This window comes from Antedon bifida, chromosome 3 (assembly GCF_963402885.1).
Source record: "Antedon bifida chromosome 3, ecAntBifi1.1, whole genome shotgun sequence".
Lineage (NCBI taxonomy): Eukaryota > Metazoa > Echinodermata > Crinoidea > Comatulida > Antedonidae > Antedon > Antedon bifida.
Window position 1 is genome coordinate 25082847 of NC_136228.1, and position 64232 is coordinate 25147078.

Below are 64232 nucleotides of genomic sequence, written 5' to 3' on the forward strand. Positions count from 1 at the left end.
TTTCTTTTTAATATGTTTGTCGAAATACCAATGACCAACCAATGACCAATCCACTGAGCAAACCTTACCCGCCGCTGAAAAAGGGGCCGTTTTGACCTGGTTTGCCATGTTTATGATATTTCGTGTGCTAATTGAGTCGAATGCAGTTTTAATGATGCACTCTTGGCGTTCCATATCTGTTCGTTTGTTCGTTTCGACACATTCAGTATCAAATGGCGATATTTCTGTATTTTTTCAATCAATTGCTTGCTTGCGAGTATTATATAAGGTATGGTTTAAAGATCTTTGGCTATGTTCGGCTTCGGGATGTTATACCACACTTAGGCCTAACGCCTAGGCTAGGCTAGGGGTCGTCGGTTTCGTGTTATGGGTCGTCCAATTCTAGGTCGTCCAATTCGAGGTCGCCCGGGTCGTTGGGGTCGTCCAATTCGAGGTCGTCGCTTTCTACACACCCGCCTCTAGGACCTAGGCCTAGAATTATTTATAAATTTGGTGAAACAGAATTTAACCATTTAATTATTTTGTTTTATATAAATTGTAGCCTTAAGGATTGACAGAAAATAAACTTAGATAGGGGTCAATCGGTTGATTTTACTTCCCTCTTTTTAGTATAAAATGGCCTTAAGGGTAATATAATAAATTCCCCTTAGCACAGCGATTGTGGTATGAAAACGTTAAGGGGAAAGACAAAAAGGGTTATATCTGCCATTTTACCTACAAAATAAAAAAAAAGTTTGTATCGTAATTGGAATCATTAACATATATGTTGAAACGCAAAAAAGAATATATTTAGCTGATATTTTGGTTTAAAAAGGTTGGAATACCATCTTTCCCACTACACCTGTACAAACCCATTTGCATAACAACGCCGACATACCACCAACGATGAGATATAAATTCTTTTCTAAACACGTAACGAAGAGAACTATAATTCCTTTTTTTCTGACATTCAATTGTTAGTCATTCGCGGCGGTCAACGCGCCACACTGTTGAATTTTGATGTTGTCAATCTTTTACATTATATTATCCTAAATTAACCTGACTCTCTAAATATCTCTCTTTCAAAATAAAAGAAAAGCATTTTATATTTATTTTAAAAAAAAAGAAATCCGTAGAGATTCGAACCCCAGCCAGTAGAGCTGAGAGAATTCAATCCAAACGATAGTTACTAGAGCACTACCCGTTATGCCACAATGTACACGAGTAATAAAAGGTGACAATAGTATAGTCTTATACGCGCTTCATATTACGTCATTCTAATCGTTACGTCATAAATTTGCATATTCATGACGTAATTTTGAGGAAACGAATCTAGTTTTAACCTTGCTATTAACCAGAGGGCCGGATAGCTCAGTTGGTAGAGCGTCGTGGAACACGATTATCGTGGGTTCAAACCCCATGCCGGTCGGTGGAAAAGAGTTAAAGCTATGCGAGCTTCTGTGTTTGGGGTTCACAGATTTAAACGTCCCCCTTTCCACCACACATTATGAGGCAATAACATCAAAGCATCTGATGTGTGGTACCCCCAAGGCTGTGAGAGAGCCTTACCGTGCTAGAGGCAAGGGAGCACACCATCATTTTTTTGGCTTCCCGCCTCTTTCCGATCTCGTAAATTTTATGTTTGGCGCCCTCAATTTTAAGAACACCTAAGTTATGTCAGAAAATTAGGAACAAATAAATAGAAATGTGTAAAGATGCCGATGCCTAGCCTGGCTAGTGTATTCTCTCTTTTTATTTAAATACATATGCATTATTGTAATAAATAATTTCACAATTTCTGTGTGAATTATTAACTTTGAACAAACAAACATTATTTCAAACCATGTACTACATTTTACTGTGTTTGATCATGAATAAATGAAATGAATTAAGTGAATAATTGATCATGAGAAATCAAAACAACTGATACAATGAATTAAATGATGAACAACAGCAGCCATCCAACCAACCCATTGATTGCTACTCCTATACAAATATTGTTCAGTTGGTATGCCGTGCGTTATTATGCAAATGAGTTGGTGCAGGACGGTGTAGTGGGGGAAGATGGTATTGTTATTCATTGCGGTCAACACGCCACACTGTTGAATGTTGATATTGTTGATTATTCAAATCTTGTAAGAAAAACTATTTCTCCGGGCGGGAACCTAGCAGATCCCCTCATTTAGTTTGAAAGAAATCTCGAAAAGAAATCCATCTGGAAAAGATCTACACACATGTTCTAGCTATTCCAAATCCATTATAAAAATAATACCATTTATAATGCAAATGGCGAATGTAAACAAAAACAGACGTTAAGGCGAAATCGCAAAATTATATTTGTTGACAAATGTTATGGACATTTTAATTCACGTTCATTCCCCTGATATAGTATAGTTTAAACTACACACTGTTCTAGGTATTCCAAATCCAGTATAAATTATAATACCATTTATAATGCGGCGATGTAGGCCTAGGCCTAAATGGCGAATGTTAAAAAAACAGACGTTAAGGCGAAATAGTAAAATTATATTTGTTGACAAATTTTATTGAAATTTTAATTCACGACTGCTTTAATCTCACTCTTCCCTGATTTAGTGTAGTCAAAACTACTATCACACATGTTCTAGCTATTCTAAATCCACTAAAAAATAATAATACCATTTATAATTTGCAATGTAAATGGCGAATGTTAAAAAAACAGACGTTAAGGCGAAATAGTAAAAAGAGCTGTCCCCAATTAAACGAGGGGTTCTACTATAATATAAATGTAGGCCTACACTATAATAGCTTATGAGAAGAAAAATTTACTAAACAAATGTTATAATGTAAAAGAAAAATACTAGTATCAGGTTTTTTTTTTTTAAATAACTTAGGCGCACTTTTAGTAAAAAAAATGTTGTAAATGTATAGTAGAACCATAGGCATCATATTTTGAAAAATAAAAAATGTCCAAATCATCTAAAATTCTATTAAATTACCCAATTTTTATACTAAAGATAAATAAATACATATAGAATTATTGTACCAAATTTGAACAAAATTGAAGTTGGTTAAGTATTTTTCCACGATGGTTTTTGAATGATGTTTTTACAGTTTTATTTTATCCAAATAATACTAAATTTCTATCACTAATAAAAATCTAACTTTTCGATATACTGTATTACAATTTTGGAATTAAATACTCTTTTATGAGTGGAACACACTTATACTATTAAATATTAAAATGTAATGTAATTATTAGTCATTAATTAGATATTACTTCACTTTTTTTCCCCGTTATTTGAAACCTACGCGAAATAATAAGAGAGGACGCTGTTTTACTGGTAATAGATATGGTTATTATGTGTTGTATTCTTCCGCTCGAGTATTATTTAACCCCACAGACTACATCGCCCAGATAAATAGCGAGATCCTAAATATTTTTGTATTCTTATATACTATAGGAAAGATGATTCCATTTTGCTAAAGGAACCTTTAGAAATACAATAGCTTTATTTATTTGCAGTTTATTCAACAAGAAACGGAAACTAAATATCTAAATAAAATAATAAAGTATAGACATAATGCATTAAATTAATAAGTACTTTTAGTACGAGAAAATGTATTATCAATGGGCAAAATGTGTAGCATTGATGCCATAAACAATAAATTGACGACTATCGGTAAATATGTAGGCTTAGCTCGTGGTTCAGTGTAGCGGAGGAAATTCACTTTAGCTGCGTATCCTTATTACCACAACGCGAGAGAAATTGGCCTAACTGGTAGGCCTAGGACTTGTAGTGTGGGGGCCTAGAAAGTCAAGCAGAGTGCCTCGGCCAACCTACGTTCCCTAGTAGGTAGAATGTTAATTTAGACCAGGCCATTTTTAAATAGGGCTGTATAGCGGAAATAGTTCTGGTGGTTCTACTTATATTTATTTGTATTAAATGATTTACCAAATCCTATACTTATACTACCTTAACAGAAACATTAGCAATAAACTAATAATTACTTCTACGGGAAAATATTTTATATCGACGGGGCAAAACATATCTGCATTCTTAAACAATAAGTTGACGAGTCTCAAAAAGTGTGGGCCTAGGCCTATTTAAGTGTTTTTTTGCACGAACCTCCTGCGGGGAAGTTTGATTTCGGCCTAGCCTAGGCCTAGCTGGCCTATCCGTTGTATTGTATTGTATAGCAATACACTTTTTATACTTAGCTAGGCCTAGGCCCCTAGCTAGTAGTTTTTTTTATTGGAATGTGGAAGGATGTCTTCGTATCAAATTAGCTCTGGATACAAATTGTTTTTTTAAGGTAAAGTGGTTGCAACAATAGAATAGGCCTAGGCCTAGTAGGCCTAGGCCTAATCATAATAATAGGCCTAGTATTAGCTCTAGGCCTACTCGGCCTATAGTCTATTATAGCTCTAGGCCTAGTTAGGCTAGCTAGGCCTATATGACAGATCTGTTTTCTTCTTCTTTCTTTTATGGGAATGGGTTAGGCCTAAGGCCTAGCTAGGCTAGTATTATTACTATAAAGGCTATATCGTTAGTCTAGTGTTTAATGTGTAGTAGGCCTTCGTATAGATTAGTTAAAACAATAACAGCGTTGTAAGACAATGAGTGTTATAGGCTACTTATTGATCATTTTGCATTTATTGACAAGTTATGTGTCTATTGTTATTTAATTTTATTATGACTTTTCAAAATGAAGAAATAAAAAATACTCAAAAAAAAAAAAGGATTTCATCGCCGATATGATCGTTTTATACATGCAGGTATTTTAGCAAAATTAAAACGCTACATTTTGACCATGGAAAAACCATCGTAGAGTATCGTGTGCGTGTTTTTTTAAAGCCTGGATTCCGGTTAGGCCTAAGGCCTAGCTAGGCTAGTATTATTACTATAAAGGCTATATCGTTAGTCTAGTATCAAGCTAGCCTAGGCCTAGGCCGAAGACCCTATATTCAATTAGGCCTAGCTTAGATATCAATTGGTTTTTCTGTTGACAGCTTTCATTCTAAAAACTAGGAAATGTAATTTTGGTTTAAGGTTTATTTTTTTTAGGCCCAGCAGGCTAGCCTACATGCTGGGACCTATCATCCTAGTATTGGCCTAGCCTATATACCAATACCTAATAAATACAGTACAATCTATCCGCATGTCCTATATTAAACACCAAACCAAAGACTATTCAGGGTTATATGTAACAAATACGATGTAAATAGCCGCTTTTTATAAATCAACTTCAGTTCCAAAAAGTCAATATTTATATAGTTAAAAACAAGGAATATTTAAATAACGCTAACTGTTACGCCGTACACATCTTTTGATCGATTCAATAAGCAATATTTTATAATTCGAGATCTGTGCTGACTTGTCTGTGTTCTTGGGTGATTCTTCAGACAAGACATAAAGTTGTTGGTCACTGTCTGTACGACCTAATAATTAATAATTAATTAAAAAATTAGTAGAATTGTTATTGTTTCTTCAGAAGAAAAAAATCTCAAAATGACCAACAGAAGACGACTGGATATGTGTTTTGAAGCATCACATATTAGAAGACAAGACCCAGATGGACATTTACTGTATTCTATTTGAAGGAAAAGGTAATCTTATAATAGGCTTACTAATATTTTATGCAGTGTAGTGAAATTCAGGCATCACTGCATCAGTGGAAAATTCAGAATGTTAACACCAGACCATGATTTACTGGCTAATTGTTAAAAAGTGATATATGCAGTAGTTATTTGAAAAAAACCATAAATCATTAATTAAAAATACTGTTGCAGCCAATGGCGCAATTGCAGATAATTCTTCTTTTTATAAAAAAAAGTGCAAAAAAGAATTATAAGGCTTCCATTTCAGCAGGGCTTGATTTTTGTTTTTTTTGTGACTAGCCCACTGGGCAAGATAACTTAACTTAATTATATTAAGCCTATAGTTTAAGTAAATGCTAAATTAAATTATAAATAAACAACTATAAAATAAAATTATTTTTAATTTACACTAAAATATGTTTTAATGTTAATAATAAATTAAGTACAAAGTACTGTAAAATATTTCATCCCAATTGTTAATTAACTTAATCAACGGGTAAGTATAATGTTCCCTTAGGTTGCTTTCTTGGATATTGGAGAAGTTACTGTAGAAGGTCCAGCGGTTGTATACATTTCATAATGGCTTCAGTCCTGCTATCGGGATGTTTGGTACTTCAGGACTAACAATTCAGGATAATGTAATTCACCACACAGTTGGAGCAGGTAAGCAATGCCAAAATACTTCTCTTTCCCTTATATAGTAACTTACATTTTAGATTAATCTGCTGTTCTGTCTTTCCTGGTACATATCAAGACCGCTACAATGCTGAGGATATATCGTGGCCAGCAGGTATTGAAATTGAGAGCTCCAGAGATGTCATCCTACAAGACAACACTGTGGTAGGCTCTGAGATGGTGCTGTACCATGTCAGTGGGGAGATTGTGACGTTGAAAGTCAATGGAGCAACAACGAAGGCCATACTTCTTTGCACGGTGTTCATGACGAGGGATGGTCAGAAAGACTGCACACAGATTGCCAATTTCTTCATCTGGAAGAATTGGGATTATGGAGTCTTTTTCCAAATTTCGAGTTCCGTTGTAAATGACTGATCTTGTTCTTGCTGACAACAACATCGGGGTGATGCCATTTGTCATTGAGCCATCTTCTCTTAGTCATGAAGCTGTTGATAAGTATGTGTGAGAATGGACGTTTATAATTGGTACAAGCCTGTTCTTTGATTGCGATGAGTTACAGGTAGGTTCAGTAAGATTTAACATTAAATAGCATGTTACAAACCGAATACTGTATATATTATGTAATTATGATGAATTAGATTAGATAATGTATAAATGTAAAAATCATAATGAATGAAACAATGTTAATGACGACGAAATAAAAGTGGGAAACCAAAAAAAAAAAAATAGAAAAGATATAAACAGTTTCAATAAATATGAACATTTTTATTATTCATTTTAAAAGATGTTTTTTTTTTTTTTCTGTATTTCAATTTTTATTATATTTTCATTTTGGGGAATTATAGGATTATAGAATTCCAAACATGATGGTTACAGACATCAATGGTAGTAAAATCTTTTATCTAATCTGCTCTTTTCATTAAGGTATCATTGGTACAGAAGACTGCATATGGCATGAATCTTGGCAGGCTTTTGAATGCTATGACTACGATTACGCTATGTTGATTATTGAAAGTCTTGATCCTGACACAAGAATTACGACGTCTTCACCAATCGTCATTGTGTCTAACGGTTATGTTGATTTGATCAATGGACCACAAGATCACGGCTGGTGTCATGGGTACACATGTCAAGAGCGCATCAGCACATTTATGTCTATCGTTGCAATTGGAGAGACTTATGAGATGTATATGAGAGTTCAACGAATCCTCAAACGTTATGACTTCATTTCCTGAACACAGCTCCAGATCAGAAAATAGTTGTCGGCATCTGGTATGCCAATCCTCAACGCTTAGATGTGTACCATCAAGGTCACTATGTCATGCCAAATAACAGGCAGCTGGATGGAGATATGTTCATATGGGTTCCAGAAGATCCAAATAGACCAGACGATCAGTTCATGACTCCAGCGTTTATTTTGATCGCGATTGGCAGACTCTTTGGATACTTATACGTGGTAGTGACCCAATTGACATCATCACTACACCGGTTATAATGGTTGACGTTGGTGTGGCTTCTGTTGATGTTGATGACTTCTATGAAGAAGATCTTGTTAACAATCTTGCCAGTTTGGTATATATAATACAGTAAGTAAATAGCTTTCTTTAACCATATTAAAGTATCACATAATCTATCAAGATTTCTTCTTTTTTCAGTTTTATATGTTTAGAAATGAGTTGAATTTTATTTCATTGCCTATTCTTTTAATATCTAAACAATAATTAATATTTCTTCCTTACAGGCAATTCAACCCTAGAACATGATGAGTTAGTTAACCTTCAAGCAGAAATTGTTAATGCAGCACAAACCGGTACTTTGTACGAGAGTCTTGAAGTTGAGGTTATTAGCAATGGCCGATACTTCTCCCCCAGCCGAAGACCCAACAAGGGGTGTGAGAGCAACAAATACAACAGGAGGTCCAAGTACAGGCAATAAAACGTAAGTCACATTTAAGAAGTAATGAGTTGAAGTAGAGTTTTCTGTAGAGTTACTGTAGTAAAGAACTGGCTTGTATCGTCTTGTCCAAAGTCTTAAATTGTATTCTCATGTGTGGCTTGTAACGAACATAACCATAATGCCTATATCATTACAAAACAACATAACTAATTGGTTCACAGGTATTCTGAGAAGCAAGCTGAAGAAGAGGCATCTAGTGACCCAGGAGTAGAAATCATCTATCAATTCTCAAGCACAATGAGTATACGTTTACAACGGCTGATGCTATTTGAGATTCAACCTTGCATCTCTATATTGGATACCAGTGTAGATTTAACACAATTCTTTCTAAACTCCAATATAAGCTATCAAGCTGTGGTAATACACCATAGGTTTGATACAAATATTCTACGAAAAAAAAGGAATTATTCAATGATTTTTACAGGGTGAAATTGTGCAAAATCTGGGACATTCTTCACATCCATGGAAAATGCCCAGGAGTATCTGATGCAGAGCTCGTCAGCAACAACACTGTAGATATAATCCATGGCTGGGCCAACTTCACTGATCTTGCCATTAATCTGTCAGGAAGTGGTTACTTCTTTAAATTCAGCATTGTTTATTCCAACTCATCCACGCTAGAAGGTATCAACTCAACAGAGTTTTCTGTCATTGAGGGTGTTTTCCACATATCAATCGCAGATCAACACTAAAAGTTGTTGAGAAATTTGATGTTCAGTTTAATCTAATTGAAGATTTTACAATGGATATTGCAGAACATCTGGATTCCAAGGTTGGTGATTTTTTAATTAATTATAAGTCATTTTCAAATTGTCAATGCAGTTTTTCTCTCTAATTAACCATCCATCTTCTATTTAATACTGCATTATAATTCTAAAATCACCATCAATTGTAGACTAGTGTATCCAATCTAAGAGCAACTTCTTTTTGAAGACTACAGTCCATTTCAAATTTTCAATGCAGGTCTCCCTCTATTTAACCCACTACCTTCTATTAATACTTCCCCCTACTTCCCCCAATTTTAAAAGCATCTTCAATTGTAGACTATCGTATCCACTCTAAGAGCAACAAACGTTACTGTTACCATGAATAGGTATAATAAGTTCAATTTATCCACGGAGGCCCAGATCAACACAGGGTTGCTCTTCCCAGCTTCTCGAACTTCACTAAATTCTTATTGGATGCTACACACACAGATCCTCTCAATTTAAGATGCAGGCGAGCATGTTCATACATGCATACATACTGTACATTAATTAAACAAATATCCAGTCAAATGTGTGTACAACAGGGTCATTGTTTAGAAATTGAGCAACGCATTGCTTTTTCAACCTTTGACATCCATTGACAGTTTTCATTTGAGCACCCACAGCGCCTTAAACTTCTCACTAAAGCTTTTCTGGTAGCTACTTAAAATCTATCCGTTTTAAAAGCAGGTATTTTGAGTCTCTAAGATGAGGAGTGCCATAATCTGTCTTCATATACAAAATGAAGTTTGTAATTGTTAAATATACAGTATATGTTGACATAGTGTGGACACCTTCTTCATCTAGACTCCGATATCCCAGCTCAAAGAGCTCTATGCGAGGAAACACAATGAGAAAAGTTAAGAGACTAAGGGGACGACCCAAAATCACATCAAAATTATAGAAAATGAAAAAACAAAAATAAACAAGTCTATGCACACTTTGGACAATAATCGCTCTGATTGGGGAAGTCTTGTTAAGTGCCCTATGTCGCAAGATGTTCAGCGTTCGTGATAGTGATATGTTTGCGGTACAGAACGATCACAGCATGTTGATTGAAATGTGGAGAAAAACGCAACCGTTCTTTTCATATTGATTTCATCATGCAACAATATGTCAAATAATTTGCACCTACCGTGTATACGTTTATGTACTGTATGTAAGTTTTTTTTTAATATTGTGAGTTATATTAAATATTTGTGTTTCTTTGTAGAGCACAATTTTCTAAAATAGAGAAAATGGCACTGCCTGAGAAGGTACCTTAAGTTAAAATGTCAGACTATGCGAATGAATCTAAGGAAGAAGAGTGCTAGCAGTGGATCTAATCAACTATTGTAAGTATTAAGCCTAAGAAATAAATATTTAGAATATTTATTCTTTGTGTTGAAGTATACAGTGCCAGTAACTACTGTTTATGTGTACACTAAACTGTTTGCCAGTCCAAACTTCTAGCATTCTCTTTATTTGCCTTCTTTCCTTCTTTGGAAACTTAAGATTATATAATCGTTGGGAAAACTAACATTATCAGCTCTATCACTCATTATTTCTGGTCATTAATGGTGATGATTTTTATATTTTTAATTAATAAACAATTTATTGAATCATGGCAATGATTGTTATTAGATTGAGAGAAAATAATTATAAATAGACCACCATGGTTCCTTAGGCAGGATGCTTTACTCTCATTGCCTTATTCTTTGGATGAGATGTAAAGCCGTTGGTCCTGTGTACTTAACAGTGCACATTAAAGAACGTGGTACACTGTTTGAAAAAAGTAGGGGATTGTCTCCCGGTGTGCTGATCTGGTAGGCGCTGCACTGCTGGCTGTCGAGGGTCCGTGGAGGGCCTAATCCGAATTTCCTCAGTTTCCAGTAAAGCTTGAGGACCAGAATAATACATTATAATAATACAGGTTGTGTTAAAATACTTCTATAAAGGAACATTCTTACATTGGAAAGTGTTAGTTCTGTAATTGTAACTTTTTTTCCCCTGAGGTTTTTGTCTGGCATTTATTCATTCGATAGTGACACTTATTTATTTGTTTCAGATTTTTATGAGCCACATTATTCAGTTGCTTTCTTGGATATTGGAGAAGTTACTGTAGAAAGTCCATCGTTTGTACGTGAATATACATTTCATAATGGCTTCAGTCCTGCTATCGGGATGCAATTCAGGATAATGTAATTCACCACACAGTTGGAGCAGGTAAGCAATACCAAAATACTTCTCTTTTTTTTATATAATAACTTACATTTTAGATTTTAGACAACAACATCGGGGTGATGCCATTTGTCATTGGGCCATCTTCTCTTAGTCATGAAGCTGTTGATAAGTATGTGTGAGAATGTAGTCATCGTTTATAATTGGTACAAGCCTGTTCTTTGATTGCGATGAGTTACAGGTAGGTTCAGTAAGAATATAAACATTTGTAGCATGTTACAAACCGAATACTGTAATTAAGCAATTATGATGAATTAGATTAGATAATGTATAAATGTAAAAATCATAATGAATGGAACAATGTTAATGACGATGAAATAAAAGTGGGAAACCCAAAAAAGACACAAAAAAAAGATATAAACATTTTCAATAAATATGAACATTTTTATTATTCATTTTAAAAGATTTTATTTCTGTTTTTCAAATGTTATTATTTTGTCAGTTTGGGGAACTATATTTTGCATTCTGTCAAATAAAATCAATGTATAGATATTATATATGCATACCTGACTTTCATAAGGAAATTTGTCAAAGGACTTTCTTACTCTTCTACCTTCTTTTTCTTAACGTGTACTGATAATGCCATTCCATTGTGTAATCAGTCACATAATTTATAAATTCTGATTAAAATATTACATTTTCCCATTAACATTTTCATGTAAATATTTCAGAATCAACCGGAGAATGCAGGTCAAAATGCAAAACAGTGTGCACCTTGTGGTCCAGACAATGGAAATGCTGGATACGTGAGGGCAAATTTCATGTCTGGTGATAATGGTGCTCCATTTTTTCCATTTCATGGTATACATAATTACCCAGCTATTGCTGGAAGCACAAGATTGCAAGGTATGTAAAAGCATGACATAATCTGGTCCATACTTGGACAAACCTAGTCCTTACTTGGACAAACCAGTTGAGTTCTATTGCAGGAAACGCATACTCATACTGTTTACACGTGAAGCTGAATGCTTATTTGGATATTACATAAAATTGCCATTGTATCCAAGTTATCGCCACTGTAATGTTGAGGTTGTCCCTTAGTACTGTTTTATCATAAAATATGTCTTTAATGTCGGAATACATTTTTGGTGAAACTTACCAAATGAATATATTTCAACATACTTATTCATTTACAAATAAAGGTATTTTGCTCTTTCTTATCAATAGATGTCACATTCGCTCATTTTGATAGTGCGTGTAAGAAAGATCATTACGCTACTATGACCAATCCATCAAATGATGATGGTATCCACCCAATGTCCGCTGTAGGTACTGTACAAAGAAGGTAACAGTCAGAGACAAGAACAGGGTTTACATACATATACCTAATTTAGGGTAAGTACTAATAGTATTTATCCTATATATCTACGGACCACTTGCATTTATCCAAGTTACGTAAATGTAAATCATTGTGTATCCTTACTTGCTAGTTGCATTATTTTCATCAACCTAGTACACTTACCTACAATACTTTTTGTAATGTACCGATTTACAATACAAATAAGTGAGAGAGAGACAAGTTCTGTTATAGTTGAAAGCTAGCACTGAAGTGTTTATTCTTTATTCTACATCTACTATATATAATAACAATATCGGTAATGGGTAATTAATCTGTCAAGGTGGAATGTTTAGTGGTCTCAGCAGAGGGGTCTACTTTAGCCATTAGTGACCATTAAGTAGCCAGGGTTATATAGAAGTGGGTTAACATAATATATATGGTAACAGGTGAAGGAAGTATAAATAATTGGTAGCAAGTAATATTAATCAAGTTCAATACATTACATTCCCTCCCTTCTATTATAAACAATTCTAAGCTATTTATTTATAATTGAATCAAAGCAGCACTGTACTAAGTTATGGTTTAATAACACTTTAAATGTATATGGTATAATGCACTGTATAAAGTAAAATATAAGATCAACATTTTAAATTGTCCAGTAATAATGTCCATAAAAGTTTCTATATTTCAGTTATTAAAAATGTCCGTATCTTTCCGGCGGTTTTCTATCGCGAGTAAGGTATACTCTTCGCTGAGCAGTAATAGACTGTGCTTCGACAGTCGATTGTGATGTTTCCACTGTTCAGATTTGGATTAATGAGCATTGGAGGTAATTGTGGAGGATCATCTTTGTTTGTAAGCTGTTTATCCTGAGTTTGAACAGGCCTATCAGAACGCTTCCTGATATGGTCGGCATGACGACGACAAACTCGTCCATCTTCTAGTTTTATCTTGAATGAGATGCGACCGGATTTTAATATTATTGTTCCGGGTAACCATTTCAGATTTTGTCCTCTAAAGTTCTTTATATACACCTACTCTCCTTCTACAAAAGTGCGTTCTTTGCATGACGATCATGGGCTAATTTCTGTTTTTCAAGTTGAGTGATAACACGATCTGCTTGATAAGGGTGTAAAAGATCAATTTTCGGCCATTCAGTAATTCTGCTGGTGTTTTGCCAGTTGTGCTATGAGGTGTATTTCTATATTTAAATAGGAATCTTGAATTGTTTTTTTTTTTAACTTTATTTGGTAATCAAGGTTAAAAAACAATAAAATATAATACATAGAAAATAGAAAAACAATTGCACGGATAAAACAGGCCTTGATTACAAGGAATGCCAAGAAAAGTTAAAAACTTATTTCCACTTGGGTCCTAAAAACAAGAAACTGATAACAAGAACATACAAATTACAACATAAGAATCTTGCGACTTTTGTTTCGATATATCCATCTTTCATACGTTTCATTGTTTCTTTAAATGTGCGTACAGCACGTTCCGCAAGACCATTCGATGATGGGTGATATGGGGCTGTTAAAGAATGTCTTATTCCATTTCGCTTTACGAACGTATGAAATTCATCACTGGTGAAACATGTTCCATTGTCGGATACTATTTTATCTGGCAATCCATGCGATGCAAATATAAGCCTGAGCTTATCCACTGTGGTATTTGTCGTTGAGGAATTTACCGGAATTACCTCAAGCCATTTTGAGTATGCATCGTATTAAAAACATTTTTCCAATAAATGGTCCAGCATAGTCGATATGTAATCATGACCATGGTCTATTTGGCCAATTCCATGGGTGCAATGGTGCTTTAGGTGGTAAAGTTTGATTGGATTGGCATGTATCGCACTGCTTTGATATGTCTTTGTCCATATTAGGCCACCATAACGAATCCCTAACAAAACTTTTCATTCTGACAATTCCAGTATGACCGTCATGTAGTGCTTGTAGCAACTGTTTTCTACCAGGCTGTGGAACAAAAATTCTATTTCCCCACAAAATACATCCATCTTGTGTAGAGAGTTCTCTTTGTCAGATCCATCCAATATGGTTGCAAGTTTTCAATTTTTGGATTAGTATTGGGCCAACCCTTTTCAATGTAGTAAAGAACTCGAGAAAGTGTTGGATCTTTAACCGTCCAACCTTTAATATCTGTTGTGGAAACTGGAGATTGGTTCATTGGCTCCATCAATAGAACAGTTTCGGCAGGTTGTGGAATTGATTCTGGTTTTCCTGGCAATGGTAATCTGCTTAAGGCATCCGCATTGGCATGGGACTTTTTCAGTTTGAATCTTAATGTATATTTGTATGTACCTAATTTCAGTGCCCAACGTTGGATTCTAGCTGATGCTTGGCTAGGCACAAGTCTGTCCTCATTAATAAGACCCAGCAGTGGCTTATGGTCTGTTACCAATGTGAAATGTCTACCATAAATGTAAGACTGAAATCGCGTTACTCCGAAAACGCATGCCAAACCTTCTTTCTCAATTTGCGAATACTTTTTTTCCGCTTCTGCAAGTGTTCTAGATGCAAATGCGATTGGTCTTTCTGTACCGTCACTTTGTCGATGTGCTAACACAGCCCCAATTCCATATTGAGATGCATCACACGATAATATTATTTCCTTTTTTGGATCATAATGTGCAAGTACTCTGCAGGAAAGTAGCAATTCCTTTGATTTATCAAAAGTAGATTGTTCTAAATTTGTCCAGTTCCAAGCTTTATCCTTACGAAGTAAGGCATATAACAGAGCAATTAAGTGTGTTGGATAAGTTTGGTAAAAACTTCATAATAAGATAATATAATCCCAAATAAGCTCTCAGTTCTGTCAAGTTTTGAGACGCTGGAGCATCTTTAATTGCTCTCACTTTGGCGTTTGTGGGATGCAATCCCTCTTTGTCGATCAGGTGTCCCAAATAACCAACAGATTTAACCATAAAAACACACTTACTCTTTTTTAGACGAAGTCCAGCATCTGCCAGTCGCTTTAGAACGGTTTCAAGAGTTTCGAAATGCTCAAAGTCATTTTTTCCTGTAATTAATATATCGTCCAGGTATACTGTAACACCTTTAATTCCTTGTAATAGTCCTTCCATGACACGCTGGAAAATCGCTGGTGCTGAAGAGACTCCAAACGGCAACCGTGTATATTGTAAAGTCCCTTTTGAGTGTTGATTACAACATATTTTCGAGAATCTTTATCCAAGAGTAATTGTTGGTACGCTTGTGACATGTCCAATTTAGTAACTTTTTCTTCGGGGCAAAGGATACTGATCAACTTTGGCTGCTTTATTTACAGTAATTTTGTAGTCACCACAGATCCTAATGGTAGATTTATCTGCCTTAAGTACCGGAACTATTGGTGCAGCCCAGTCTGAAAACTGTATAGGTTCAATAATGCCTTCTCGTTGTAAGCGATCAAGTTCGTCATCTACTTTCTGTCGCAAAGCATACGGAACATTTCTGGCTTTGCAAAATTTTGGCATTGTCTCTTTATCAACATACCTTTTTGCTTCAGTACCCTTAAGGGTACCTAGTTCATCTTTAAATATTTCTTGGTATTTACCAAGCAGTGAACTTAAATCTAATTGGTTTATTACCTTGATTTGTTGCCAGTCCAACTTTATAAACTGAAGCCAGTCTCGACCAATTAGGGTAGGTCCATCTGTTCGCACAATCGTTAACGGTAATATTGTAGTAGTACTCTGGTATGTAACTTCAGCATTAATTTTACCCAAAACATCCATTATTTGTCCAGTGTACGTACGTAGCTTAACTGACGATGGTTCAAGTTTTCTTTCAGGCCATAATTGCCTAAATTTCGTCTGCGACATTATTGATACCGCGAGGCTCCTGTGTCAATTTCCATTTCAGTATCCAAACCATCTAACAGTATCTTAACTTTCATAGGTGGAGGACTAGACGTGGTCTTTATTCCAAATAATTCTTCATACATTCTGTAGCTATGTTGCTTGGTTCATCGCTTGGCTCATCTGCCACAACATTTTTAACTGTTCGGGGCTTCCCCTTCTTTTTGCTAAGACAAACAGATTGAATGTGTCCTACCTTGTTACAATAATGGCAAGTTGTTTGCTTAAAATAACATTTGTCTGGCAAATGGTTATTCTTTCCACAGCGACTTCTTTTTGTAAGCAATTTTGTTTACATTTTCAACTGCAGCTGCGCCAGATCTCTTACATTTCTTGTTGCAGTTTCGATGCTAGTTGCAATTTCAACAGCTTTTTCCAGTGTCAGTGCTTTTTCTGCCAAAAGACCAAATTCCGTGATTACGGACGCCAAAAACTAGACGATCTCGTAACATTGTATTGAGCGAGGCTCCAAAGTTACAGAATTCTGCCATCGATCGAAGCGATGCCATAAATTCAGGCACTGTTTCATTATCACGTCGAAAGCGTGAGTTGAATTTGTATCGCTGTACAATTTCACTAGGCACTGGACTATGATGCCCATTCATAGCTGTTACCAGCTCATCGAATGTTTTATCCTTGGGTTTTTCTGGTGTAACCAAATTTCGTAAAAGCTTATAAGATGATGGGCCAATAACTGTTAACAGTGTTGCTTGTTTCTTCTCCTCTGTAGTAATTTCTTTTGCCTTGAAATACAAGTTACTTACTTACTTATTTGTTTTCATAGCTATCCCCAATATTGGGGACATTTCGCCGTCATTGACATTATGTTGACATAGCACAACTTTTCTTAATTTTATGAGAGACGTTAATTTTGATGAGAAGGTCATGGAACACTAATTAATTTTAAAAACAACTAAAAACCTGGGACCTGTAACCCTGACGGGTACTCTCCCTCCGGGTCAAAGGGATCCCGAAACTCATCGGTGGGCAGGGGCGCTCATCTCCCTGTTCAGGACTATTCCTGATGATTACCCAACCTATTTACATTTAAAATTAAAATTAAACATCAAGACATAACTTAATCAACTTAATGGCTACTGGACATAGTAGTTATTGTCTTCTATAAAAGATGCTGGAAGCACTTCCTTATATAGTCTTCTCGGTCTAGTTGACTAGCATTTATAGTTCTCTGAAGTATACTTGGGCTCGGTCTTCCTATCAATTTACTTTTTTGGTCATAAAATGTAAGATCTTCGCAGGGATCATAGTTCTGTCTCCGAATACAGTGTGAAATCCAGTTAGATTGCTGTAGTTGGTAGAATATCGTGTTGGTTATTGCGTAGAGCCTCTGGTTATTGACAACGTACCGCCAATCAGTTTCCTGTTGTTCTTCTTCTTCCTCAGACTCTAGTCTAAAGTCTAAACGCTCAACAAACTGTGACCAATCTTCCCTTCCTTCAATAAATTCTTCAATTTTGCCAATAAGGGCCATTCTCGTCGCCACTGTAGTGTAATGTACCGATTTACAATACAAATAAGTGAGAGAGAGACAAGTTCTGTTATAGTTGAAAGCTAGCACTGAAGTGTTTATTCTTTATTCTACATTTACTATATATTATAATAACAATATCGGTAATGGGTAATTAATCTGTCAAGGTGGAATGTTTAGTGGTCTAAGCAGAGGGTCTACTTTAGCCATTAGTGACCATTAAGTAGCCAGGGTTATATAGAAGTGGGTTAACATAATATATATGGTAACAGGTGAAGGAAGTTTAAATAATTGGTAGCAAGTAATATTATTCAAGTTCAATACATTACACTTTTCATTTAATCTTAACAGTAAAGTTAATCTTTCTGATTGCGTGGAGATGGATTGTGATGCATTTAAGAAAGCAATGATCAGAGATGAAGATGGTGGAATTCTAGGAGGATCACGGCCTGGTTATGTTATTCCTGATTCTCCATACGAGTGGGATAGAGATCCGAAACGTGGACTTAAAATTCCTTATGATGAAAAATGTCCACATAAAGGTTGGTTGTCTGCTTTAATGTTGAATTTTAGCTTTTGTAAACTGTGATTCTTCCCTAAATCTTCCTCCTATTAAAGTTGCACTCTTGAAACAAGACCAGTCCATTCACCGAGACTGGGCACGCAATTTTATTGTGGCATCCCTTTTTTGAGGAGTAGGAGAATCACTGTGTTGTAGCTGTGATCTTTTATATAATCTGCTCTTTTCATTAAGGTATCATTGGTACAGAAGTCTGCATATGGCATGAATCTTGGCAGGCTTTTGAATGCTATGACTATGATTACGCTATGTTGATTATTGAAAGTCTTGATCCTGACACAGAATTACGACGTCTTCACCAATCGTCATTGGGTCTAACGGTTATGTTGATTTGATCAATGGACCACAAGATCACGGCTGGTGTCATGGGTACACATGTCAAGAGCGCATCAGCACATTTATGTCTATCGTTGCAATTGGAGAGACTTATGAGATGTATATGAGAGTTCAACGAATCCTCAAACGCTATGACTTCATTTCCTGAACACAGCTCCAGATCAGAAAATAGTTGTCGGCATCTGGTATGCCAATCCTCAACGCTTAGATGTGTACCATCAAGGTCACTATGTCATGTCAAATAACGGGCAGCTGGATGGAGATATGTTCATATACAATACAATACAATACAATACAAATCTTTCTTTATTCTGGAATAGCTCTTTCAATACACAAGTACTGGTCTCCCAAGAGGTCCAAATTTGGAAAAAAAATACAAGAAAAATAAAAGTAAAAGCTATATTAAAACTATGTACAATAGAAGTTATACAAGATGTTTAAATTCAACTTGACTAAGTGTCTCATAATTTTTACGGATATGTACAGGAAGATTATTCCATAAGGTTGATGCTCTATAATTAAACATTCTCTTTCCATAAATATTGTTCCATGCTGGAACATTTAGAGTTTTTGTTGATTGACTTCTTGTATTTTTTGTGTGAAAAGTGTCCATAAATTTGAATAGATTTGTTAAATAAGATGGTGCTAAACCCTGTAGGCATTTAAATAGCATAATTAATAAATCATTTTCCCATCTGTCATGGACACTCTTCCATTTTAGTGAGGACATCAATTCTGTTATAGGGGTGTACATATCAGCATAAAGAATGATTCTAGCTACTCTATTTTGAAGTACTTGAAGACGATTAACAAGTTCTAAGTTACAATTTGACCAAACATTACTACAGTAATCAAAACAAGGTAATACTATTGCATTAGCAAGTAGTCTTAAAGCAAAATTTGGAATATAATATCTTAATCTACGAATAATACCGATACGTTGTGATACTCTAGAAGCTACTTGTTCAACATGCTGTTTCCATGACATAAGTGAATCAAATGTAAGTCCAAGATACTTAAAATTGTCAACTCTTTCGACATCATTGCCATTAATAGAAAGAGAAATATGGGTTCCAGAAGATCCAAACGATCAGTTCATACCAACTCCTGACTCCAGCATTTATGGCGAGAACTATTTTGATCGCGATTGGCAGACTCTTTGGATACTTATACGTGGTAGTGACCCAATTGACATCATCACTACACCGGTTATAATGGTTGACTTTGGTGTGGCTCCTGTTGATGTTGATGACTTCTATGAAGAAGATCTTGTTAACAATCTTGCCAGTTTGGTATATATAATAAGTAAATAGCTTTCTTTAACCATATTAAAGTATCACATAATCTATCCAGATTTCTTCTTTTTTCAGTTTCATATGTTTAGAAATGAGTTGAATTTTATTTAATTACCTATTCTTTTAATATCTAAACAATAATTAATTTTTTTTCCTTACAGGCAATTCAACCCTTCAAGCAGAAATTGTTAATGCAGCACAAACCGGTACTTTGTACGAGAGTCTTGAAGTTGAGGTTATTAGCAATGACCGATCCCTCTCCCCCAGCTGAAGACCCAACAAGGGGTGTGAGAGCAACAAATACAAGCAATGAAACGTAAGTCACATTTTAAGAAGTAATGAGTTGAAGTAGAGTTTTCTGTAGAGTTACTGTAGTGCATGGCTTGTATCGTCTTGTCCAAAGTCTTAAATTGTATTCTCATGTGTGGCGTGCAACAAACATAACCATAATGCCTATATCATTACAAACCAACATAACTAATTGGTTCACAGGTATTCTGAGAAGCAAGCTGAAGAAGAGGCATCTAGTGACCAAGGAGTAGAAATCATCTATCAATTCCAAAGCACAATGAGTATACGTTTACGGCTGATGCTATGGAGAACCATCCATTTGAGGTTCAGCCTTGTATCTCTATATTAGATACCAGTGTAGGTTTTAACACAATTCTTTCTAAACTCCAATATACTGTAGGCTATCAAGCTTTGGTAATACACCATAGGTTTGATACAAATATTCTACGAAAAAAAGGAATTATTCAATGATTTTTTTATTTTTTCAGGCTGAAATTGTGCAAAATCTGGGACATTCTTCACATCCATGGAAAATGCCCAGGAGTATCTGATGCAGAGCTCGTCAGCAACAACACTGTAGATATAATCCATGGCTGGGCCAACTTCACTGATCTTGCCATTAATCTGTCGGGAAGTGGTTACTTCTTTGAATTCAGCATTGTTTATTCCAACTCATCCACGCTAGAAGGTATCAACTCAACAGAGTTTTCTGTCATTGAGGGTGTTTTCCACATATCAATCGCAGATCAACAGTAAAAGTTTTGGAGAAATTTAAAGTTCAGTTTAATCTAATTGAAGATTTTACAACGGATATTGCAGAACATCTGGATTCCAAGGTTGGTGATTTTTTAATTAATTATAAGTCATTTTCAAATTGTCAATGCAGTTCTCTCTCTAATTAACCATCCATCTTCTATTTAATACTGCATTAAAATTCAAAAATCACCATCAATTGTAGACTAGTGACGTATCCAATCTAAGAGCAACTTCTTTTTGAAGACTACAGTCCATTTCAAATTTTCAATGCAGGTCTCCCTCTATTTAACCCACTACCTTCTATTAATACTTCCCCCTACCCCAATTTTAAAAGCATCTTCAATTGTAGACTATCGTATCCACTCTAAGAGCAACTTATGTTGAAGACTAGCCAAAAGTACCTACAAGTCACTCCCATAAAAATCCAATTACAGACTACTTTCAAATTTGATTTCATCGGCTGTATAAATCACCTCAAATTAAAGACAACCTCCAGAACAATTGGATAAATATTGGTCAAACATTGGTCAAACAAGGATAAATATAATATTCTAGGCTTTTCCTTAGGCTTTTTGTCTGGCACTTACTTGTTTTGGGTTCAGGCAGTCTTTAATTTCAGTATTTTGCAACTTAATAACAAGTTGTGTTAAAACACTTCTATAAGGGAACATATTAAGTGGATTGTTTTTAATAACAGATAATGATCACAAATCACAGGAGATCAGGAAAGTGCTAGATATGCACAAGCATGTGATGCGGTATATGCCCAAAATAAAAAGCAGGCAGCAGAGACTTCGAGGCCACAAGAACAGCCAATAGCCAAGGACATATCAACCTTGAAGAATTATAATGCAATTGCTGTAGTTGCGGGTGAAAACGTTTTAAACACGGCACATCTTTTTAAAAAAAAAATAGGCATTGTTGCTGGTACAATGCAAACTTCACTCTCACAAAGCATAAACACCTTAAAAACCAGAATCTCGCCAAAACCTAGATTATCTCAAAATATTTCCTGCCCTTTATATAGTCCGTACAGCTTATTACCCACACAGTACATATCTTTTACTTACCTGTTCTGCCAGTAGGTAATTGAAAAATCAGCAAATTTTGTCAAATTAAAAAGTGGCAACACTTGTACAGGTAAGAAGAATAAGAAAACTTAATTTTTTTTAATTAATTATTTTATTGTGTTTTTCTATAGGAGATAACCCAGAAGCCTAGAAGTAGAAATGAATACTTTTACAGGTAAGCTTTAATATAGTTTATAAACAAAGTATGTAAAATGAGAATACTTTTTTTGCTAATAGAAGAAACAATTCCAGAGTGCCATAAAATCAAGACCATATATTTGTTGGTTCTAAACATGGAAAAAAATTTTATGGTAGATCTTAAGTTCTTCAATGCAATCAGTGCAATCAAAGTACTTAATGTACAGATAGATATTAGGAATATATTAAATTGTTAACTTTTCATTTATTATTGATCAGCAGATGAAACTTTTAAAGAAGAAGAAAACATCACAGGTAAGCTTATAAAACATTACTAATAAAAATCTATACCAGCTGGTGCTGAGGTGAGGTGAAATTAAGATTGACTCTTTCTATGAAGTTCTTTTTTAGTGTTAAAATTAATTAATCCATGTCCCATTTTCCATTCCAATCTGTCCCTGTGTCATAAGAAATGTTTAAGAGTTGTGCAACTGTAGATGCCGGAAATGGCACTTATCAGACACAAATTAGATTTTCGTAAACATTACATTCTTAACATTTTATTGTTGTTTATCAGCAGATGATGCTGATAGTTATGGACAACTAGAAATTGCCACAACATCAGGTAAGTCTACTACAATATTAGCAGCAAAACATTTGAAAACACAAATGTACAATGTATCAAGAACGAAAATGTATAAAATATTAATGTTATAAATTGTTTTTGTTTACTACTATAGGAGATGACCTATACAACCATGACGATCTCACAGGTAATTTAAAAAGGTTCGTTCTTCACATGCCAAAGAGCATTCAATTGGTTAAAGAGCAGTGCATATATATGATTAGACTGGGTTCCAGCCCGTAAATAGTAAAGATAAATAATTTGGCACATATGGTATGATAACCTACGTCATTCTTATCGGATGTTTGCGGGCATGCAAATCGATTTCTTCACATATTTCCCCAGTGCGTAAATCTGAGTATTATATTATACGTATAAAACGGCATATGTGCCAAAATTTACGGGCTGGAACCCAGTCTAATATAGGATGGATGTCTGAGGTTGTCATATGTACCTGTAGGCCTATACTTCTGTATTTAAGCATTTTAATTGGAATATTGTTGAACATTAAAGGGAAAGAGATCAATATAGTGTTATTTTTGAACAAGTACAGTAGTTATAAAATATGGGCCGGTTGTTGGTCGCAAATATTCAATTTCTCGATTCCAAGTGGATAGCTGTTATGTGACATCAAAATAGGACAAATTTAGGTCAAATACATCTGTAAGAGATGATAGAATAATTGCATTTTTGTTTTTCTCATTTTGCAGGCAAGAAAGAGGTAGCGAAATTGTTGACATCAAATCCTGGATTCTCAATTCAAAATTGGATAATTATAAGGATGAAAGTTAAGAATGAAAAAATGATGCTGATGAGTTTTTGATTTTAAAAGGTTTGAAAATAGATATAACATAACGTATGTTAAAGTTCTGATTGATATACTTGTTTTTAATAGTGTTACCATATCAATTTGTCAGGCTGTTGCACCTAAGGGCGCGTTTATACAACACGCTATTACACGCATATTCAACACGCCTACGAGAAGTGTGTTCTATAACATCGAAGAGATTCCGTGTAATGAGATTTTAATTGCAAAAAAGGCTACTTGGCTGAATCCTAACATTTTGTGGATTCCCGGTTGCTGTTATTATAAATAATAGTGTAATTTGATATTTGGGCTACAATAGTCTATAGATTATAGCATGGATTAATTAGTTTAAACTAATTGATATATGGTTATATACTACAAGTTGATCAATTTGGAAATGTTTGCAATATTAAAAGTGTAATTTGATATTTGGGCTACAATAGTCTATAGCATGTAAATCTTCTAATTGTAACCCTGGGTTATTATTTTTTGATTGTTTTTTAGGGTGGGTTACTATTAGAAGTGGGGGGGGGGGAAGGGGGATTACTATTGGAGTAGTGGGTTATTATTACTAATCTTAAATTAGGCACCTGAAAATAGTAAGGCACCTGAAAATAGTAACCCACCCCAACTTTTCCGGTCAGCAAATCATAGAAAAATAATAAAACAGTACGAATAAATAAATTTGTTTGAACTTTATTTTATAAACTCAAAAACACTCAGTCCTCCCGAGATCAACATGCATTATCTCCTTATTTTCAAAATATTGCTGCATAATAAACGACCAGTCTTAATGTCATTTTTTCAATAGTTTTTGTGACTCTAATAATAACCTCCCCCATGGGTTACTAGTAGTAGTAGTGGGTTATTATTATAGATTGACTTATAAGTTGGGTTACTACTAGAAGGGGGGTTACTATTAGAGTGTGGGTTACTATTAGAATTGACGGTACATGGTATAATACAAGCTGATCAATTTGGAAATGTTCACAATATTAAAGTGTAATTTATTAAGTTATTCAGTGATTAAATATTTCAAAGTATTTCAGCTAGAATGTCAATGTTTCTAATTTATTTTTTTTTTACATTATGATCATTTATTTATACATAAAAATCATCACATATAAGACAAGAACAATTGTCCTGTAATTGATCCTGCTGGAGATAGATTTCATACATGTTAAAAACGTCAAATGTTTAAAAAGAAATTACCGGTATGAATATGAAAATATGAAGCACAATTAGTGTAGTATGTTCCTTAATAAAATTCTTAAAATTAATACTGTAACAGACTGAAATTAGGAACTATCCAGTGTATGTTAGATTCAATAATTAATAGTATTCCTAACACAGTACATTACTGTAGCAGCTTTGAGCGAGTAGCCAGATTTCTAATTCTTACATGATTGTACAGTAGAACAAATCATCAATAAAATAATCCAATACTTTTACTGGATTTGGACATCAGATGAACCTCTGATGAATCTAAAGATGTTAAAAACCACATGGACAATTGTTATTTAAATATTTTCAACGTCATGACAATACAAATTACATATTTAGAATATGACATCAACTAAGAACAATATAGCCATAGAAAATGAGAAAAACTGCAACCAGCTGCCCAAGAACATTTACTCCATCAACACATCAGACACTAGGCCTATATGAAAAGGAAAAAGACATTATTAATGTATGATGTAGCTTGATTATTGGTTATTTAGGAATTTTAGATTGGCAAATATTATTGTCTCTGTATAATAATTAATACAAAAATGTTCTAGCTAGAAGTTGTGTTGAAAATTGAATGATCCTTTCATGCAAGATCAAATTTCATAAGATAAGAGCTTGTCAATGTCATTGGTTAGTTTCGTTTTGATCAAATTTTGAAACTGGTGTCAGTAATTTCAGTTACTTCGACGAAGGCTAGGCCTAGGCCTAGTAGTGGTGTGTAGAAAAAAAAGGCTCATCATTGAAATTGTCAAATAAGTATGTTTTCAGGTAGGAAAACAATCTTTTTTATTTGTAATCTACTAATTTATAAGCTTAGAGCTTGACTATTTTACCCTTATCAATAGCTAGCCTCTAGTCTAGTAGGCCACACATGCATAGCTAGGCTATAGGTAGTAGCCTAAGTAGGCTAGGCAGGCTGCCAAACTGATGAACTGAATTCACTCACTAGGCCTACAGTAGTGTAAGCATTTAGTATCATGCCTGTCAAGGGCAAACATTTGCCTTGCCAAGGATAACTACTTTACTGTACTTATTATGGTTATAAAATGGTATGTATTAGGCCATAGTTCAATTCTTTCTTTATTTATCCAAAAGTATACATAAATATAACATTTGATTATAATATATAATTAGTTGGCCTAGCTAGCTTTTTGCTAGGCTGTCTACAGTAGCTGCTAATGCTATTATTAGTATTAATACAGTAGTAACTAGTATACAAACACATGCTAGCCTAGGACGGCTATTTGTTAAACTCACTCGCTTTCTTTATTTCAGATTGTAGGCCTAGCTAAGGCCCTTAGGCCTATGCCTAGCTAGAGTACAAAATAATGAAGTACATGTACATGTATAATCTTTTCTATGTGAATCAAACGAGAAAAATCTAATGGATGATCAATATTTTTATATACAAAAGGTTGGTATTTATAGTTCTTAACTTTAATATTGAATAAATATTAATACAGTGTTGCAATATTATGTACATAAATTGAATTGATTGCATATTTTATGTGTAAGTGTGAAATGATGTTCTGAATTGAATTTTTGTTTATGTACAGTATGATTTTTGAACAATGTGTTAAATATATAATTGAACTGAACAATTTTTTTTTAAATGTTTTGTTGAATATGCCGTCACTATAGAGTTGTTCACTTTGACCAAAAATTAGATTTTAAAAAATGCATTTGTACCTGAAAAGGGGGACAATTTAAACAAACAATTGGTTTTTGGTTAAATATACTGTTTATTTTGTATTTTTGTTAAGTGAAATCTTTATTGTTTTTGTTTATTTTCTACGGCAAGTGAATATCTTTGTTAAAATTGCAAAATGGCAAGGTATTCAAAGTATGATTGTATTAATCTTCATTGTTCATGTTTTTTGGGGACAATAAATCTTCGCCGTGGTTAGGATTCCGGCACCGGAACTCAACTGCCCACCGTTAGGGAATCCGACACGCTATTGCGCATGCCCAGAGCGAAGTAATTATAGCTTGCACTAGTGCCACAGACCGCAGGCACCACCACCACACCGCACCGAAAGTCGGAGTGTTAACTAGGGATTTACTGTGGCGTTTACTGTAGCCTAGTTAGTCGTCGGGCGAGGGAGCGATGGATTAAACTTGGCCTGGGCCATACATGAATTAATAATTAAAATATGACTACGCCACGCGTTAAAATAATTATGATATTTTTTAAGAATCAGTATCTATCTAAGAATCGTAATTCTGTATTTTTATTAGACAGAGGAAGTATGAAGTTCGGAACGGGAGAAAAACACAGGCCTGCCCTAGTGTCATAACGCTTGTATTGCGTATTTTAAGAAATGTACGAAAGTGAATAGCGTAGCGTTGCGACCCTGACTTCCGGGCCGAAAAACAGTTCTGTTTTTTCACATCCGCGCGGCGGCTGCTGTCAACAATTAAATCAACTTGTATTGTTATCTTGTTATGTACAGTATAGTGCGTTATATGAAATCTTTTATTTTGTACTTGGAAAATCATAAAACTAGTTAAGTAATTATAATTATTCATAATTATATAAAGTTTATATATTTATTACGAAATAAATAGGCCCACTGGTCACATCTACTACTGGTAGGCCTACTACTACTAGGCCTACTAGTAGTATTATTTAGTAGGCATCTAGGCTAGTTCGCCGTGGCGCAGCTATTAAATGATCCATCGCTGTACGTTAGTATGGAGTCGCCGATTACCTCGCTCTGGGCATGCGCAATAGCGTGTCGGATTTCCTAACGCTGGGCAGTTGAGTTCCGGTAAACCTTTCAATAAATTTTTTACTGTATTATTTTTGTTTAAAACTACAGTAACTTGATTGAATTTGTTTCAGGTTTGGAAAAATGATATTGCCACACTTTTGGAAAGCATAGGACAATGTCAACACAAGAATCGAGGCAACTGTTTATTGACTAATCGGAACAATGCAATTACAGTATTGTGTTATTGCCATTTCATTTGGACTTCTGCAACATTAGCACAAGGCACCTGTGAAATGTGTTGTATTTATTGTGTTTTACTGTAATCAGCCAATATTTATAGTTATTCAATCATGTTAGTTGGCAAACATATTACAAACTGGTTATTAGTATATTTTTTATACTTAACTTTGGTACCTGAGAACTGTCAGTGAGGATGTACATTATTTGATTGTTGCTTGGATTTTGCCTGATGATTTGATAACACCTGATTAAATGTTATTTTATGTTTTTATAGAAATTAAAGATTAGTAAAATATACAGTATTTATAAAATGTCTCTATTGATGGATTCTGCGACGTAACAGTATACTTTACTACCAACTACTTTAAAACCGTTGATTCAAATTGGATATAGTAATTCAACAAATCAATTACCATTGAAAATATGCCAGATTTCAGCTTGATTTATTTTGGTTGTGTTACTATAAGCTGTTCTTCTATTAACTAAACCATTGCTATGTTAAATTAATGTTGATAATGTCTATGTTGAATCACGGTAAAAATGTGTTTACACTGAATCAACGTTGATCTGTATACGTTGATTAAACGTTATTTTTTCTACCTTGAATTTGGTTGATTACTCTACAATGGATCAACGTTGATATTTTTTTTAATTTAAACTTTAATTCAACAGTTTTTCAGCGTTATTTCAATGTTTGCGGATAATGTTGAATTAACTTTAATATTTCAACATTGAATCAACGTTGATAATTTCAACGTTAAATCTATGTTGAAATTTACGTTGATGCAAATTTTCATTTCAACTTAATTATTACGTTGTTTCAACGTTAATAATTTCAACATTGAATCAACATTGATAATTTCAACGTAGACATTTTAACGTTGTTTCAACGTTGATAATTTCTATGTTGACATTTACGTTGAGACAAACTTTCATTTTCAACCATTTTTTCAACGTTATTTCAACGTTACCTATTTTAACGTTGTTTTAACGTTGATAATTTCTATGTTGATTCAACATTGACATTTACGTTGAGGCAAACTTTCATTTTCAACCATTTTTTCAACGTTATTTCAACGTTACCTATTTTAACGTTGTTTCAACGTTGATAATTTCTATGTTGATTCAACGTTGACATTTACGTTGAGGAAAACTTTCATTTTCAACCATTTTTTCAACGTTATTTTGACGTTACCTATTTTAACGTTGTTTCAACATTGATAATTTCTATGTTGATTCAACGTTGACATTTACGTTGAGGCAAACTTTCATTTTCAACCATTTTTTCAACGTTATTTCAACGTTACCTATTTTAACATTGTTTCAACGTTGATAATTTCTATGTTGATTCAACGTTGACATTTACGTTGAGGCAAACTTTCATTTTCAACCACTTTTTCAACGTTATTTCAACGTTTGCAGAGAACGTTGAATTAACGTTAATTCAACCAATTTTTGCCCACTGGGATACCTGATTAATTTCAACAACTCGTACCTAATTAAATTGGACAACTCGTACCTAATTAATTTGGCTAACTCGTACCTGATTAATTTGGACAACTCGTACCTTATTAATTTGGACAACTCGTACCTGATTATTTGGACAACTCGTACCTGATTAATTTGGACAACTCGTACCTAATTAAATTGGACAACTCGTACCCGATTAATTTGGACAACTCGTACCTAATAATTTGGCAAAATCATACCTGATTAATTTGGACAACTCGTACCTAATTAAATTGGACAACTCGTACCTGATTAATTTGGACAACTCGTACCTAATTAAATTGGACAACTCGTACCTAATTAATTTGGCTAACTCGTACCTGATTAATTTGGACAACTCGTACCTTATTAATTTGGACAACTCGTACCTGATTATTTGGACAACTCGTACCTGATTAATTTGGACAACTCGTACCTAATTAAATTGGACAACTCGTACCCGATTAATTTGGACAACTCGTACCTAATAATTTGGCAAAATCATACCTGATTAATTTGGACAACTCGTACCTAATTAAATTGGACAACTCGTACCTAATTAATTTGGCTAACTCGTACCTGATTAATTTGGACAACTCGTACCTAATTAATTTGGACAACTCGTACCTAATTAAATTGGACAACTCGTACCTAATTAATTTGGCTAACTCGTACCTGATTAATTTGGACAACTCGTACCTGATTATTTGGACAACTCGTACCTGATTAATTTGGACAACTCGTACCTAATTAAATTGGACAACTCGTACCCGATTAATTTGGACAACTCGTACCTAATAATTTGGCTAAATCATACCAGATTAATTTGGACAACTCGTACCTAATTAAATTGGACAACTCGTACCTAAATAATTTGGCTAACTCGTACCTGATTAATTTGGACAACTCGTACCTGATTAATTTGGACAACTCGTACCTGATTAATTTGGACAACTCGTACCTGATTAATTTGGACAACTCGTACCTAATAATTTGGCTAAATCATACCTGATTAATTTGGACAACTCGTACCTAATTAAATTGGACAACTCGTACCTGATTAATTTGGACAACTTGTACCTAATAATTTGGCTAAATCATACCTGATTAATTTGGACAACTCGTACCTAATTAAATTGGACAACTCGTACCTGATTAATTTGGACAACTCGTACCTTATTATTTGGACAATTCGTACCTGATTAATTTGGACAACTCGTACCTAATAATTTGGCTAAGTCATACCTGATTAATTTGGACAACTCGTACCTAATTAAATTGGACAACTCGTACCTAATTAATTTGGCTAACTCGTACCTGATAAATTTGGACAACTCGTACCTGATTATTTGGCTAAATCATACCTGATTAATTTGGATAACTCGTACCTAATTAATTTGGACAATTCGTACCTGATTAATTTAGCTAACTCGTACCTAATTAATTTGGACAATTCGTACCTGATTAATTTAGCTAACTCGTACCTGATTAATTTGGACAACTCGTACCTAATTAAATTGAAAAACTCGTACCTGATTAATTTGGACAACTCGTACCTGATTAATTTGGACAACTCGTACCTGATTATTTGGACAACTCGTACCTAATAATTTGGCTAAATCATACCTGATTAATTTGGACAACTCGTACCTAATTAAATTGGACAACTCGTACCCGATTAATTTGGACAACTCGTACCTAATAATGTGGCTAAATCATACCTGATTAAATTGGACAACTCGTACCGATTAATTTGGACAACTCGTACCTAATTAATTTGGACAACTCGTACCTAATTAATTTGGCTAACTCGTACCTGATTAATTTGGACAACTCGTACCTGATTATTTGGACAACTCGTACATGATTAATTTGGACAACTCGTACCTAATAATTTGGCTAAATCATACCTGATTAATTTGGACAACTCGTACCTAATTAAATTGGACAACTCGTACCTAATTAATTTGGCTAACTCGTACCTGATAAATTTGGACAACTCGTACCTGATTATTTGGACAATTCGTACCTGATTAATTTGGACAACTCGTACCTAATAATTTGGCTAAACCATACCTGATTAATTTGGACAACTCGTACCTAATTAATTTGGACAACTCGTACCTAATTAATTTGGCTAACTCGTACCTGATTAATTTGGACAACTCGTACCTAATTAAATTGGACAACTCGTACCCGATTAATTTGGACAACTCGTACCTAATTAAATTGAACAACTCGTACCCCATTAATTTGGACAACTCGTACCTAATAATTTGGCTAAATCATACCCGATTAATTTGGACAACTCGTACCTAATTAAATTGGACAACTCGTACCTAAAAAATTTGGCTAACTCGTACCTGATTAATTTGGACAACTCGTACCTGATTATTTGGACAATTCGTACCTGATTAATTTGGACAACTCGTACCTAATAATTTGGCTAAATCATACCTGATTAATTTGGACAACTCGTACCTAATTAAATTGGACAACTCATACCTAATTAATTTGGCTAACTCGTACCTGATTAATTTGGACAACTCGTACCTGATTAATTTGGACAACTCGTACCTGATTAATTTGGACAACTCGTACCTAATAATTTGGCTAAATCATACCTGATTAATTTGGACAACTCGTACCTAATTAAATTGGACAACTCGTACCCGATTAATTTGGACAACTCGTACCTAATAATTTGGCTAAATCATACCTGATTAATTTGGACAACTCGTACCTAATTAAATTGGACAACTCGTACCCGATTAATTTGGACAACTCGTACCTAATTAAATTGGACAACTCGTACCCGATTAATTTGGCTAACTCGTACCTGATTAATTTGGACAACTCGTACCTGATTATTTGGACAACTCGTACCTGATTAATTTGGACAACTCGTACCTAATAATTTGGCTAAATCATACCTGATTAATTTGGACAACTCGTACCTAATTAAATTGGACAACTCGTACCCGATTAATTTGGACAACTCGTACCTAATAATTTGGCTAAATCATACCTGATTAATTTGGACAACTCGTACCTAATTAAATTCGACAACTCGTACCCGATTAATTTGGACAACTCGTACCCGATTAATTTGGACAACTCGTACCTGATTAATTTGGACAACTCGTACCTAATAATTTGGCTAAATCATACCTGATTAATTTGGACAACTCGTACCTAATTAAATTGGACAACTCGTACCCGATTAATTTGGACAACTCGTACCTAATAATTTGGCTAAAACATACCTGATTAATTTGGACAACTCTTACCTAATTAAATTGGACAACTCGTACCCGATTAATTTGGACAACTCGTACCTAATTAATTTGGACAACTCGTACCTAATTAATTTGGCTAACTCGTACCTGATTAATTTGGACAACTCGTACCTGATTATTTGGACAACTCGTACCTGATTAATTTGGACAACTCGTACCTAATAATTTGGCTAAATCATACCTGATTAATTTGGACAACTCGTACCTAATAATTTGGCTAAATCATACCCGATTAATTTGGACAACTCGTACCTAATTAAATTGGACAACTCGTACCTAAAAAATTTGGCTAACTCGTACCTGATTAATTTGGACAACTCGTACCTGATTATTTGGACAATTCGTACCTGATTAATTTGGACAACTCGTACCTAATAATTTGGCTAAATCATACCTGATTAATTTGGACAACTCGTACCTAATTAAATTGGACAACTCATACCTAATTAATTTGGCTAACTCGTACCTGATTAATTTGGACAACTCGTACCTGATTAATTTGGACAACTCGTACCTGATTAATTTGGACAACTCGTACCTAATAATTTGGCTAAATCATACCTGATTAATTTGGACAACTCGTACCTAATTAAATTGGACAACTCGTACCCGATTAATTTGGACAACTCGTACCTAATAATTTGGCTAAATCATACCTGATTAATTTGGACAACTCGTACCTAATTAAATTGGACAACTCGTACCCGATTAATTTGGACAACTCGTACCTAATTAAATTGGACAACTCGTACCCGATTAATTTGGCTAACTCGTACCTGATTAATTTGGACAACTCGTACCTGATTATTTGGACAACTCGTACCTGATTAATTTGGACAACTCGTACCTAATAATTTGGCTAAATCATACCTGATTAATTTGGACAACTCGTACCTAATTAAATTGGACAACTCGTACCCGATTAATTTGGACAACTCGTACCTAATAATTTGGCTAAATCATACCTGATTAATTTGGACAACTCGTACCTAATTAAATTCGACAACTCGTACCCGATTAATTTGGACAACTCGTACCTGATTAATTTGGACAACTCGTACCTAATAATTTGGCTAAATCATACCTGATTAATTTGGACAACTCGTACCTAATTAAATTGGACAACTCGTACCCGATTAATTTGGACAACTCGTACCTAATAATTTGGCTAAAACATACCTGATTAATTTGGACAACTCTTACCTAATTAAATTGGACAACTCGTACCCGATTAATTTGGACAACTCGTACCTAATTAATTTGGACAACTCGTACCTAATTAATTTGGCTAACTCGTACCTGATTAATTTGGACAACTCGTACCTGATTATTTGGACAACTCGTACCTGATTAATTTGGACAACTCGTACCTAATAATTTGGCTAAATCATACCTGATTAATTTGGACAACTCGTACCTAATAATTTGGCTAAATCATACCTGATTAATTTGGACAACTCGTACCTAATTAAATTCGACAAGTCGTACCCGATTAATTTGGACAACTCGTACCTAATTATTTTGGACAACTCGTACCTAATTAATTTGAACAACTCGTACCTGATTATTTGGACAACTCGTACCTGATTAATTTGGACAACTCGTACATAATTAAATTGGACAACTAGTACCCGATTAATTTGGACAACTCGTACTTAATTAATTTGGACAACTCGTACCTAATTAATTTGGCTAACTCGTACCTGATTAATTTGGACAACTCGTACCTGATTATTTGGACAATTCGTACCTGATTAATTTGGACAACTCGTACCTAATAATTTGGCTAAATCATACCTGATTAATTTGGACAACTCGTACCTAATTAAATTGGACAACTCGTACCTAATTAATTTGGCTAACTCGTACCTGATTAATTTGGACAACTCGTACCTGATTAATTTGGACAACTCGTACCTGATTAATTTGGACAACTCGTACCTGATTATTTGGACAACTCGTACCTAATTATTTGGACAACTCGTACCTGATTAATTTGGACAACTCGTACCTAATATTTTGGCTAAATCATACCTGATTAATTTGGACAACTCGTACCTAATTAAATTGGACAACTCGTACCTAATTAATTTGGCTAACTCGTACCTGATTAATTTGGACAACTCGTACCTAATAATTTGGCTAAATCATACCTGATTAATTTGGACAACTCGTACCTAATTAAATTGGACAACTCGTACCTAATTAATTTGGCTAACTCGTACCTGATTAATTTGGACAACTCGTACCTGAATAATTTGGACAACTCGTACCTGATTATTTGGACAACTCGTACCTGATTAATTTGGACAACTCGTACCTAATAATTTGGCTAAATCATACCTGATTAATTTGGACAACTCGTACCTAATTAAATTGGACAACTCGTACCCGATTAATTTGGACAACTCGTACCTAATAATTTGGCTAAATCATACCTGATTAATTTGGACAACTCGTACCTAATTAAATTCGACAAGTCGTACCCGATTAATTTGGACAACTCGTACCTAATTATTTTGGACAACTCGTACCTAATTAATTTGAACAACTCGTACCTGATTATTTGGACAACTCGTACCTGATTAATTTGGACAACTCGTACCTAATTAAATTGGACAACTAGTACCCGATTAATTTGGACAACTCGTACTTAATTAATTTGGACAACTCGTACCTAATTAATTTGGCTAAATCGTACCTGATTAATTTGGACAACTCGTACCTGATTATTTGGACAATTCGTACCTGATTAATTTGGACAACTCGTACCTAATAATTTGGCTACATCATACCTGATTAATTTGGACAACTCGTACCTAATTAAATTGGACAACTCGTACCTAATTAATTTGGCTAACTCGTACCTGATTAATTTGGCTAAATCATACCTGATTAAATTGGACAACTCGTACCGATTAATTTGGACAACTCGTACCTAATTAATTTGGACAACTCGTACCTAATTAATTTGGCTAACTCGTACCTGATTAATTTGGACAACTCGTACCTGATTATTTGGACAACTCGTACATGATTAATTTGGACAACTCGTACCTAATAATTTGGCTAAATCATACCTGATTAATTTGGACAACTCGTACCTAATTAAATTGGACAACTCGTACCTAATTAATTTGGCTAACTCGTACCTGATAAATTTGGACAACTCGTACCTGATTATTTGGACAATTCGTACCTGATTAATTTGGACAACTCGTACCTAATAATTTGGCTAAATCATACCTGATTAATTTGGACAACTCGTACCTAATTAATTTGGACAACTCGTACCTAATAATTTGGCTAAATCATACCTGATTAATTTGGACAACTCGTACCTAATTAAATTGGACAACTCGTACCCGATTAATTTGGACAACTCGTACCTAATTAAATTGAACAACTCGTACCCCATTAATTTGGACAACTCGTACCTAATAATTTGGCTAAATCATACCCGATTAATTTGGACAACTCGTACCTAATTAAATTGGACAACTCGTACCTAAAAAATTTGGCTAACTCGTACCTGATTAATTTGGACAACTCGTACCTGATTATTTGGACAATTCGTACCTGATTAATTTGGACAACTCGTACCTAATAATTTGGCTAAATCATACCTGATTAATTTGGACAACTCGTACCTAATTAAATTGGACAACTCATACCTAATTAATTTGGCTAACTCGTACCTGATTAATTTGGACAACTCGTACCTGATTAATTTGGACAACTCGTACCTGATTAATTTGGACAACTCGTACCTAATAATTTGGCTAAATCATACCTGATTAATTTGGACAACTCGTACCTAATTAAATTGGACAACTCGTACCCGATTAATTTGGACAACTCGTACCTAATAATTTGGCTAAATCATACCTGATTAATTTGGACAACTCGTACCCGATTAATTTTGACAACTCGTACCCGATTAATTTTGACAACTCGTACCTAATTAAATTGGACAACTCGTACCCGATTAATTTGGCTAACTCGTACCTGATTAATTTGGACAACTCGTACCTGATTATTTGGACAACTCGTACCTGATTAATTTGGACAACTCGTACCTAATAATTTGGCTAAATCATACCTGATTAATTTGGACAACTCGTACCTAATTAAATTGGACAACTCGTACCCGATTAATTTGGACAACTCGTACCTAATAATTTGGCTAAATCATACCTGATAAATTTGGACAACTCGTACCTAATTAAATTCGACAACTCGTACCCGATTAATTTGGACAACTCGTACTTAATTAATTTGGACAACTCGTACCTAATTAATTTGGCTAACTCGTACCTGATTAATTTGGACAACTCGTACCTGATTATTTGGACAATTCGTACCTGATTAATTTGGACAACTCGTACCTAATAATTTGGCTAAATCATACCTGATTAATTTGGACAACTCGTACCTAATTAAATTGGACAACTCGTACCTAATTAATTTGGCTAACTCGTACCTGATTAATTTGGACAACTCGTACCTGATTAATTTGGACAACTCGTACCTGATTAATTTGGACAACTCGTACCTGATTATTTGGACAACTCGTACCTAATTATTTGGACAACTCGTACCTGATTAATTTGGACAACTCGTACCTAATATTTTGGCTAAATCATACCTGATTAATTTGGACAACTCGTACCTAATTAAATTGGACAACTCGTACCTAATTAATTTGGCTAACTCGTACCTGATTAATTTGGACAACTCGTACCTAATAATTTGGACAACTCGTACCTAATTAATTTGAACAACTCGTACCTGATTATTTGGACAACTCGTACCTGATTAATTTGGACAACTCGTACCTAATTAAATTGGACAACTAGTACCCGATTAATTTGGACAACTCGTACTTAATTAATTTGGACAACTCGTACCTAATTAATTTGGCTAACTCGTACCTGATTAATTTGGACAACTCGTACCTGATTATTTGGACAATTCGTACCTGATTAATTTGGACAACTCGTACCTAATAATTTGGCTAAATCATACCTGATTAATTTGGACAACTCGTACCTAATTAAATTGGACAACTCGTACCTAATTAATTTGGCTAACTCGTACCTGATTAATTTGGACAACTCGTACCTGATTAATTTGGACAACTCGTACCTGATTAATTTGGACAACTCGTACCTGATTATTTGGACAACTCGTACCTAATTATTTGGACAACTCGTACCTGATTAATTTGGACAACTCGTACCTAATATTTTGGCTAAATCATACCTGATTAATTTGGACAACTCGTACCTAATTAAATTGGACAACTCGTACCTAATTAATTTGGCTAACTCGTACCTGATTAATTTGGACAACTCGTACCTAATAATTTGGCTAAATCATACCTGATTAATTTGGACAACTCGTACCTAATTAAATTGGACAACTCGTACCTAATTAATTTGGCTAACTCGTACCTGATTAATTTGGACAACTCGTACCTGAATAATTTGGACAACTCGTACCTGATTATTTGGACAACTCGTACCTGATTAATTTGGACAACTCGTACCTAATAATTTGGCTAAATCATACCTGATTAATTTGGACAACTCGTACCTAATTAAATTGGACAACTCGTACCCGATTAATTTGGACAACTCGTACCTAATAATTTGGCTAAATCATACCTGATTAATTTGGACAACTCGTACCTAATTAAATTCGACAAGTCGTACCCGATTAATTTGGACAACTCGTACCTAATTATTTTGGACAACTCGTACCTAATTAATTTGAACAACTCGTACCTGATTATTTGGACAACTCGTACCTGATTAATTTGGACAACTCGTACCTAATTAAATTGGACAACTAGTACCCGATTAATTTGGACAACTCGTACTTAATTAATTTGGACAACTCGTACCTAATTAATTTGGCTAAATCGTACCTGATTAATTTGGACAACTCGTACCTGATTATTTGGACAATTCGTACTTGATTAATTTGGACAACTCGTACCTAATAATTTGGCTAAATCATACCTGATTAATTTGGACAACTCGTACCTAATTAAATTGGACAACTCGTACCTAATTAATTTGGCTAACTCGTACCTGATTAATTTGGACAACTCGTACCTGATTAATTTGGACAACTCGTACCTGATTAATTTGGACAACTCGTACCTGATTATTTGGACAACTCGTACCTAATTATTTGGACAACTCGTACCTGATTAATTTGGACAACTCGTACCTAATAATTTGGCTAAATCATACCTGATTAATTTGGACAACTCGTACCTAATTAAATTGGACAACTCGTACTTAATTAATTTGGACAACTCGTACCTAATTAATTTGGCTAACTCGTACCTGATTAATTTGGACAACTCGTACCTGATTATTTGGACAATTCGTACCTGATTAATTTGGACAACTCGTACCTAATAATTTGGCTAAATCATACCTGATTAATTTGGACAACTCGTACCTAATTAAATTGGACAACTCGTACCTAATTAATTTGGCTAACTCGTACCTGATTAATTTGGACAACTCGTACCTAATAATTTGGCTAAATCATACCTGATTAATTTGGACAACTCGTACCTAATTAAATTGGACAACTCGTACCTAATTAATTTGGCTAACTCGTACCTGATTAATTTGGACAACTCGTACCTGAATAATTTGGACAACTCGTACCTGATTATTTGGACAACTCGTACCTGATTAATTTGGACAACTCGTACCTAATAATTTGGCTAAATCATACCTGATTAATTTGGACAACTCGTACCTAATTAAATTGGACAACTCGTACCCGATTAATTTGGACAACTCGTACCTAATAATTTGGCTAAATCATACCTGATTAATTTGGACAACTCGTACCTAATTAAATTCGACAAGTCGTACCCGATTAATTTGGACAACTCGTACCTAATTATTTTGGACAACTCGTACCTAATTAATTTGAACAACTCGTACCTGATTATTTGGACAACTCGTACCTGATTAATTTGGACAACTCGTACCTAATTAAATTGGACAACTAGTACCCGATTAATTTGGACAACTCGTACTTAATTAATTTGGACAACTCGTACCTAATTAATTTGGCTAACTCGTACCTGATTAATTTGGACAACTCGTACCTGATTATTTGGACAATTCGTACCTGATTAATTTGGACAACTCGTACCTAATTAAATTGGACAACTCGTACCTAATTAATTTGGCTAACTCGTACCTGATTAATTTGGACAACTCGTACCTGATTAATTTGGACAACTCGTACCTGATTAATTTGGACAACTCGTACCTGATTATTTGGACAACTCGTACCTAATTATTTGGACAACTCGTACCTGATTAATTTGGACAACTCGTACCTAATATTTTGGCTAAATCATACCTGATTAATTTGGACAACTCGTACCTAATTAAATTGGACAACTCGTACCTAATTAATTTGGCTATCTCGTACCTGATTAATTTGGACAACTCGTACCTAATAATTTGGCTAAATCATACCTGATTAATTTGGACAACTCGTACCTAATTAAATTGGACAACTCGTACCTAATTAATTTGGCTAACTCGTACCTGATTAATTTGGACAACTCGTACCTGAATAATTTGGACAACTCGTACCTGATTATTTGGACAACTCGTACCTGATTAATTTGGACAACTCGTACCTAATAATTTGGCTAAATCATACCTGATTAATTTAGACAACTCGTACCTAATTAAATTGGACAACTCGTACCCGATTAATTTGGACAACTCGTACCTAATTAATTTGGACAACTCGTACCTAATTAATTTGGCTAACTCGTACCTGATTAATTTGGCTAACTCGTACCTGATTAATTTGGACAACTCGTACCTGATTATTTGGACAACTTGTACCTGAATAATTTGGACAACTCGTACCTAATAATTTGGCTAAATCATACCTGATTAATTTGGACAACTCGTACCTAATTAATTTGGCTAACTCGTACCTGATTAATTTGGACAACTCGTACCTTATTATTTGGACAATTCGTACCTGATTAATTTGGACAACTCGTACCTAATAATTTGGCTAAATCATACCTGATTAATTTGGACAACTCGTACCTAATTAAATTGGACAACTCGTACCTAATTAATTTGGCTAACTCGTACCTGATTAATTTGGACAACTCGTACCTGATTAATTTGGACAACTCGTACCTGATTAATTTGGACAACTTGTACCTGATTAATTTGGCTAAATCATACCTGATTAATTTGGATAACTCGTACCTAATTAATTTGGACAACTCTTACCTGATTAATTTAGCTAACTCGTACCTGATTTATTTGGACAACTCGTACCTAATTAAATTGAAAAACTCGTACCTGATTAATTTGGACAACTTGTACCTGATTAATTTGGACAACTCATACCTGATTATTTGGACAACTCGTACCTAATAATTTGGCTAAATCATACCTGATTAATTTGGACAACTCGTACCTAATTAAATTGGACAACTCGTACCCGATTAATTTGGACAACTCGTACCTAATAATGTGGCTAAATCATACCTGATTAATTTGGACAACTCGTACCTAATTAAATTGGACAACTCGTACCAGAGTAATTTGGACAACTCGTACCTAATTAATTTGGCTAACTCGTACCTGATTAATTTGGACAACTCGTACCTGATTATTTGGACAACTCGTACCTGATTATTTGGACAACTCGTACCTGATTAATTTGGACAACTCGTACCTAATAATTTGGCTAAATCATACCTGATTAATTTGGACAACTCGTACCTAATTAAATTGGACAACTCGTACCTAATTAATTTGGCTAACTCGTACCTGATTAATTTGGACAATTCGTACCTGATTAATTTGGACAACTCGTACCTAATAATTTGGCTAAATCATACCTGATTAATTTGGACAACTCGTACCTAATTAATTTGGACAACTCGTACCTGATTAATTTGGACAACTCGTACCTTATTAATTTGGCTAACTCGTACCTGATTAATTTGGACAACTCGTACCTGATTAATTTGGACAACTCGTACCTGATTAATTTGGACAACTCGTACCTGATTATTTGGACAACTCGTACCTAATTATTTGGACAACTCGTACCTGATTAATTTGGACAACTCGTACCTAATAATTTGGCTAAATCATACCTGATTAATTTGGACAACTCGTACCTAATTAAATTGGACAACTCGTACTTAAATAATTTGGACAACTCGTACCTAATTAATTTGGCTAACTCGTACCTGATTAATTTGGACAACTCGTACCTGATTATTTGGACAATTCGTACCTGATTAATTTGGACAACTCGTACCTAATAATTTGGCTAAATCATACCTGATTAATTTGGACAACTCGTACCTAATTAAATTGGACAACTCGTACCTAATTAATTTGGCTAACTCGTACCTGATTAATTTGGACAACTCGTACCTAATAATTTGGCTAAATCATACCTGATTAATTTGGACAACTCGTACCTAATTAAATTGGACAACTCGTACCTAATTAATTTGGCTAACTCGTACCTGATTAATTTGGACAACTCGTACCTGAATAATTTGGACAACTCGTACCTGATTATTTGGACAACTCGTACCTGATTAATTTGGACAACTCGTACCTAATAATTTGGCTAAATCATACCTGATTAATTACGACAACTCGTACCTAATTAAATTGGACATCTCGTACCCGATTAATTTGGACAACTCGTACCTAATTAATTTGGACAACTCGTACCTGATTATTTGGACAACTCGTACCTGATTAATTTGGACAACTCGTACCTAATAATTTGGCTAAATCATACCTGATTAATTTGGACAACTCGTACCTAATTAAATTGGACAACTCGTACCTAATTAATTTGGCTAACTCGTACCTGATTAATTTGGACAACTCGTACCTAATTAATTTGGACAACTCGTACCTAATAATTTGGCTAAATCATACCTGATTAATTACGACAACTCGTACCTAATTAAATTGGACAACTCGTATCCGATTAATTTGGACAACTCGTACCTAATTAATTTGGACAACTCGTACCTGATTAATTTAGCTAACTCGTACCTGATTAATTTGGACAACTCGTACCTGATTAATTTGGACAACTCGTACCTGATTATTTGGACAACTCGTACCTGATTAATTTGGACAACTCGTACCTAATAATTTGGACAACTCTTACCTAATAATTTGGCTAAATCATACCTGATTAATTTGGACTACTCGTACCTAATTAAATTGGACAACTCGTACCCGATTAATTTGGACAATTCGTACCTAATTATTTTGGACAATTCGTACCTGATTAATTTGGACAACTCGTACCTGATTATTTGGACAACTCGTACCTGATTAATTTGGACAACTCGTACCTAATAATTTGGTTAAATCATACCTGATTAATTTGGACAACTCGTACCTAATTAAATTGGACAACTCGTACCTAATTAATTTGGACAACTCGTACCTAATTAAATTGGACAACTCGTATCTGATTAATTTGGACAACTCGTACCTGATTATTTGGACAACTCGTTCCTGATTAATTTGGACAACTCGTACCTAATAATTTGGCTAAATCATACCTGATTAATTTGGACAACTCGTACCTAATTAAATTGGACAACTCGTACCCGATTAATTTGGACAACTCGTACCTTATTAATTTAGACAACTCCTACCTAATTTATTTGGCTAACTTGTACCTAATTTGGACAACTTTTACCCGATTAATTTGACTAACTCGTAGCTGATTAATTTTGCTAACTCGTACCTGATTAATTTGGACAACTCATACCTGATTAATTTGGACAACACGTACCTAATTAATTTGGACAACTCGTACCTGATTAATTTGGACAACTCGTACCTAATAATTTGGCTAAATCATACCTGATTAATTACGACAACTCGTACCTAATTAAATTGGACAACTCGTACCCGATTAATTTGGACAACTCGTACCTAATTAATTTGGACAACTCGTACCGGGTGTGTAGAAAGCGAAGACCTCGAATTGGACGACCCCAACGACCCGGGCGACCTCGAATTGGACGACCTAGAATTGGACGACCCATAACACGAAACCGACGACCCCTATAGCCTAGCCTAGGCGTTAGGCCTAAGTGTGGTATAACATCCCGAAGCCGAACATAGCCAAAGATCTTTAAACTATGCCTTATATAATACTCGCAAGCAAGCAATTGATTGAAAAAATACAGAAATATCGCCATTTGATACTGAATGTGTCGAAACGAACAAACGAACAGATATGGAACGCCAAGAGTGCATCATTAAAACTGCATTCGACTCGATTAGCACACGAAATATCATAAACATGGCAAACCAGGTCAAAACGGCCCCTTTTTCAGCGGCGGGTAAGGTTTGCTCAGTGGATTGGTCATTGGTATTTCGACAAACATATTAAAAAGAAATTCAAAGGAAATAAATATTATACATTACATGGTTAAACCATGGACGTATAATTACATCTTCTTCTGCGCCCTATTGCGCTGACATCTCTTGTTATGAAAATCTTTGAAAACATAGTTAAAACCTACATCACGTCTGTTGTAGAGTCTAAACTCGATCCACTGCAGTTTGCATACAGGTCTGGAAGAGGTGTTGAGGATGCCAAGCTTTTTTTATTAAACACATTGTACAAGCACCTTGAACTGCCTCGATCTCACGCCAGAATGTTATTCGCCGACTTCTCTTCTGCCTTCAATACCATGCACCCTTATATTTTAGCAAACAAATTAATTTCGAATTTTGGTTTTCAACGTGATTTTGTATTATGGATTATAAGTTTTCTTACGAACAGATGTCAGAGGGTCTTAGTTAACCAAAGACACTCGAATGTACGTATGACAAGTATTGGATCCCCCCAGGGTTGCGTCCTCTCTCCTCTCCTGTATATTATATACACGGATGACTGTCGCAGCAAACAGGACAATAGTCATCTTGTTAAATTTGCTGACGACACTGTCTTGCTGTCTCTCCTTCAAAATTCACAGGACGGCCATGATTCCGCTTTAGATGATTTTATCCAATTTTGTGGAAACTCCTACTTGGAACTCAATGTGACCAAAACCAAGGAGATGATTGTAGATTTTAGGAAGGAGAAAGGACGCAACCCTTGGGTATCCATTATAAATGACGAACCAGTCGATATTGTCCATTCCTTTAAATACCTAGGTACTATATTTGAGGACAATCTCGGCTGGGAATTAAACACAGAGGCAATAGTAAAGAAAGGACACCAGAGACTTTATCTGTTAAGGAAGCTGAACCATTTTAATGTCGATAAAGTAATTCTTAGGGTTTTTTATAATTCCTTTATTGAGAACGTTTTAACTTTTTCCTTTATATGCTGGTTTTTTAGTCTTAGGGTCAAAGAGAAAAACTCACTACAAAGAATTGTTAACTTAAGTTCTAAATTAATAGGTTGTCAACTTCGTAGCTTATCTTCTTTCTGTGACATGCAAACTCTAGAAAAAAGTAGAGCTATTCTAAAAAATATTAACCATGCCTTGTTCAGTGATTTCGAGCTCATGCCTCATGGGCGTCGCTTTCGATGCCCGGCATGTAGAACAAACCGGAAAAGGAATTCGTTTTTGCCAGTGGCTATTCGACTCTTAAATTCTTGAACCTTGACTTTTTTTCTATTTTGTACTGTGTATTGTGATATTTTGTATATTTTGTAAGATCATTTTAATCCAGATCTTTTTATTTGAATTGCCCCGTGTGGGATGATTAAAGAATTTTGAATTGAATTGAATTCATATAACGAACACTATGCGGCCTACCAAGCAGCGTGTTGCGAACATGTGCATGGGGAGGGCCATAAGAAAGCTTTACATTTCACATATGCATTGTATACGGTCAAACCTTACCCGCCGCTGAAAAGGGGGCCGTTTTGACCTGGGTTGCCATGTTTATGATATTTCGTGTGCTAATCGAGTCGAATGCAGTTTTAATGATGCACTCTTGGCGTTCCATATCTGTTCGTTTGTTCGTGTCGACACATTCAGTATCAAATGGCGATATTTCTGTATTTTTTCAATCAATTGCTTGCTTGCGAGTATTAAATAAGGTATGGTTTAAAGATCTTTGGCTATTTTCGGCTTCGGGATGTTATACCACGCTTAGGCCTAGGCTAGGCTATAGGGGTCGTCGGTTTCGTGTTATGGGTCGTCCAATTCTAGGTCGTTCAATTCGAGGTCGCCCGGGTCGTTGGGGTCGTCCAATTCGAGGTCGTCGCTTTCTACACACCCAACTCGTACCTGATTATTTGGACAACTCGTACCTGATTAATTTTGACAACTCGTACCTAATTTGGCTAAATCATACCTGATTAATTTGGACAACTCGTACCTAATTAAATTGGACAACTCATAGCTAATTAATTTGGCTAACTCGTACCTGATTAATTTGGACAACTCGTACCTAATTAATTTTGACAACTCGTACCTAATAATTTGGCTAAATCATACCTGATTAATTACGACAACTCGTACCTAATTAAATTGGACAACTCGTACCCGATTAATTTGGACAACTCGTACCTAATTAATTTGGACAACTCGTACCTTTTTTGGCTAACTCGTACCTGATTAATTTGGACAACTCGTACCTGATTATTTGGACAACTCGTACCTGATTAATTTGGACAACTCGTACCTAATAATTTGGCTAAATCATACCTGATTAATTTGGACAACTCGTACCTAATTAAATTGGACAACTCGTACCTAATTAATTTGGCTAACTCGTACCTGATTAAATTGGACAACTCGTACCTAATTAAATTGGACAACTCGTACCCGATTAATTTGGACAACTCGTACCTAATAGTTTGGCTAAATCATACCTGATTAATTTGGACAACTCGTACCTAATTAAATTGGACAACTCGTACCCGATTAATTTGGACAACTCGTACCTAATAATTTGGCTAAATCATACCTGATTAATTTGGACAACTCGTACCTAATTAAATTGGACAACTCGTACCCTATTAATTTGGACAACTCGTACTTAATTAATTTGGACAACTCGTACCTAATTAATTTGGCTAACTCGTACCTGATTAATTTGGACAACTCGTACCTGATTATTTGGACAATTCGTACCTGATTAATTTGGACAACTCGTACCTAATAATTTGGCTAAATCCATACCTGATTAATTTGGACAACTCGTACCTAATTAAATTGGACAACTCGTACCTAATTAATTTGGCTAACTCGTACCTGATTAATTTGGACAACTCGTACCTGATTAATTTGGACAACTCGTACCTGATTATTTGGACAACTCGTACCTGATTATTTGGACAATTCGTACCTAATTATTTGGACAAATCGTACCTGATTAATTTGGACAACTCGTACCTAATATTTTGGCTAAATCATACCTGATTAATTTGGACAACTCGTACCTAATTAAATTGGACAACTCGTACCTAATTAATTTGGCTAACTCGTACCTGATTAATTTGGACAACTCGTACCTGATTATTTGGACAATTCGTACCTGATTAATTTGGACAACTCGTACCTAATATTTTGGCTAAATCATACCTGATTAATTTGGACAACTCGTACCTAATTAAATTGGACAACTCGTACCTAATTAATTTGGCTAACTCGTACCTGATTAATTTGGACAACTCGTACCTGATTAATTTGGACAACTCGTACCTGATTATTTGGACAACTCGTACCTGATTAATTTAGACAACTCGTACCTAATAATTTGGCTAAATCATACCTGATTAATTTGGACAACTCGTACCTAATTAAATTGGACAATTCGTACCCGATTAATTTGGACAACTCGTACCTAATAATTTGGATAAATCATACCTCAATAATTTGGAAAACTCGTACCTAATTAAATTGGACAACTCGTACCCGATTAATTTGAACAATTCGTACCCGATTAATTTGGAAAACTCGTACCTAATAATTTGGCTAAATCATACCTGATTAATTTGGACAACTCGTACCTAATTAAATTGGACAACTCGTACCCGATTAATTTGGACAACTCGTACCTAATAATGTGGCTAAATCATACCTGATTAATTTGGACAACTCGTACCTAATTAATTTGGACAACTCGTACCTAATTAATTTGGCTAACTCGTACCTAATTAATTTGGACAACTCGTACCTGATTATTTGGACAACTCGTACCTGATTAATTTGGACAACTCGTACCTAATAATTTGGCTAAATCATACCTGATTAATTTGGACAACTCGTACCTAATAATTTGGCTAAATCATACCTGATTAATTTGGACAACTCGTACCTAATTAAATTGGACAACTCGTACCTAATTAATTTGGCTAACTCGTACCTGATTAATTTGGACAACTCGTACCTAATTAATTTGGACAACTCGTACCTAATTAAATTGGACAACTCGTACCTAATTAATTTGGCTAACTCGTACCTAATTAAATTGGACAACTCGTACCTAATTAATTTGGCTAACTCGTACCTGATTAAATTGGACAACTCGTACCTAATTAATTTGGCTAACTCGTACCTGATTAATTTGGACAACTCGTACCTAATAATTTGGCTAAATCATACCAGATTAATTTGGACAACTCGTACCTAATTAAATTGGACAACTCGTACCCGATTAATTTGGACAACTCGTACCTAATAATTTGGCTAAATCATACCTGATTAATTTGGACAACTCGTACCTAATTAAATTGGACAACTCGTACCCGATTAATTTGGACAACTCGTACCTAATAATTTGGCTAAATCATACCTGATTAATTTGGACAACTCGTACCTAATTAAATTGGACAACTCGTACCCTATTAATTTGGACAACTCGTACTTAATTAATTTGGACAACTCGTACCTAATTAATTTGGCTAACTCGTACCTGATTAATTTGGACAACTCGTACCTGATTATTTGGACAATTCGTACCTGATTAATTTGGACAACTCGTACCTAATAATTTGGCTAAATCATACCTGATTAATTTGGACAACTCGTACCTAATTAAATTGGACAACTCGTACCTAATTAATTTGGCTAACTCGTACCTGATTAATTTGGACAACTCGTACCTGATTAATTTGGACAACTCGTACCTGATTATTTGGACAACTCGTACCTGATTAATTTGGACAACTCGTACCTAATAATTTGGCTAAATCATACCTGATTAATTTGGACAACTCGTACCTAATTAAATTGGACAACTCGTACCCGATTAATTTGGACAACTCGTACCTAATAATTTGGATAAATCATACCTGAATAATTTGGACAACTCGTACCTAAATAAATTGGACAACTCGTACCCGATTAATTTGGACAACTCGTACCCGATTAATTTGGACAACTTGTACCTAATAATTTGGCTAAATCATACCTGATTAATTTGGACAACTCGTACCTAATTAAATTGGACAACTCGTACCCGATTAATTTGGACAACTCGTACCTAATTAATTTGGACAACTCGTACCTAATTAAATTGGACAACTCGTACCTAATTAATTTGGCTAACTCGTACCTGATTAATTTGGACAACTCGTACCTTATTAATTTGGACAACTCGTACCTGATTATTTGGACAACTCGTACCTGATTAATTTGGACAACTCGTACCTAATTAAATTGTACAACTCATACCCGATTAATTTGGACAACTCGTACCTAATTAAATTGGACAACTCGTACCCGAATAATTTGGACAACTCGTACCTAATAATTTGGCTAAATCATACCCGATTAATTTGGACAACTCGTACCTAATTAAATTGGACAACTCGTACCTAAATAATTTGGCTAACTCGTACCTGATTAATTTGGACAACCCGTACCTGATTAATTTGGACAACTCGTACCTAATAATTTGGCTAAATCATACCTGATTAATTTGGACAACTCGTACCTAATTAATTTGGCTAACTCGTACCTGATTAATTTGGACAACTCGTACCTGATTAATTTGGACAACTCGTACCTGATTAATTTGGACAACTCGTACGTGATTAATTTGGACAACTCGTACCTAATAATTTGGCTAAATCATACCTGATTAATTTGGACAACTCGTACCTAATTAAATTGGACAACTCGTACCTGATTAATTTGGACAACTTGTACCTAATAATTTGGCTAAATCATACCTGATTAATTTGGACAACTCGTACCTAATTAAATTGGACAACTCGTACCCAATTAATTTGGACAACTCGTACCTAATTAAATTGGACAACTCGTACCCGATTAATTTGGACAACTCGTACCTAATAATGTGGCTAAATCATACCTGATTAAATTGGACAACTCGTACCCGATTAATTTGGACAACTCGTACCTAATTAATTTGGACAACTCGTACCTAATTAATTTGGACAACTCGTACCTAATTAATTTGGCTAACTCGTACCTGATTAATTTGGACAACTTGTACCTGATTATTTGGACAACTCGTACCTGATTAATTTGGACAACTCGTACCTAATAATTTGGCTAAATCATACCTAATTGGGACAACTCGTACCTAATTAAATTGGACAACTCGTACCTAATTAATTTGGCGAACTCGTACCTGATTAATTTGGACAACTCGTACCTGATTATTTGGACAATTCGTACCTGATTAATTTGGACAACTCGTACCTAATAATTTGGCTAAATCATACCTGATTAATTTGGACAACTCGTACCTAATTAATTTGGACAACTCGTACCTAATTAATTTGGCTAACTCGTACCTGATTAATTTGGACAACTCGTACCTTATTAATTTGGACAACTCGTACCTGATTATTTGGACAACTCGTACCTGATTAATTTGGACAACTCGTACCTAATTAAATTGGACAACTCGTACCCAATTAATTTGGACAACTCGTACCTAATTAAATTGAACAACTCGTACCCCATTAATTTGGACAACTCGTACCTAATAATTTGGCTAAATCATACCCGATTAATTTGGACAACTCGTACCTAATTAAATTGGACAACTCGTACCTAAATAATTTGGCTAACTCGTACCTGATTAATTTGGACAACTCGTACCTGATTATTTGGACAACTCGTAGCTAATAATTTGGCTAAATCATACCTGATTAATTTGGACAACTCGTACCTAATTAAATTGGACAACTCGTACCCGATTAATTTGGACAACTCGTACCTAATAATGTGGCTAAATCATACCTGATTAAATTGGACAACTCGTACCCGATTAATTTGGACAAATCGTACCTAATTAATTTGGACAACTCGTACCTAATTAATTTGGCTAACTCGTACCTGATTAATTTGGACAACTTGTACCTGATTATTTGGACAACTCGTACCTGATTAATTTGGACAACTCGTACCTAATAATTTGGCTAAATCATACCTGATTAATTTGGACAACTCGTACCTAATTAAATTGGACAACTCGTACCCGATTAATTTGGACAACTCGTACCTAATTAATTTGGACAACTCGTACCTAATTAAATTGGACAACTCGTACCTAATTAATTTGGCTAACTCGTACCTGATTAATTTGGACAACTCGTACCTTATTAATTTGGACAACTCGTACCTGATTATTTGGACAACTCGTACCTGATTAATTTGGACAACTCGTACCTAATTAAATTGTACAACTCATACCCGATTAATTTGGACAACTCGTACCTAATTAAATTGGACAACTCGTACCCGAATAATTTGGACAACTCGTACCTAATAATTTGGCTAAATCATACCCGATTAATTTGGACAACTCGTACCTAATTAAATTGGACAACTCGTACCTAAATAATTTGGCTAACTCGTACCTGATTAATTTGGACAACCCGTACCTGATTAATTTGGACAACTCGTACCTAATAATTTGGCTAAATCATACCTGATTAATTTGGACAACTCGTACCTAATTAATTTGGCTAACTCGTACCTGATTAATTTGGACAACTCGTACCTGATTAATTTGGACAACTCGTACCTGATTAATTTGGACAACTCGTACGTGATTAATTTGGACAACTCGTACCTAATAATTTGGCTAAATCATACCTGATTAATTTGGACAACTCGTACCTAATTAAATTGGACAACTCGTACCTGATTAATTTGGACAACTTGTACCTAATAATTTGGCTAAATCATACCTGATTAATTTGGACAACTCGTACCTAATTAAATTGGACAACTCGTACCCAATTAATTTGGACAACTCGTACCTAATTAATTTGGACAACTCGTACCTAATTAATTTGGCTAACTCGTACCTGATTAATTTGGCTAACTCGTACCTGATTATTTTGGACAACTCGTACCTGATTATTTGGACAACTTGTACCTGATTAATTTGGACAACTCGTACCTAATAATTTGGCTAAATCATACCTGATTAATTTGGACAACTCGTACCTAATTAATTTGGCTAACTCGTACCTGATTAATTTGGACAACTCGTACCTTATTATTTGGACAATTCGAACCTGATTAATTTGGACAACTTGTACCTAATAATTTGGCTAAATCATACCTGATTAATTTGGACAACTCGTACCTAATTAAATTGGACAACTCGTACCTAATTAATTTGGCTAACTCGTACCTGATAAATTTGGACAACTCGTACCTGATTATTTGGACAACTTGTACCTGATTAATTTGGACAACTCGTACCTAATAATTTGGCTAAATCATACCTGATTAATTTGGATAACTCGTACCTAATTAATTTGGACAACTCGTACCTGATTAATTTAGCTAACTCGTACCTGATTTATTTGGACAACTCGTACCTAATTAAATTGAAAAACTCGTACCTGATTAATTTGGACATCTCGTACCTGATTAATTTGGACAACTCGTACCTGATTATTTGGACAACTCGTACCTAATAATTTGGCTAAATCATACCTGATTAATTTGGACAACTCGTACCTAATTAAATTGGACAACTCGTACCCGATTAATTTGGACAACTCGTACCTAATAATGTGGCTAAATCATACCTGATTAAATTGGACAACTCGTACCTAATTAATTTGGACAACTCGTACCTAATTAATTTGGACAACTCGTACCTAATTAATTTGGACAACTCGTACCTAATTAATTTGGCTAACTCGTACCTGATTAATTTGGACAACTTGTACCTGATTATTTGGACAACTCGTACCTGATTAATTTGGACAACTCGTACCTAATAATTTGGCTAAATCATACCTAATTTGGACAACTCGTACCTAATTAAATTGGACAACTCGTACCTAATTAATTTGGCGAACTCGTACCTGATTAATTTGGACAACTCGTACCTGATTATTTGGACAATTCGTACCTGATTAATTTGGACAACTCGTACCTAATAATTTGGCTAAATCATACCCGATTAATTTGGACAACTCGTACCTAATTAATTTGGACAACTCGTACCTAATTAATTTGGCTAACTCGTACCTGATTAATTTGGACAACTCGTACCTTATTAATTTGGACAACTCGTACCTGATTATTTGGACAACTCGTACCTGATTAATTTGGACAACTCGTACCTAATTAAATTGGACAACTCGTACCCAATTAATTTGGACAACTCGTACCTAATTAAATTGAACAACTCGTACCCCATTAATTTGGACAACTCGTACCTAATAATTTGGCTAAATCATACCCGATTAATTTGGACAACTCGTACCTAATTAAATTGGACAACTCGTACCTAAATAATTTGGCTAACTCGTACCTGATTAATTTGGACAACTCGTACCTGATTATTTGGACAACTCGTAGCTAATAATTTGGCTAAATCATACCTGATTAATTTGGACAACTCGTACCTAATTAAATTGGACAACTCGTACCCGATTAATTTGGACAACTCGTACCTAATAATGTGGCTAAATCATACCTGATTAAATTGGACAACTCGTACCCGATTAATTTGGACAAATCGTACCTAATTAATTTGGACAACTCGTACCTAATTAATTTGGCTAACTCGTACCTGATTAATTTGGACAACTTGTACCTGATTATTTGGACAACTCGTACCTGATTAATTTGGACAACTCGTACCTAATAATTTGGCTAAATCATACCTGATTAATTTGGACAACTCGTACCTAATTAAATTGGACAACTCGTACCTAATTAATTTGGCTAACTCGTACCTGATTAATTTGGACAACTCGTACCTGATTATTTGGACAATTCGTACCTGATTAATTTGGACAACTCGTACCTAATAATTTGGCTAAATCATACCTGATTAATTTGGACAACTCGTACCTAATTAATTTGGACAATTCGTACCTGATTAATTTGGACAACTCGTACCTGATTATTTGGACAATTCGTACCTGATTAATTTGGACAACTCGTACCTAATAATTTGGCTAAATCATACCTGATTAATTTGGACAACTCGTACCTAATTAAATTGGACAACTCATACCTAATTAATTTGGCTAACTCGTACCTGATTAATTTGGACAACTCGTACCTGATTAATTTGGAAAACTCGTACCTGATTAATTTGGACAACTCGTACCTAATAATTTGGCTAAATCATACCTGATTAATTTGGACAACTCGTACCTAATTAATTTGGCTAACTCGTACCTGATTAATTTGGATAACTCGTACCTAATTAATTTGGACAACTTGTACCTGATTAATTTAGCTAACTCGTACCTGATTTATTTGGACAACTCATACCTAATTAAATTGAAAAACTCGTACCTGATTAATTTGGACATCTCGTACCTGATTAATTTGGACAACTCGTACCTGATTATTTGGACAACTCGTACATAATAATTTGGCTAAATCATACCTGATTAATTTGGACAACTCGTACCTAATTAAATTGGACAACTCGTACCCGATTAATTTGGACAACTCGTACCTAATAATGTGGCTAAATCATACCTGATTAAATTGGACAACTCGTACCCGATTAATTTGGACAAATCGTACCTGATTAATTTGGACAACTTGTACCTGATTATTTGGACAACTCGTACCTGATTAATTTGGACAACTCGTACCTAATAATTTGGCTAAATCATACCTGATTAATTTGGACAACTCGTACCTAATTAAATTGGACAACTCGTACCTAATTAATTTGGCTAACTCGTACCTGATTAATTTGGACAATTCGTACCTGATTATTTGGACAATTCGTACCTGATTAATTTGGACAACTCGTACCTAATAATTTGGCTAAATCATACCTGATTAATTTGGACAACTCGTACCTAATTAATTTGGACAACTCGTAACTAATTAATTTGGACAACTCGTACCTGATTATTTGGACAACTCGTACCTGATTAATTTGGACAACTCGTACCTAATTAAATTGGACAACTCGTACCCAATTAATTTGGACAACTTGTACCTAATTAAATTGAACAACTCGTACCCCATTAATTTGGACAACTCGTACCTGATTATTTGGACAACTCGTACCTGATTAATTTGGACAACTCGTACCTAATTAAATTGGACAACTCGTACCCAATTAATTTGGACAACTTGTACCTAATTAAATTGAACAATTCGTACCTGATTAATTTGGACAACTCGTACCTGATTATTTGGACAATTCGTACCTGATTAATTTGGACAACTCGTACCTAATAATTTGGCTAAATCATACCTGATTAATTTGGACAACTCGTACCTAATTAAATTGGACAACTCATACCTAATTAATTTGGCTAACTCGTACCTGATTAATTTGGACAACTCGTACCTGATTAATTTGGACAACTCGTACCTAATAATTTGGCTAAATCATACCTGATTAATTTGGACAACTCGTACCTAATTAATTTGGCTAACTCGTACCTGATTAATTTGGATAACTCGTACCTAATTAATTTGGACAACTCGTACCTGATTAATTTAGCTAACTCGTACCTGATTTATTTGGACAACTCATACCTAATTAAATTGAAAAACTCGTACCTGATTAATTTGGACATCTCGTACCTGATTAATTTGGACAACTCGTACCTGATTATTTTGACAACTCGTACCTAATAATTTGGCTAAATCATACCTGATTAATTTGGACAACTCGTACCTAATTAAATTGGACAACTCGTACCCGATTAATTTGGACAACTCGTACCTAATAATGTGGCTAAATCATACCTGATTAAATTGGACAACTCGTACCCGATTAATTTGGACAAATCGTACCTAATTAATTTGGACAACTCGTACCTAATTAATTTGGCTAACTCGTACCTGATTAATTTGGACAACTTGTACCTGATTATTTGGACAACTCGTACCTGATTAATTTGGACAACTCGTACCTAATAATTTGGCTAAATCATACCTGATTAATTTGGACAACTCGTACCTAATTAAATTGGACAACTCGTACCTAATTAATTTGGCTAACTCGTACCTGATTAATTTGGACAACTCGTACCTGATTATTTGGACAATTCGTACCTGATTAATTTGGACAACTCGTACCTAATAATTTGGCTAAATCATACCTGATTAATTTGGACAACTCGTACCTAATTAATTTGGACAACTCGTACCTAATTAATTTGGCTAACTCGTACCTGATTAATTTGGACAACTCGTACCTTATTAATTTGGACAACTCGTACCTGATTATTTGGACAACTCGTACCTGATTAATTTGGACAACTCGTACCTAATTAAATTGGACAACTCGTACCCAATTAATTTGGACAACTCGTACCTAATTAAATTGAACAACTCGTACCCCATTAATTTGGACAACTCGTACCTAATAATTTGGCTAAATCATACCCGATTAATTTGGACAACTCGTACCTAATTAAATTGGACAACTCGTACCTAAATAATTTGGCTAACTCGTACCTGATTAATTTGGACAATTCGTACCTGATTAATTTGGACAACTCGTACCTGATTATTTGGACAATTCGTACCTGATTAATTTGGACAACTCGTACCTAATAATTTGGCTAAATCATACCTGATTAATTTGGACAACTCGTACCTAATTAAATTGGACAACTCATACCTAATTAATTTGGCTAACTCGTACCTGATTATTTGGACAACTCGTACCTGATTAATTTGGAAAACTCGTACCTGATTAATTTGGACAACTCGTACCTAATAATTTGGCTAAATCATACCTGATTAATTTGGACAACTCGTACCTAATTAAATTGGACAACTCGTACCCGATTAATTTGGACAACTCGTACCTAATAATTTGGCTAAATCATACCTGATTAATTTGGACAACTCGTACCTAATTAAATTGGACAACTCGTACCCGATTAATTTGGACAACTCGTACCTAATTAATTTGGACAACTCGTACCTAATTAATTTGGCTAACTCGTACCTGATTAATTTGGACAACTCGTACCTGATTATTTGGACAACTCGTACCTGATTAATTTGGACAACTCGTACCTAATAATTTGGCTAAATCATACCTGATTAATTTGGACAACTCGTACCTAATTAAATTGGACAACTCGTACCCGATTAATTTGGACAACTCGTACCTAATAATTTGGCTAAATCATACCTGATTAATTTGGACAACTCGTACCTAATTAAATTGGACAACTCGTACCCGATTAATTTGGACAACTCGTACCTGATTAATTTGGACAACTCGTACCTAATAATTTGGCTAAATCATACCTGATTAATTTGGACAACTCGTACCTAATTAAATTGAAAAACTCGTACCTAATAATTTGGCTAAATCATACCTGATTAATTTGGACAACTCGTACCTAATTAAATTGGACAACTCGTACCCGATTAATTTGGACAACTCGTACCTAATAATTTGGCTAAATCATACCTGATTAATTTGGACAACTCCTACCTAATTAAATTGGACAACTAGTACCCGATTAATTTGGACAACTCGTACTTAATTAATTTGGACAACTCGTACCTAATTAATTTGGCTAACTCGTACCTGATTAATTTGGACAACTCGTACCTGATTATTTGGACAATTCGTACCTGATTAATTTGGACAACTCGTACCTAATAATTTGGCTAAATCATACCTGATTAATTTGGACAACTCGTACCTGATTAATTTGGACAACTCGTACCTAATTAATTTGGCTAACTCGTACCTGATTAATTTGGACAACTCGTACCTGATTATTTGGACAATTCGTACCTGATTAATTTGGACAACTCGTACCTAATAATTTGGCTAAATCATACCTGATTAATTTGGACAACTCGTACCTGATTAATTTGGACAACTCGTACCTGATTAATTTGGCTAACTTGTACCTGATTAATTTGGACAAATCGTACCTGATTATTTGGACAACTCGTACCTAATTATTTGGAAAACTCGTACCTGATTAATTTGGACAACTCGTACCTAATTAATGTGGCTAAATCATACCTGATTAATTTGGACAATTCATACCTAATTAAATTGGACAACTCGTACCCGATTAATTTGGACAACTCGTACCTAATTAATTTGGACAACTCGTACCTAATTAATTTGGCTAACTCGTACCTGATTAATTTGGACAACTCGTACCTGATTATTTGGACAACTCGTACCTGATTAATTTGGACAACTCGTACCTAATAATTTGGCTAAATAATACCTGATTAATTTGGACAACTCGTACCTAATAATTTGGCTAAATCATACCTGATTAATTTGAACAACTCGTACCTAATTAAATTGGACAACTCGTACCTAATTAATTTGGACAACTCGTACCTAATTAAATTGGACAACTCGTACCTAATTAATTTGGCTAAATCGTACCTGATTAATTTGGACAACTCGTACCTAATTAATTTGGACAACTCGTACCTAATTAAATTGGACAACTCGTACCTAATTAATTTGGCTAACTCGTACCTGATTAATTTGGACAACTCGTACCTTATTAATTTGGACAACTCGTACCTGATTATTTGGACAACTCGTACCTGATTAATTTGGACAACTCGTACCTAATTAAATTGGACAACTCGTACCCGATTAATTTGGACAACTCGTACCTAATAATTTGGCTAAATCATACCCGATTAATTTGGACAACTCGTACCTAATTAAATTGGACAACTCGTACCTAAATAATTTGGCTAACTCGTACCTGATTAATTTGGACAACTCGTACCTAATAATTTGGCTAAATCATACCTGATTAATTTGGACAACTCGTACCTAATTAAATTGGACAACTCGTACCCGATTAATTTGGACAACTCGTACCTAATTAATTTGGACAACTCGTACCTAATTAATTTGGCTAACTCGTACCTGATTAATTTGGACAACTCGTACCTGATTATTTGGACAACTCGTACCTGATTAATTTGGACAACTCGTACCTAATAATTTGGCTAAATCATACCTGATTAATTTGGACAACTCGTACCTAATTAAATTGGACAACTCGTACCCGATTAATTTGGACAACTCGTACCTAATAATTTGGCTAAATCATACCTGATTAATTTGGACAACTCGTACCTAATTAAATTGGACAACTCGTACCCGATTAATTTGGACAACTCGTACCTGATTAATTTGGACAACTCGTACCTAATAATTTGGCTAAATCATACCTGATTAATTTGGACAACTCGTACCTAATTAAATTGAAAAACTCGTACCTAATAATTTGGCTAAATCATACCTGATTAATTTGGACAACTCGTACCTAATTAAATTGGACAACTCGTACCCGATTAATTTGGACAACTCGTACCTAATAATTTGGCTAAATCATACCTGATTAATTTGGACAACTCCTACCTAATTAAATTGGACAACTAGTACCCGATTAATTTGGACAACTCGTACTTAATTAATTTGGACAACTCGTACCTAATTAATTTGGCTAACTCGTACCTGATTAATTTGGACAACTCGTACCTGATTATTTGGACAATTCGTACCTGATTAATTTGGACAACTCGTACCTAATAATTTGGCTAAATCATACCTGATTAATTTGGACAACTCGTACCTGATTAATTTGGACAACTCGTACCTAATTAATTTGGCTAACTCGTACCTGATTAATTTGGACAACTCGTACCTGATTATTTGGACAATTCGTACCTGATTAATTTGGACAACTCGTACCTAATAATTTGGCTAAATCATACCTGATTAATTTGGACAACTCGTACCTGATTAATTTGGACAACTCGTACCTGATTAATTTGGCTAACTTGTACCTGATTAATTTGGACAAATCGTACCTGATTATTTGGACAACTCGTACCTAATTATTTGGAAAACTCGTACCTGATTAATTTGGACAACTCGTACCTAATTAATGTGGCTAAATCATACCTGATTAATTTGGACAATTCATACCTAATTAAATTGGACAACTCGTACCCGATTAATTTGGACAACTCGTACCTAATTAATTTGGACAACTCGTACCTAATTAATTTGGCTAACTCGTACCTGATTAATTTGGACAACTCGTACCTGATTATTTGGACAACTCGTACCTGATTAATTTGGACAACTCGTACCTAATAATTTGGCTAAATAATACCTGATTAATTTGGACAACTCGTACCTAATAATTTGGCTAAATCATACCTGATTAATTTGAACAACTCGTACCTAATTAAATTGGACAACTCGTACCTAATTAATTTGGACAACTCGTACCTAATTAAATTGGACAACTCGTACCTAATTAATTTGGCTAAATCGTACCTGATTAATTTGGACAACTCGTACCTAATTAATTTGGACAACTCGTACCTAATTAAATTGGACAACTCGTACCTAATTAATTTGGCTAACTCGTACCTGATTAATTTGGACAACTCGTACCTTATTAATTTGGACAACTCGTACCTGATTATTTGGACAACTCGTACCTGATTAATTTGGACAACTCGTACCTAATTAAATTGGACAACTCGTACCCGATTAATTTGGACAACTCGTACCTAATAATTTGGCTAAATCATACCCGATTAATTTGGACAACTCGTACCTAATTAAATTGGACAACTCGTACCTAAATAATTTGGCTAACTCGTACCTGATTAATTTGGACAACTCGTACCTGATTAATTTGGACAACTCGTACCTGATTATTTGGACAACTCGTACCTGATTATTTGGACAACTCGTACCTAATAATTTGGCTAAATCATACCTGAATAATTTGGACAACTCGTACCTAATTAAAGACCCCTTCCCTGCAATTTTGGACGTTTTTTGGAAAATAATACATATATATCACTTTAAAAACATTAAACCATGTCATTCCTTGTCTTAAATGTACGTTTTATGGTAAATTATGATAAAAAGTGAGAAACAATGCACTACCTAAGTAGCTCGCGGCGATCGACCTCTCGTGGACGGTCTTAGGCCTAGCCTAGCTAGGCTTAGTTTTGTAGGCCTAGCTGGTAAACATCGGTAACGTACGAACATCGTACGCTAGCTATATACCTAGCCTGACGTTGTATAGTTGCTGCATTAATTGTCTTTCTATTTTTGCCAGACTCCGTTGATACAAATTGGGGAAAACCCGGTATTTTCGCTGAAAAGTTAGGAGTCTTCCATTTGTTTTGGCCTCACGATCGATCGAAAAGTGGGCGAATTACAGGTGAAAAACAAAAATATCAATCAGCGCAATGCATTTTGGGATTTATAGCGGGCCGCTATAATTATTAGAATCGACTTATTGTTCACATTTTTAACCGTTTAAAGACGAAAAAAGTTATCGCAATAGGACCATATAGTATTATTTGTACATCAAATATAGTTTGTGATCTTAAATTAGATCTAAAAAACGTAGGGAAGGGGGCTTTAAATTGGACAACTCGTACCCGATTAATTTGGACAACTCGTACCTAATAATGTGGCTAAATCATACCTGATTAAATTGGACAACTCGTACCCGATTAATTTGGACATCTCGTACCTAATTAATTTGGACAACTCGTACCTAATTAATTTGGCTAAATCGTACCTGATTAATTTGGACAACTCGTACCTAATTAAATTGGACAACTCGTACCTAATTAATTTGGCTAACTCGTACCTGATTAATTTGGACAACTCGTACCTGATTATTTAGACAATTCGTACCTGATTAATTTGGACAACTCGTACCTAATAATTTGGCTAAATCATACCTGATTAATTTGGACAACTCGTACCTAATTAATTTGGACAACTCGTCACTAATTAATTTGGCTAACTCGTACCTGATTAATTTGGACAACTCGTACCTTATTAATTTGGACAACTGGTACCTGATTATTTGGACAACTCGTACCTGATTAATTTGGACAACTCGTACCTAATTAAATTGGACAACTCGTACCTAATTAAATTGGACAACTCGTACCCGATTAATTTGGACAACTCGTACCTAATTAAATTGAACAACTCGTACCCCATTAATTTGGACAACTCGTACCTAATAATTTGGCTAAATCATACCTAATTAAATTGGACAACTCGTACCTAATTAAATTGGACAACTCGTACCTAAATAATTTGGCTAACTCGTACCTGATTAATTTGGACAACTCGTACCTGATTAATTTGGACAACTCGTACCTGATTATTTGGGCAATTCGTACCTGATTAATTTGGACAACTCGTACCTAATAATTTGGCTAAATCATACCTGATTAATTTGGACAACTCGTACCTAATTAAATTGGACAACTCATACCTAATTAATTTGGCTAACTCGTACCTGATTAATTTGGACAACTCGTACCTGATTAATTTGGACAACTCGTACCTGATTAATTTGGACAACTCGTACCTAATAATTTGGCTAAATCATACCTGATTAATTTGGACAACTCGTACCTAATTAAATTGGACAACTCGTACCCGATTAATTTGGACAACTCGTACCTAATAATTTGGCTAAATCATACCTGATTAATTTGGACAACTCGTACCTAATTAAATTGGACAACTCGTACCCGATTAATTTGGACAACTCGTACCTAATTAATTTGGCTAACTCGTACCTGATTAATTTGGACAACTCGTACCTGATTATTTGGACAACTCGTACCTGATTAATTTGGACAACTCGTACCTAATAATTTGGCTAAATCATACCTGATTAATTTGGACAACTCGTACCTAATTAAATTGGACAACTCGTACCCGATTAATTTGGACAACTCGTACCTAATAATTTGGCTAAATCATACCTGATTAATTTGGACAACTCGTACCTAATTAAATTGGACAACTCGTACCCGATTAATTTGGACAACTCGTACCTAATAATTTGGCTAAATCATACCTGATTAATTTGGACAACTCGTACCTAATTAAATTGGACAACTAATACCCGATTAATTTGGACAACTCGTACTTAATTAATTTGGACAACTCGTACCTAATTAATTTGGCTAACTCGTACCTGATTAATTTGGACAACTCGTACCTGATTATTTGGACAATTCGTACCTGATTAATTTGGACAACTCGTACCTAATAATTTGGCTAAATCATACCTGATTAATTTGGACAACTCGTACCTAATTAAATTGGACAACCCGTACCTAATTAATTTGGCTAACTCGTACCTGATTAATTTGGACAATTCGTACCTGATTAATTTGGACAACTCGTACCTGATTATTTGGACAACTCGTACCTGATTAATTTGGACAACTCGTACCTGATTATTTGGACAACTCGTACCTGATTAATTTGGACAACTCGTACCTGATTATTTAGACAATTCGTACCTGATTAATTTGGACAACTCGTACCTAATAATTTGGCTAAATCATACCTGATTAATTTGGACAACTCGTACCTAATTAATTTGGACAACTCGTCACTAATTAATTTGGCTAACTCGTACCTGATTAATTTGGACAACTCGTACCTTATTAATTTGGACAACTGGTACCTGATTATTTGGACAACTCGTACCTGATTAATTTGGACAACTCGTACCTAATTAAATTGGACAACTCGTACCTAATTAAATTGGACAACTCGTACCCGATTAATTTGGACAACTCGTACCTAATTAAATTGAACAACTCGTACCCCATTAATTTGGACAACTCGTACCTAATAATTTGGCTAAATCATACCTAATTAAATTGGACAACTCGTACCTAATTAAATTGGACAACTCGTACCTAAATAATTTGGCTAACTCGTACCTGATTAATTTGGACAACTCGTACCTGATTAATTTGGACAACTCGTACCTGATTATTTGGGCAATTCGTACCTGATTAATTTGGACAACTCGTACCTAATAATTTGGCTAAATCATACCTGATTAATTTGGACAACTCGTACCTAATTAAATTGGACAACTCATACCTAATTAATTTGGCTAACTCGTACCTGATTAATTTGGACAACTCGTACCTGATTAATTTGGACAACTCGTACCTGATTAATTTGGACAACTCGTACCTAATAATTTGGCTAAATCATACCTGATTAATTTGGACAACTCGTACCTAATTAAATTGGACAACTCGTACCCGAT

General features: G+C 34.8%; 2 protein-coding genes and 1 long non-coding RNA gene across 12 annotated transcripts; all 3 read left to right on the forward strand.

The window, feature by feature from the left end:
* The first annotated feature begins 8016 nt into the window (after positions 1-8016).
* Positions 8017-8620, forward strand: LOC144837634 (uncharacterized). Its single transcript, XM_078692832.1, has 2 exons — positions 8017-8134; positions 8314-8620. Exons 1-2 carry the CDS (start codon positions 8046-8048, stop codon positions 8579-8581), a joined length of 357 nt encoding a protein of 118 aa, XP_078548958.1. The 5' UTR covers positions 8017-8045; the 3' UTR covers positions 8582-8620.
* A 2365-nt stretch (positions 8621-10985) lies between these two features.
* Positions 10986-24146, forward strand: LOC144837458 (uncharacterized). 10 transcript variants are annotated; one of them, XR_013611499.1, is made up of 7 exons: positions 10986-11103; positions 11790-11964; positions 12286-12453; positions 18115-18305; positions 20136-20290; positions 20467-20622; positions 20754-21086. XR_013611499.1 is itself a non-coding variant. In XM_078692581.1 (7 exons), the coding sequence occupies exons 3-7, from the start codon at positions 22251-22253 to the stop codon at positions 23644-23646; spliced, it is 228 nt and encodes a 75-aa protein (XP_078548707.1). In that variant the 5' UTR covers positions 20494-20622; positions 20754-21101; positions 22223-22250; the 3' UTR covers positions 23647-24146. The 10 variants fall into 10 exon arrangements, 6 of the variants coding, with proteins under 6 accessions (XP_078548707.1, XP_078548703.1, XP_078548708.1 ...); XM_078692581.1 differs by lacking the exons at positions 10986-11103; positions 11790-11964; positions 12286-12453; positions 18115-18305; positions 20136-20290 and adding exons at positions 22223-22266; positions 22509-22544; positions 22807-22854; positions 22970-23015; positions 23565-24146 and having other exon boundaries at positions 20494-20622; positions 20754-21101; XM_078692577.1 differs by lacking the exons at positions 10986-11103; positions 11790-11964; positions 12286-12453; positions 18115-18305; positions 20136-20290 and adding exons at positions 22223-22266; positions 22509-22544; positions 22807-22854; positions 22970-23002; positions 23565-24146 and having other exon boundaries at positions 20494-20622; positions 20754-21101.
* Positions 24147-25546: 1400 nt separating this feature from the next.
* LOC144837599 (uncharacterized) lies at positions 25547-28133 on the forward strand. Its single transcript, XR_013611531.1, has 3 exons — positions 25547-25663; positions 26171-26309; positions 27741-28133. It is a non-coding gene; the product is annotated as an uncharacterized LOC144837599 (long non-coding RNA).
* Positions 28134-64232: the final 36099 nt, after the last annotated feature.

What these genes read in the sequence shown, in the direction of transcription:
- LOC144837634 (XM_078692832.1), top strand. Translation starts at nt 8,046, where the DNA reads ATGGCCGATACTTCTCCCCCAGCCGAAGACCCAACAAGGGGTGTGAGA. An exon ending in CCAAGTACAGGCAATAAAAC is followed by an intron (nt 8,135 to 8,313) that starts GTAAGTCACATT and finishes ATTGGTTCACAG; the next exon opens with GTATTCTGAGAAGCAAGCTG.
- LOC144837458 (XM_078692577.1), top strand. An exon ending in AGAAGAAGAAAACATCACAG is followed by an intron (nt 22,545 to 22,806) that starts GTAAGCTTATAA and finishes GTTGTTTATCAG; the next exon opens with CAGATGATGCTGATAGTTAT. An exon ending in AGAAATTGCCACAACATCAG is followed by an intron (nt 22,855 to 22,969) that starts GTAAGTCTACTA and finishes TTACTACTATAG; the next exon opens with GAGATGACCTATACAACCAT.